Raw genomic sequence first — 61,841 nt, 5'->3', positions numbered from 1 at the left:
GGTCTGGGGGATAATGTTCACTGTTTTATATTTGGGTATGGGGGATAATGTTCACTGTTTTATATTCGGGTCTGGGGTATAATGTTCACTGTTTTATATTCAGGTCTGGGGGATAATGATCACTGTTTTATGTTCAGGTCTGGGGGGGATAATGTTCACTGTTTTATATTTGGGTCTGGGGGATAACGTTCACTGTTTTATATTCGGGTCCGGGGGATAATGTTCACTGTTTTATATTCGGGTCCATGGGATAATGTTCACTGTTTTATATTCGGGTCTGGGGGATAATGTTCACTGTTTTATATTCGGGTCTGGGGGATAATGTTCACTGTTTTATATTTGGGTCTGGGGGATAATGTTCACTGTTTTATATTCGGGTCTGGGGATAATGTTCACTATTTTATATTCGGGTCTGGGGATAATGTTCATTGTTTTATATTCGAGTCTGGGGAATAATGTTCACTGTTTTATATTCAGGTTTGGGGGATAATGTTCACTGTTTTATTTTCGGGTCTGGGGAATAATGTTCACTGTTTTATATTCAGGTCTGGGGATAATGTTCACTGTTTTATATTCAGGTCTGGGGGATAATGTTCACTGTTTTATATTCAGGTCTGGGGGATAATGTTCACTGTTTTATATTCGGGTCTGGGGGATAATGTTCACTGTTTTATATTCGGGTCTGGGGGATAATGTTCACTGTTTTATATTTGGGTATGGGGGATAATGTTCACTGTTTTATATTCGGGTCTGGGGGATAATGTTCACTGATTTATATTCGAGTCTGGGGGATAATGTTCACTGTTTTATATTCGGGTCTGGGGGATAATGTTCACTGTTTTATATTCAGGTCTGGGGGATAATGTTCACTGATTTATATTCGGGTATGGGGGATAATGTTCACTGTTTTATATTCGGGTCTGGGGGATAATGTACACTTTTTATATTTGTGTCTGGGGGCATAATGACCTACCTGGTTCATTTTTAAGCAAAATCTTTGCAGTTAACGATTCCCTGCTGCATTCTCCAAGGCAATGCCTCTAGCAATCAGAGTCCACTTTCCAACCTCAGCACTCTCTGCTGATGCAGTATAAATTTTTGTTCCCTTTGCTATTGGTTTTCTTGCAAATCTGCCCTAATGAGCAGAAGACGAAAAGCTTCAACAGCATATCTCCTTTTCCAGCAATATTCCCTGGACAGTACTTTACGTTCCTCCACCGATGGGTTTGTAGTCAGGAGTGACCATCATGTTTCTCAGATAGTCTTCCCACCGGCCTCTCGCCCAATCCGACCTGTCCACAAATTTACATTTGGACCGGCGAGGCCTAAGCTGGCCTGCCTGCCCTTACATCTATTGAGGCCCTTAAATGGCCATTTGAGAACCTTTTCCTGCACAGCCTCAATTATCAGGTTGGTGGGTGGTGTTCGGGAGTGAGGGGCAAGCCTGAAAATGAACCATTTTCGGTTCTTGGTTGGGAAGTTGCAGGGGGTCACTTCCATCAGCAGCCCCTTTCTAACGTTGGCTGCCCCCTCAAAAGGTCTGACTCCATGGGGCCTCCTTCCCCCACTGGCTTCTATACCAACACCTGCACCGTCCCCCCTCAGCTCCCCTTGGTCTGAACTTCCCCTCCCCACCTTGAGATCCCCACATTTACCTGGTCCCGGACTCCTGGGACTTCGACTCTGAGAGCTGCATGCAGTCCCAGTCTTGTCCACTGCAGCTTCATACGCTGCAGACTCAGGAGAGCTGCTAGCCACAGATTGGTCTCCATGGCGGGTCTTCCTCCTGAGGGGCGGAAGTCCCGCCTCCAGCTAATTAACACTTCTTGGAGCGTGGAATCACTGCAGGGCTGGCAGTATAGCGAGGATGTGTTCTCCAGCGACTTTTCAGATAGTGGGTAGGGAAACTGGGGAGAAGCGGAAAACGAAGTTGAACCCAGATAAATGTGAGGTAGTAGATTTTGGTCAGAAGAATGAGGAGGTCATTTATTACTTGGAAGGTGTGAGTCTGGGTGGAAAAGAGGAACAAAGAGATCTCTGAGTAAAATTGTATCATTCAGAGCAAGGCCATAAAACGAGCAAATCGATCATGAGGTTTTATTTCTTGAGGAATGGAATTGGAATGTGGGGAAGTTCTGCTAAAGCTGCCTGGAACCCTGGTCGGACCACACTGAGAGTAATGAGTACAGCTCTGGTCACCGTTTTATAAAACGAATAGAGAGACACTGGAGAGGGAGCAGAGAAGATTTATAAGGATGATACCAGAAATACATATGAGGAAAGGATTGACAGACTGGGTCTCTTCTGTCTGAAAAATAGCAGGCTGAAGGGTGACCTCATCGAGGTCTTTAAAATTGTGAAAGATTTCGATAGAGAGGAAACAGAGAGATTGTTTTCTCTCATGGGAAAGAGAATAACCAGAGGTCTTCAACAGAAGATGGTGTAAAATTATTAACACTGAACTCTGTTAAAACCCCTTTTGTGTTATAGTGAGGAAGGAAAATAGAGAAATAGGGCATAATATAAATTAATTCCAAGGGAGAAAGATTCTGGGAAATAATGACAATCTTTAAAACACTTACTGCAGCTAAAAGCTAAAGTTCTTGAAGATTGTTTGTGTGAACCAAAGGCAGGAATTTCGGGGCCTATCTGAGATAATTGGCAACAGAATGTAGCAGCCTGCAGATACGAGGAAATAGAACCATGGTGAATACACGGAACATTACATGATTAACCAAGGCTAACATTCCTGAAATGAACTGTGAATACGATAAATTTAGGTGATTAACTAAGGCTAACATTGTTGACATGAACTGTACCTGATTGGTTAAGAGAAACATTCTCAGGGCATGATCACCACAAGGATGAATATTGATTGGGAAGGAGCAGAGGTTAATTGGATAAGAGGCAACATGAAAGAGATCCTCCTGAGCAAGCCTGTGTGGAGGAGAAGGAGCAGACACCAGCAGCCAAGAGAAGGAGAAACAGAGAAAAAAACAGATTTGATACAAGTGGAATAACCCACGTTAAACTGTAAATCACTGCCAGAGTTTGTTGCTGTAGTTTACATGAAACTTGATAAACTTGTCCTGACCTTGTCTCCATAAAGTTGTTTCACAACTGAACTTTGTTACTATGTTTGTTTCTGTTGATAAAAGAGGAATTAAAACCTCCCAAAAGTACAGAGCGAGTCACTGTTTATATTAAAATAGACTGTATCAGTGTTTATGTTAAAGTAGAATGTATATCTGATTACATTACTACTGAAGACACTGTCTCAGATTCCTGCACTAAGCCAATGTCACTGTTTATATTACACCAGGCCCTGTCTTAGTTATAAATGCACGAGCCCCTGAATCTGTATATATTAAATTAGACTCTTCTGTCTGTTGTTTTTACAATTCAGCATGATTATATTTAAATTAACAAGGCAATTACCAGACTACTATTACCAGACTCGACCATGTCTCTCTTTATATTACACATTACTCTGCCTCAGTTACTAGAGTATTAGGCCCTGTCACAGTTATTACTGTAATAGATCTTGTTTCTGTTTATATTTCATTGGACCTTGTCTCAATTATTACTGTAATAGATCATGTCTCTAATGATATCTACCTATATCACACTAGGCCCTGTTCTAGATCGGCATCAAATACTGGCCTTGTAAGTACATTTATAATACATGATACTCGGTCTACTGATTATTGCATGGGACCTTACCCCTGTTTATAATACATTAGACCCGGTTTACTGATTATGGCACTGGACCCTGTGCCTGTTTAAAATACACTAGACCTGGTTTACTGATTACTGTGCTAGACCCTGTCCCTGCTTATACTATATTAGACCATGACCCTGTTTATAATACACGAGACCCAGTCTACTGCTGACTGCACTATTTTATATATAATAGTCCTTTTTTATAATACACTATACCCGGTCAACTGGTTAATGCACTGGACCATGTTCCTAATGGCAGCAATAGATCCCACAATCCCCTGCGCCCCAACAATCCAACTCGCTCCTTTCCCCAGGCGCTGAGAGTGCGCATGTTCCCCAGGACCAGCCGCGGGGCATTCTGGGCGGCTCCTTTGTTGCGAGTCGGACTCGGTGGAAACGGGAGAAGAAACCGGGAAGCGGCGGCCAGGATGGGGGAGGCGCTGCAGCATCGCTTGAATGGGCAGCCCCGACCCCCCAGCCCGGAGAGGTCACCGCACGGCCGCCGGGCCCGGCCTCTGTCATTCGGCCTCTGAGAGCCGCACTCGCTATTCCTGAGGCTGCGCTCGCCCCCCGCTCAGTTTCTCCATTGAATCCTGTTTCTCTCCTTGTTTTTCCCAACTCAGATTCACCGCCTCATTTTCTTTTCTTCCTCTGAGCCCCTGAACTCCATCTGACAGGGTCATGTTGGAGAGCGGGCATTGACTGTCCTGGGAAACAACAGCAAGAGGAGCTCAGAGGCCGGAGGGGCAAAGGGAGCAGCGAGTTCAGTCACCAATCGGAGGGGGGGGTGGGGGGGGGGGTGGAATTGAGGACTGGACCCTGAGTCAGTCAGTCAGGGGAGTCAGAGTGAACCCCTGGGGAATCATTCATCTTTGAAAAATTAAATGAGTATCTCTTTTATCAACAACACAACTTAACATTTATCAGTTTAATTTTTTTTATGCTTTGTTATCTCAATCCTAGGACATCCCTGCAGGAATTCCTCAGGTCAGTATCCTAGGCCCAACCATCTACAGCTGTTTTATCAATAACCTTTTTTCCATCGTAAGTCAGATTTGGGAATATATTGCCGTTCCTTCATTGTTGCTGGGTCGAAATCCTGGAACTCCCTTCCTAACAGCACCGACACCACATGAACTACAGCAGTTCAAGGAAGTGAACAGGAAGATTTGCTGACAGGAAACTCAAACCAAAAATCACGTCAAAATCTGACAGATTCTCTTAATACATCAGGTGCTGGATATCATTGAATCTTAAATGAGAAATGGTTTAACCAATTGCACAGCCTGAAAAACCATCTAATCATTCACAGCGAGGATAAACTGTGTACGAGGTTTGGTCTGACCATCCAACATGGACAGCCACGAGGACACCGGCACCATGGAGAAACCATGGAAATGTGGGGACTGTGGGAAGGGATTTGGTTCCCCGTCAAAGCTGGAAATTCATCAACGCAGTCACACTGGGGAGAGGCCGTTCACCTGCTCTGTGTGTGGGAAGGGATTCACTAATTCATCCAACCTTCTGAGACACCAGCACATTCACACTGAGCAGAGTTCAGTCATCTGCTCCGTGTGTGGGAAGGCAATCGGTCATTCATCAAACTTTCAGAGGCACCAGCAAACTCACAGTGGAGAGAGGCCATTCACCTGTTCCGTGTGTGGGAAGGGATTCACTCAGTCATCCTACCTGCTGACACACCAGCGCATTCACACGAGGGAGAGTCCGTTCATCTGTTCCTTGTGTGGAGAAGGATTTAATCGATTATCTAGGCTTCTGAATCACCAGAGAATTCACACTGGGGAAAGTCCATACACCTGCTTTATCTGTGGCAAGGGATTTAATCGGCCATCCAAACTACTGACACACCAGCGAATTCACACGGGGGAGAGGCCATTCACCTGTTCCATGTGCGGCAAAGGATACACCAATTCATCTGACCTGTTGACACATCAGCGAGTTCACACTGGCGAGAGGCCATTCACATGTTCCATGTGTGGAAAGGGATTCATTCGGTCATCCCACCTTCTGACACATCAACTTGTTCATTCTGATCAGAGACCTTTTAAATGTTCTGAGTGTGAGAAGACCTTTAAAAGTGAAAAGGATCTGCTGACACACCAGCGAGTTCACACTGGGGAGAGGCCATTCACCTGCTCCGTGTGTGGGAAGGGATTCACTCAGTCATCCACCCTGCTGACACATCAGCGAGTTCACAAGTGACACTGGGTTTGAAATCTGTGGTTACTGTTGCTGTTAATCCTGTTCTTTCATTCTGACAGCTGGAGTTTTTTTCTGCTGAAATATAGTTGTGCAAACATGGGTGGCAGCTCAGAAGACTGGATAGAATTTTAAAAAAAGAAAAGAATGACTGAAAGATTAACAAAGAGAGAAAAAGTCGAGTACAAGAGAAAGCGAGGTAGAAATATAAAGACAGATAGTAAAAGTAAATATTGATATTTAAAAATGAAAAGAGTTAACAAAGTGAGGGTTGCTCCTATAGAAAGTGAATCTGGGGAGTTAATAATGGAAAATAAGGGGATGGCAGATGAATTGAACAGATATTTTGCATCGTCTTCACTATGGAGGATACAAGTAACATGCCAGGAATGGCTATAAATCAGGAATTGGAAGGGAGGGAGGAGCTCCAGAAAATTACAATCACCAGGGAAGTGGTACTGAGCAAATTGTTGGAGCTGCGGGCTGACAAGTCCCCGGGTCCTGAAGGATTTCATTTTCGGGTCTTAAAAAAAGTGGCTAGTGAGATAGTTGATGCATTGATTTTAATTTTCCAAAATTTGCTAGATTCGGGGAAGGTTCCATCAGAGAGGAAAATAGGAAATGTAACTCCTTTATTCAAAAAGGGAGGGAAATAGAGAGCAGGAAACTATAGGCCAGTTAGCTTAACATCTGTCATAGGGAAAATGTTAGAAGCGTTATTACAGGGCACTTAGATAACTTCAAGTTTAATCAGGCAGAGTCAACAAGGTTTTGTGAAAGGGAAATCGTGCTTAACCAATTTATTGGGGCTCTTTGAAGAAGTAATAGGTGCTGTGGATAAAGGGGAACTGGTGAATGCACTGTACTTATATTTCCAGAAGGCATTTGATAAGGTGCCTCAGTAAAGGTTATTGCAGAAAATGAAATGTCATGGTGTAGGGGGTAACATATTGACATGAATAGAAGATTAGCTAGCTAACAGGAGACAGAAAGTAGACAAAAATGGGTCTTTTTCTGATTAGCAGGATATGATGAGTGGTGTGCCACAAAGATCAGTGCTGAGACCTCAACTCTTTACAATTTATAAAAATGATTTTGATGACAGAACCAATGGTGTGATTGCTAAATTTGCTGATGACACATAGGTAGGAAAATAAATTGTGAAGAGGACATAAGGAGGCTACAAAAGGATACAAATAGGTTAGGTGAGTGGGCAAAAATCTGGCAAATGGAGTATAATGTGGGAAAATGTGACATTGTCCATGTTGGCAGGACGAATAAAAAAGAGGCATATTATTTAAATGGTGAGAGATTGCAGAGCTCTGAGATTCAGAGGGATCTGGATGTCTTAGTGCATGAATCGCAAAAGGTTAGTGTGCAGGTACCACAAGTAATTAGCAAAACTGAAAGAATGTTATCGTTCATTGCAAGGGAAATTGAAGACAAAAGTAGGGAGGTTATGCTTCAGTTATATAGGGCACTTGGTGAGCCCACATCTGGAGTACTATGTGTAATATTGGTCTCATTATTTAAGGAAAGATGTAAATGCATTGGAAGCAGTTCAGTGAAGGTTTAGTTGATCATTACCAGGAATGGGCGAGTTGTCTTATGAGGAAAGGTTGGACAGACTAGGCTTGTATCTGCTGGAGTTTAGAAGGGTAAGAGGCAACTTGATTGAAACACATAAGATCATGAGGGGTCTTGTCAAGGTGGACGTGGAAAGGATGTTTTCTCTTAGAGAATCTTGAACTAGGGGCCACTGTTTAAGGGGTCGCCCATTTAAATCAGAGATGAGGAATTATTTTTTCTCTTGTAGGGTTATGAGACTTTGGAATTCTCTTCCTCAAAAGGCAGTTGAGACAGAATCTTTGAATATATTTAAGGCAGAGGTAGATAGTTTCTTGATAAGCAAGGGCTGAAAGGTTATCAGGGTCGGCAGGAATGTGTAGTTGAGATTACAATCAGATCACCATGATCTTATTGAATGGCAGAACAAGCCTGAGGGGCCGAGTGGCCTACTCCTGCTCCTAATTCGTATGTTTGTATATAAGTTAATAAATCATATCAATGGGCTGCTGTTTAATATTCTGGATAAATGTCACATAGCATGTTAAACTTTGTTTTTCACACATTGTTGTACAATTTTGTCTTTTGTACCTGAGTGTTTAACATCACCTGGCTGGTGCTCAGAAAGGACAATCTGGGGGAGGATCATATGGCAGGAACAGAACTTCAGCCTGGACACAGTCCTTCAGGGTCACACTGAGAGGGACAAACGACACTTTGGTCTTTCTCATATTTCTTCACTGACAGCAAAACCCACATGTGGATTAATCCTGAGGTGTGTGAGAAATGTGTCACAGCCACTTCTGTGCAGTACGTACAGCCGAAAGATGACCAAGGTCAGGCTGTGGAGTCCAAGGCCACATAGAAAAATGGATGGAAAAATACAAACTCCCTGTAAATCTAACCCTCTGGTTTCTGTTTGGAATCATTGGGTTTCAAATCTCCCAGGCACCGAGTAGAAGGCTCCTTTACAACTGTGGTTGTACAACCTGAGTCAGGCAGTCTGGAAATGTGCTGTTGAATCGGAGATTGGTGTAAAACTGTTCTCTGTTCCTGTCTGAAACTGAAATGGCAGGAATAAGTCTCCAGTTTAAAAATGACAGTGCTGATTATTCTGTGAAGTTTTTAAGGTTTATTAGTGACAGTCCTGAGTCCACCACTTTAAGCCAATGTCAACAACAACTTGTATTGATATAGTTCCTTTAACATAGAAAAACGTAGCTCAAAGTAAATAGTGTGAAGTCTGTATTAAAATAACACAAGGAGGAATTCACAGGATCCTTTTAACTCCTGGGACAATTATACAACAGACATCTGATCTCCAGATAAAGAAGGACCTGCACCATGTTTCCAAGAATTCCCTGCTATATTGATGTGTGTGTGTTAGATCCCAGGATTTTGTTGCAGTCTTCCTCAGTATTAACTGTACTTCCCAATTTGGGAATCAATTAATTCATAAATAAATCAGTTCATCACTTCCTCATGTCATTGTACACTCTGCTACTGAATTAAAGATTTAATGAACTGTACAACAAAGTTTTATTAACTGGGAATTCTTATCTGTGATTTACTGTAATTCTGCTCCCAAATTTTAAAATTGGATTTCTGATTTCTGAGTCCAAATTGTTTATATAAATTTGAATAACAGTGGTTCCAGCATCAATTCCCACCTTTTACCAGCCTGAGTCGCTACTCTTAAGCTCTTCTCTCTGTTTTCTGTTTTGTAACCCACTTGTTATCCATAACAGTGTGTATAAGGTGACCAAGATCAGGCTGTGTGGAGTGAAGGGCCAGGTAGCAGATGATGGAAAGATGGCTACAAAACCGAAATCAGAGGGTTAGATTGACAGGGAGTTTGGAGCCATCTTTTCATCCATTCTGCTCTGTGGCCTGACCTTCACAGAGACCATCAATATAAGGGGAATTATCCATAATACCAATAGGAAAGTAGGGGCTGCAATTATGCAAAGATGTCCTATATTGTCTAAAATCTCCCACCAGGGCTGATCACCAGAGTGGCCATAGACCACCTAATATCTATTGGTGGCTTAGCTTTTTGTCATTGTGTCTGTTCAAGATGTTGTCCATTATAGATTAAGGTTCAGAGAAAGTGCTGGAATTAGATAGTCAAAACTGCTTTGAGTCCCTGGATGGGTGATGTTTCCTTGAATTTCTATAACTTTTTGGTCCTTACAGACACTGATACTTTATCGCCAGTCTTAGTCAGCAGTCGGGTTGGCGATGTGAGGCAATACCTGGTCCACCTGATCGATAGGAAGTGTATCTATGTGGGTTTGTGTATGTGTGCTGTTTCAAACCAAGTGGAAGGTCCCATATCCTTTGTAACAACATGGAGAGTCTGGTTTTTTTTTCAAGATCCCTTCCTTTCCCCTCACTATTATCCTCAGTTCAGAAAACCCTTGTGTACATCATCCTCCAGCATGCTACTATCTCCACTAAAAACTTCCATCGGTCTTACTAACAGATAGGAATGGGATCACTGATATCACAGAAATAATTTCTGAAATGCTGTCATTCTGATTTTAAAGCTTCCTGGAGTAAGACATTGATCCAGATCTTCCCACCTAACACCAATCCTTATCCCCATCTGAGTTCCAGATTTTAATGTGATTGTCTCATATGTTTAGCATCTGTCCATCTGTGAGAGATGATGAGAATGCAGCCTCAGAACTTTGGTGAGATCAGATGAGATGATCTGCTGCACTTCATCTGATGGCTGAAGAAGCCGATTCTGTAAAGGCAAAAGGTATGAAGGTTTTCCTGACTCGTGTTGCGGGATGATCTCTGCTGATACCTTGTTTGTCTGTGTTGGAGTTTCTGAAACGACATGTCGCTGTGGTGGTGAACTCCTGCCCACAGCTGGTGTTTGCAATTGCATCAATCATCAGTTAGCTTCCCACTTGTCATGATTAATGTTGAGGGCTTTCATGTCTCATCTTTGAAGCTTTGTGATTGTACAATATGGAAAACATGTTTAACGTCTTTAAACCTGGTTCAGCACATCCCCTCCACATACGTTACAACAAATTGTCTTCGAGATCAGTTTTTCCTTTACATTCTGTGTTGTTCTGAATATTAACTTTATCCCTGACCTGTCCTAACCCTCCTGCCAGTTCATTTATTGAAACCAAGGACTCCCCTTGTTCTAATGGTGAATTCCCTGTCTGCCCAGTTATTCCTTTAAGTTTGTGCCTTGTTTTACCATGTTTCCACATTTCAGTAACAAATGTTGAAGTATTTGTTCCACACCCACAGGGTTTCATCTGTTTAAAGCCAAAACAGAAAGGTCCAGTTTTCTTGTGGACTTTGAGGCAAATCAGCTTCCAAAATGATGCAGAGTTTCAGCCAATGAGGGAGATACTGGTTCAGCCCCGCCCCTCATTCACTTCAATTGGCTGGAGGGCCAGGCGCTCCCCTTTGGTCCTGCAGTCCTGCCACCTCTTCCCATTGATCCAGAGCTGCCGTCAAATACCCAGGCATTGTGATGGGAGCATGCGCAGTGTGGCTGCTGGAGCTGGACATCAGTGTGCAGGTGCAATCCCGCCTCGAGTTTGGAACATGCGCAGTGTGAGTGAGGGCGATGGAAAGTTGATTGTTTGTCAGGTCCGCAGCCGGTAAGATAAAGGTCGGAATTGAGGGAGAGATGCAACCGGCGGGTGGACGGGCAGGCTTTGTAAACACCTTGAGCCGTCCTGAAACCAGAATAACAAGCTACCGGTTCCTCGCTGGTATCTGTGGGCGGCAGTTGCCCCGATCCGCGTTCCTCGGTGAGAAGCCCGGATTAACGACAGCCATAAAAACAAAAAAACTGCGGATGCTGGAAATCCAAAACAAAAACAGAATTACCTGGAAAAACTCAGCAGGTCTGGCAGCATCGGCGGAGAAGAAAAGAGTTGACGTTTCGAGTCCTCATGACCCTTCGACAGAACACTGTTCTGTCGAAGGGTCATGAGGACTCGAAACGTCAACTCTTTTCTTCTCCGCCGATGCTGCCAGACCTGCTGAGTTTTTCCAGGTAATTCTGTTTTTGTTTAACGACAGCCATCTTGTGCAGCAGGGCGCATGCGCGGTCATCCCTGTCTCTGTCAGCAGGAGGAAAAAATATTGTGAATTCCTATCCTGGACTGACAGGGATGGGTTTTGGAAATTATCTGTACAGTGGGTTAGAAGGGGAGGATTTACACACAGAAAACTCAAATCAAGAGACATGTTTGTCTTTTCTCAGTTTCCATCCTGGATTTATAGTGATGGTTATTGTAAACTTACAGGACACTGGAAGTGGAGGATTGACGGATGGGAAACTCAAACCAAACATCTGACAGTCATTCAATTCATCAGAACCTGAATATCACTAAAGTTTGAATGTAGAAGTGAAACAGCTTGTCTGTAGGCAAAGATTTCAGATAAGCATGAGAATAATGAACTCCAGTGGGGTAAGAATGGATCTGACCCAGTTAAGTTGGAATCAAAGGTTGGCAGGTGAAACTGGAACTGAAAAATTGGCTGCTTTGAAAAAGGAGATAGTTTGGACACACGAGGCAAAAGATAGGGGAAAGAAATCCAGAGCTCTCACAGTGACAAAAACATCAGAGATTAAGATGAAGAAGAAAAAGTGTACTTTATTGCAGATGTCAGGTGTAAAGGAGAACCAAGCTGAATAAAAAAGGTTCAGAGCAGAATTGGAAAAGCAATCAAGAGAAGCAAAGAGAGAGTATGAAAAGAGATTGATGGCTAACATGTAAAGAAATTAAAATGTTTTCTAAGACATACAAAGGATGATGAAGTGATTGATGGGGCTGATTTAGAACCACAAAGGGGATTTACACATGGAGGCAGGGGGCATGGCTGATGTATTAAATTAATACTTTGCACCTGTATTTACTAAAGAAAAAGCCATTGCACAGGTCATGGTGAAAGAGCAGGTAGTTGAGGCCCCTGAAGGATTTAAAATTGATGACATATTGCATAGGCCGTACTTAAAATGGGCAATGTACCAGGATGGTTTGCATCCACGGATATTGAGGGAAGTGAGAGTGGGAATTGCAGAGGCACTGGCCAGAACTTTTCAATCTTCCTTATACTTGGGTGATGTCAGAGGACTGGAGAATTCCAAAGGTTCCACCCTTGATCAGAAAGGGTCTAAAGATAAGCTCAGCAACTACAGGTCTATCAGTTTAACTTCTGTGGTGTGGAAGCTTCTAGAAACGATAATTCAGGACAAAATTAATAATGGCAAATCATGTTTATCTAATATTAAAACATAAAGTTCTGTAAAAACTCTGCAAGTCAGGCAACATCTGTGGAGAGAGAAACAGAGTTAATGTTTTGAGTCCAATATGACTCTTTCTCAGAATCGGCTTATCTAACTTGCTTGAGTTTTCTGATGAGACATCAGAGAGGGGTGATAAGGGTAATTCTGTTTATGTGGTGTAGACTTCCAAAAGGCATTTGATAAAGTGCTGCACAACACACTTGTGAAAAAAGGTATAGCTCATTTGATCAAAGCAACAGTAACAACATGATACAGAATTGGCTGAGCGCCTGGAAACAAAGAGTAGTGGTGCAATGGTTAATGGTTGTTTTTCGGACTGGACAAAGATTTATAGTGGAGTTCCCAAGGGATCAGCATTAGGAGCTCTGCTATTCCTGAAAAAATATTAATGATCCACACTTTGGTATACAGGGCTCAGTTTCAAAATTCACAACCATTACAAAACTTGGAAGCATTGTGAACTGTGAGGACGATAGTGTGAAAAGGACGTAGACAGGTTGGTAGACAGGGTGGACAAGTGGCAGATGAAATGTAATGCAGAGAAGTGTGATGTGATTCATTTTGGTCAGAAGAATGTTGGGAGACAATAGAAAAGAAAGAATACAAGTCTAAAGTGGGTACAGGAGCAGAGAGACCTGGATGTATATGTCGAAGGTGGCAGGGCAGGTTGAGAAAGCAGTTCATAAAGCTCACAGTATCCTGGGGTTTTTTATGGGGACATTGAGTACAAGAGCAAAATTGTTATGTTAAACTTGGATACAAGACTGGTTCGACCTCAACCGGGGTATTGAGTCGATTTCTGGGCACCACACTTTGAGAAGGATGTGAAGGCATTAGAGAGAGTGCAGAAAAGATTCATGAGAATGAAGTCCCTCATCCCTGGGACCAGTTACAAAGATATATTAGAGAAGTCCGGACTGTTCTCCTTGGAGAAGAGAAGGTTGAGTGGAGATTTGATAGAGGTGTTCAAAGTCATGAGGGGCCTGGACAGAGTGAACACGGAAAAGCTGGTGGGAGGATGGAGATTCAGAGGACATAAATTGAAGGGAATTGGGGAAAGAAGCAATGGTCATATGAGAAAAACTTTATCACACAGCCAGTGTTTAGACTCTGGAATGCACTGCCTGAGAGTGTGTTGGAAGCAGATTCCATCGAGGCATTCAAGAGGAAATGATTGTATTGTTTGAAAAGGAAGCATGTGCAGGGTTACAGGGAGAAGGCAGGGGAGTGGCACCAGATGAATATCTCCTTAAGGGAGCCAGAACAGACACAAAGGGCTGAATGGCCTCCTTCTGTGCTGTAACTATTCTACGATCCTGAAGCAGTGTGACTGGAAAAGCACTGAGACACACAAACCCTGGAGCACACCTGGAGAACCGTGTTCGGTTCTGGGAAGCAAACCTTAGGAAGGATAGAATAGCCTTGGAGGGAGTGTACACAGATTTACCTGAATAATATCTGAACCCGAAGGGTTAAATTACAAGGCAAGATTGCACACAAGAGTCACCGAGACATTATGACATAGAGGAGGCCATTCGGCCCATTGAGTCCATGCCAGCTCTCCAGAGCAATCCAGTCAGTCCCATTTCCCTGCTCTATCCCTGTATTCTTGCAGATTTATTTCCCTCAAGTGTTTATCCAATATCCTCTTGAGATCATTCACCATGTCCATTGCCACCCCCCTCATAGGCAGCAAGTTCCAGCTCATTATCACTTGTTCTCAGAGGGCCAATAGGCTGTGGAATTCTCTTCCCCTGATACTAGTGGGGCTGAGTTATATCGATTCTCGATTGACAAAGGAGTCGCAGGTGATAGGGGATAAATAGGAAAATAGAGTTGAGGCCACAATCAGATCAGCCACAATCTTATCAAATGGTGGAGCAGGTTTGAAGGACTGAATGGCCTCCTGTTGCTCCTAATTCCAATGTTCGTATGTATGGAAACTCAGTACAGTCATGCCAGGGAGCGGGTGTTCAGCAATTGAAATCAGTGAGGACTCTGATCTCTGGGAAGGAAGGAATCCCTGGGAGGTGGGCATGGAGGATTCAGAAACACTCATTGGAGACCCCAAACCCCCAATAAGAGCCTGCAGGTCCTGTGTTTGCAGCTTTGGGGCTTCTTCCCAGGAGCAGGCCCAGGTTAACGGCCGTCAACTTGGTTCATCTGGGAGCAGACGCATGTATGGCCACCTTGATGATGCAACAGAGAGTGGATGGGGCTTGAGGGTGTCTGTGACCAGGAGGGAAAATGATTAATTCATTGATTTTATTGTCAGTCTGCAGACAGGAGCTGGAGAACTGAACCCAGGCAGAGGAGAGGGAGGGAGAAAACTGGGAGTGGAGGAAAGAAATGGCAGAGATAGTGAAATGGGTTTGGATTTCAGCCCAGGGAGGAGGGAGAGTGTGTGGGACAGGGATTTACAGCTTTGGGGGAGAGAAAACAATATTCCATTAAAACTAGAATTGTCTGTTCTGAATTTCCATCCCAGACTGACAGTGATGACTTTTATAAACTCATTTTCCCGGGTATTAGAAGGGAAGGATTTGCAGGTGTGAAACTCAAACCAAACATCTTCTGACAGAGTCACTCAATTCACCAGGACCTGAATATTCTCAGACTTTGAATGTGGAAGGAGAAATGTTTGTCTGTTCTGTCAGTGGGGAAAGATATTGAACTTCAGTGTCACTGGATAAACACCAAGACACACACAACCCGAGTGAGAGTGTCTCAGTGAACTGACTGTGGAAAGAGCTTTAACCAGTTAAACAGCCTGAAAAAGCATCACATCGTTCACAGTGAGGAGAAACCATACACATGTTCTGTGTCTGGATGAGGCTTCAACTGATCATCCAACCTGGAGAGACACAAGGACACCCACACTATGGAGAAACCGTGGAAATGTGAGGACTGTGGGAAGGGATTCAGTTACCCATCCCTGCTGGAAAACCATCGACACAGTCACACCGGGGAAAGGCCATTCACCTGCTCTGTGTGTGGGGAGGGATTTGCTCAGTCATCTGGCCTTTGGTCACACCAACGAATTCACACTGAGGAGAAGCTATTCAGCTGCACTTCCTGTGGAAAGAGGTTCAGGCACTCTTCAGCACTCACTGTACACCAACACACTCACACTGGGGAGAGGCCATTCACCTACTCCAAGTGTGGGAAGGGATTCACTCATTCGTTCCAATTTCTGACACACCAGCGAGTTCACACTGAAGAGAGGCTGTTCACTTGCTCTGTGTGTGGGAAAGGATTCACTGGGTCATCCCACCTGCTGTCACACCAGTGAATTCAAATTGAAGAGAAGCCATTCAGCTGCACTTCCTGTGGAAAGTTTTAGACAGGCATCCTCCCTCATTTTACACCAGCGAGTTCACACTGGAGAGAGACCGTTCACCTGCTTCATGTGTGGGAAGGGATTCACAGTTTTACCCAACCTGCTGAGACACCAGCGAATTCACACTGGGGAGAAGCCATTTAGCTGCACTTCCTGTAGGAAGTGTTTCAGGCAGTCATCCAACCTCACTGCTCACCAGCACACTCACACTGCAGAGAGACTGTTCACATGCTCCGTATGTGGGAAAGGATTCAGTCGGTCATCCAACCTCACCGCACACCAGTGAGTTCACACTGGGGAGAGGCCGTTCACTTGCTCGCTGTGTGGGAAGGGATTTGTAAAGTCTTTCAACCTGTTGATCCACCAACGTACTCACACTAAGAAGAGGTTATTCAACTCTCGGTGTGTGGGAAGGGTTTCACTCAGTCACAATGCCTCCTGAGACATCAGCAAGTTCATAAGTGACTCTAGGGGTTGGATCCTGTTGTTCTTGTTGCTTGTAAACTTGTTTAGTATTGATTGTCTGGCAATATTTTGTTTCCGCTGATGTTAACAACCCTTAAACTGGCTGGAGTTTAATATTCTGGAGATATCACTGATTTTCAAAGCTGCAGTGTCCCTTTTTAAAAGCACCATCTGTGATCCTTCCCCTTAATTTCAACAACTTTCAGCAGGAACCCCTTGACAATAAAATTATGAACTTTTACTACAATCGTAAATTGATATTTGGTGAAAAATCTACAATTCAGTGTCTGAAAGATTCAACTGCAGGGATCTAAATATTTTTTTCAATGCCAATGGGAAGAGGATAACCAGGGAAAGAGTAGGGCCCATTAGGGACCAATGGGCCTTGACATCTTGACCAACATTCAAGGCTATGGGCCAAGTGCTGGTAAATGGGATTAGGTAGGTAGGTCAGGTGTTTCTCATGTGTTGATGCAGACTCGATGGGCCGCATGGCCTCTTCTGCACTCTGTGATTCTGTGATTTTGAGACGATTTCAGGTGTGACTGGAAAAATGCAGAGATAGACAAACCCTGGTTAGAGCACACCTGAAGAACAGTGTTCAGTTCTGGGCAAAAAACATCAGGAAGGATAGAATGGCCTAGGAGGGAGTGTAGCACATATTTACCTGAGTGATCTGAGCTCCAAGGATTAAGTTACAGAATGAGATTACACAAAAGAGTCACAGAGTCATTGTGGCACAGAGGAGCCATTAGGCTCATTGAGTCCATGCCAGCTATGTAGAGCTGTCCCATTCCCCTGCTCTATCCCCGTATCCTTGCAAGTTTATTTCCCTCATGCTTCTGTCCAATTTCCTTTTGAAATCACTGCCATGTCCATTTCCACCCCCTTCATAGGCAGTAACCTCCAGGTCATTACCACTCACTGTGGAAAGATATTCTTCCTCACATCTCCCGCAGCTTTTACCCAAAATCTTAAACCTCTATCCTTGAGTCCTTGTACGATCAGCTGATGGGAATAGCTTTTCTTTGTCCACCATATCTAAACCTGTAATAATCTCGTACACCTTTACCAATCTCCCCTCAACCTCCTTTGCAGGAACCATTCTGGTAAATCTCCTCTGCACCTTCTCAATGACCTTCACATCCTCCCTCAAGTGAGGTGACCAGAACTGGATGCAGTTCTCAAATTGTGGCCTAACCAGAGCTTTATAAAGAAGTCAGCATAACTTCCCTGTTTTTGTTCTCAATATCACTATTTATGAAGCTCAAGATCCAATCGGCTTTGCTAACCACTCTCTTAATACATTCTGTCACCTTCAGAGATCAAAGCCATGAAGCCCCAGGTCCCTCTGTCCCTGCACACTCTTTAGAGCTGGGCCATGAATAATATTTTCCCTCTCCCTATTCCTCCTGATAAAAGTCTTCACCTCACTGTGAGGGTTGTAATCCCTGGAATTTATAACATTAAGAGCTGATTTGATCAAAGTTTTTGGGATATTAATTGGAACTGACAGGATGGATAGAGGGGAACTATTTCCACTGATTGGGGAATCTAGGATCAGTGGGCAGAGGCTAAACATAGAATCAGGTTCTAGCACCTTTTCAGGGAAAGAGTTCCAGATCAGAACAATTCTCTGTTGGTGTACTTCCCTGTTTTTGTACTCAGTACCTCTATTTATGAAGCCCAAGACCCCATATGCTTCACTGATACCCCCTCAATCTGTCCTGCCACACGAAATTGGTTCCATAAATGGTTTAATCATCACTCGTACTCACAGAGCCTACATAATGATACAAGATTTAAAATAGTTCCTGTACTATGTGCCCTGAACACCATACACCCGTCCCCAAGGTTATGTCGTCCCATCTACAAGGACCTTGATGTTCGGATGATAAGGGAATTATCCGAGGATTTCATAAGTCAGAATGCAGGGAGGGAGATAGGTTATCTGTGACCACCAGTAGCCAAGACCCCGATGTTAAGGCAGTTTTCGGAAAACACTGTGATCGTCCCTGTGATAGTGACACCAGTAAAAAGGGTGGAGAGAAGAGAGAGATCAGTGACTGGGCTGGAATAGGGGCCACGGCTGGCACGGCCACTGGGAAGCACTTAGACATGGAAAATATGTGGGAACAGGACGAGGCTGTGAGGCACCAATGGACAGGAATCTTCAGTAAAAGAAATAAAAGGCAGAGAGATGAAATCCTGGAACAACAAGAAGGAGTGAAATCCAGAAAAGAGATGGTGGACGGACTGATCGAGAGAAAGGGAATGGTCAGTGAGATCATTCAGCAGAATAAGATTGAGGTGAAAAGTTAGAACATGTCTAAAGCTGTTTCCTGTGTGATGTAAGGAGGGTTTTTACTGGATCAGATACAACAAGGCCAGGAGGGCATTGACAAACAATGCAGAGTCCAACAATAGAGAGCCCAAAGGGTCTGGAGGGGGGAGGGTTAAATATCCCAGGGAGTCACAGGCCAGGAGGACATTGAGAAACAATACAGAGTCCAACAATAGAGAGCCCAAAGGGTCTGGAGGGGGGAGAGTTAATAAACCCAGGGAGTCACAGGCTGCACGAACCTCAAGTGTGAGCCCAGACCCATTGTAAAACAGTGAAAAAATAAACCTCTGATTTTACTGAGACTCTTTTCCATGTCCCAGCTCCTGTAAATATTGACGGGAAAGGGACTGGAATCTCAGGAGGTTCCACACCGCTGGCTGCTCGTGAGGAAGTGATCTCCGATCAGATTAATGTGCTTCTGCTGTGAGTATTTAACAAAGTGTCCGAACCTCTCATTGTACTTCCTGTCCAATATCCGCCCCCATCCATGGACTTTCTATTTTACTGGGGGAAACAAAATGCCCGTTCACTGATTGGTCTCGATGGTGGCTGGTTTACCCAGAATCCCCATGAGTCAGAAGGTCCCCTATCAATGAGAACAGGAACCCAGAGCGCCAGTGTGGGGATCGGGCTGTGCTCTGAGGCAGGGGCACAGCTGGGCGATGTTACTGAGGTGGAAATAGGTGGTTTTAGTGATTTGTAGTCAGAAGCTCAGCTTGGGCTGAAATATGACAACAAGATTATGAACAGTCTGGTTCAGCCTCAGAGAGCTGCAAGAGGGATGGAGTCAGTGGTTCGGGAGTGGAGACAATGGCTTTCATCTTCCCAACATTTAAATGGAGGAAATTTCTGCTCATCCAGAACTGCATGTCAGACAAGTTAGGACAGTGTGTGAATTGGAGGTGATGGTGTTCACTGACACCTGTTACCTTCGTCCTTCTAGGTCGTGGGACGTTGAGTGTTTGGGATATTCTGCCAAAGTTCTAGTTAAGCTGAAGATGTATTAAACACATCTTCACCCCCTGCACCTCCCACCTCTCTCTTTCATCCCATGGAGGCCAGAGTCCTGTGTAACCCAGACCAGGTGGCAGGTTCCATTCCCTGAAGGACATTAGTGAACCAGTTGGGTTTTTATGACAATCCAGCAGTTTTCACGGTCACTTTTTCCTGGTGCCAGCCCCACAAATTACCAGATTCATTCAGTTCAATTTCACAACCTGCCTTTGTGTTTTTGTGGATTCTCTCTCACACCATTTTTTCTGTTTTAAATCAGTTTCACAGGGGATTACAAGGGGAGGATTTGCAGTCGGGAAACAGAAACAAAACATCACAGCAGAATCTGACATTCGCCCGATTTATCATAACCTGAATATCATTTGATTTTGAACATGGAAGGAGAAAGTACCATTCACAGTGGAGAGAAATCGTACATGTGTCCTGTGTGTGGACGAGGCTTCAACCGATCATCTGGCTTGTCAAGACACCAGCGCAGCCACATCGGGGAGAAACCATGGAAATGTGGGGACTGTGGGAAGGGATTCAGATTCCCATCAGAGCTGGAAGAGCATCGGCGCAGTCACACTGGGGAGAGGCCGTTCACTTGCTCAACGTGTGGGAAGGGATTTACTCTTTCAAGCAACCTGCTGAGCCACCAGCGAGTTCACAGTAAAGAGAGACCTTTCAAATGCCCAGACTGTGGGAAGTGCTTTAAAAGTTCCTGCGAGCTGATGTCCCATCAACGTGTTCACACTGACGAGAGACCGTTCAGGTGCTCTCAGTGCGGGACTGGGTTCAGGCGATCATCTCAACTCACTGTACACCAGCGAATTCACACTGGGGAGAGGCCGTTCACCTGCACTGAGTGTGGGAAGGGATTCACTCAGTCATCTCACCTGCTGACACACCAGCGAGTTCACACTGGGGAGAAGCCATTCACCTGCCCCCAATGTGAGAAGGGATTCACTCAGTTATCTAGCTTGCTGACACACCAGCAAATTCACACTGGGGAGAGGCCATTCATCTGCCCTCAGTGTGGGAAGAGATTCACTCAGTCATCCAACCTGCTGGCACACCAACGAATTCACACTGGGGAGAGGCCGTTCACCTGCCCCCAGTGTGGGAAGGCATTTATTCATTCATCCCACCTGCTGACACACCAACGAATTCACACTGGGGAGAGACCATTCACCTGCCCCCATTGTGGGAAGGGATTCACTACCTCATCCAAGCTGCTGGCACACCAACGAATTCACACTGGGGAGAGACCATTCACCTGCCCCCAGTGTGGGAAGGGATTCACTACCTCATCCAACCTGCTGACACACCAGCGAGTTCACAAATAACTAAAGTGGTGGGATTTTGCTCTTAATCACATCCAGGACTGAACCATGTTCATTGGGATCTGTTTCTGCTGATGTTAATAAACTACAGACCGCTTAGGGGGGCTAATATTCTGGATAAATCTCAAATAAATTAGTTTTATGTTAAAAGACACAATGTGTTGAATCTTTTTAATATCTCTAACACAATTTTGTTCCTTTTGAAAAGCACTTCCTCCATCCTAACCCCCACAACCGGTGTGAGGATCTCATGCAGCTTCTTTGTCACTAAGATTGAGACAATCCGATCAGCTGCCTCTGTTGCTTCCATCCTTTCCACTCGCCCTCCCCGAAGTTCCCCATTACCCGAGCCCTGAACTCACATCTTTCTGTAGTTTCCCTTCCATCTCCCCTCATGCCCTCTCAGAGCTCATCTTGTCCATAAAATTCACCTCTTGCTCTATTGACCCTACACGCACTAAACTACTGATCACTTAACTTCCCCATTTTCACTGAATATGTCAACAGTTTTCCCTCTCAAGTACGTCCATCTCTCCTTCAAATCTGCCATCACTAAATCCATAGAACCATAGAAAAGTTACAGCACAGGAGGCCATTCAGCCCATCTTGTCCATGCCAGTCCGAGGACACCCAGGTGCTCTTTCTAATCCCACCTTCCTGCACCTGGCCCATAGCTCTGTAGCTTACAGCACTTAAGGTGCAGATCCAGGTACTTTTTAAAAGAGTTTAGAGTTCCTGCCTCTGCCACCAACTTGGGCAGCGAATTCCAGACACCCACTGCCCTCTGCGTAAAAAAGTTCTTCCTCATGTCCCCCATACACCTTCTGCCACTTATCTGGAATCTATGTCCCCTGGTTCTAGAATTGTCCACCAAGGGAAACAATTTTACCCTGTCCACTCTATCTATTCCCCTCATTTTGTACACCTCAATCAAGTCACCTCTCAGCCTTCTTTGTTTAAGGAAAATAACCCCAACCTATCCAATCTCTCCTCGTAGCTACGCTTTTCTAACCCTGGCAACATTCTTGTAAACTCCTCTGCACTCTCTCCAGAGTTATTATGTCCTTCCTGTAATGTGGTGACCAGAACTGCACACAATACTCCAATTGCAGCCTCACCAGTGTTTTACACAATTCCAACATTATATCCTTACTTTTATATTCTATACCTCCACCAATGAAGGAGAGCATTCCATATGCCTTCTTTACAACCTTGTCTACTTGAACTACTGCCTTCAGGGACCTGTGTACTTGTACGCCAAGATCTCTCACTTCATCTACCCCTCTTAGTATATTCCCATTTATTGTGTAATCCCTGTAACTGTTTGACCTCCCTAAATGTATGGCCTCACACTTCTCTATGTTAAAATCCATCTGCCACTTTACTGCATGCTGCACCAACCCATCTATATCCTTTTGGAGATTATGGCTATCCTCTACACTATCCACTGCTTGGCCAATCTTTATGTCATCTGCAAATTTCCCAATCATGCCCCCCACGTTCACGTCCAAATCGTTAATATATAACACAAACAGCAAGGGTCCCAACACTGAGCCCTGTGGAACACCACTTGAGACAACTTTCCATTCGCAAGGGCATCCATCGACCATTACCCTTTGTTTCCTGTTACAAGGCCAACCTTTTATCCAGTTTGCAACATTACCCTGAATCCTATGGGCTTTTACTTTCCTGACCAATCTGCCATGTGGGATCTTGTCAAATGCCTTGCTAAAATCCATGTACACAACATCCACTGCACTACCTTCATCAACCCTTCTTGTCACTTCCTCAAAGAATTCAATCAAATTTGTGAGGCAAGACCTTCCTTTAATAAATCCATGCTGACCATCCCTGACTAGTCCATACCTTTCCACCTGACAGTTAATCCTATCTCTCAGGATTGATTCTACTAATTTGCTCACCACCGATGTAAGACTAACTGCCCAAAATTGTTTGGCATTTCCTTTGATCCCTTTTTAAACAATGGAACTACATTTGCATTCCTCCAGTCCTCCAGTACCTCCCCTTCATCTAGTGAAGATTGGAAAATCATCCTCAGAGCATCTGCTATCTCCTCCCTGACTTCCTTCAGCAGCCTCGGAAACAATCCATCTGGCCCTCGTGACTTATCAGCTTTCAAGGATTTCAACCCTTCGAGTACTTCCTCTCTATGACTATCCCATCCAATATCTCGCAGTGTTCCTCCTGGACTACTATATCTACATCCTCCCTTTCCTTTGTAAACACAGAGACAAAATATTCATTCAAAACCCTTCCCACAGCCTCTGCATCTACACACAAGTTTCCATCTTCATCTCTGATAGGTCCCACTTTTTCCTTAACTAAACTTTTAGCATTAATGTATTGGTAAAACATCTTTGGGTTATGGTTTAACTTTACTTGCTAATCTTTTTTCATGCCTTCTCTTTGATTTCCTTATTTCCTTTTTTACTTTGTCCCTGCACTTCCTTTATTTGTCTAGGCTATCTGCAGTGCTCAGTTCTTTGTGCCTATCGTACACTTTATTTTTCTGTTTCATCTTCCCCTGTATTCCTCTAGACAACTAGGGTCGTCTAGATTTGGCAGTACCACTCTTATTTTTGTAGGGGACATGTCTACTTTGTACAAGTTAGGATCTCACTTTTTAGTGCTTACCACTGGTTTTCCACTGTTTTATCCTCCAGCAGTGCTGTCCAGTCCACCTCAGCCAAGTCCCTTCGCATTCCTGCAAAATTTGCCTTCCCCCAGTTCAAGACTTTTACTCCTGCCTTATCTCTGTATCTCTGTTCTTTTCCATGGTAATGCTAAATCTAACTGAATTGTGATCACTGTCCCTGATAAGGTCACCAACTGTCACTTCACCCACTTGCCCTTCTTCATTCCCCAAGACTAGGTCTAGAATTGCATCGCCTCTAGTTAGGTTTGTCACTAATTGGTTGAAAATATTTTCCTGGACACACTGCATGAATTTTTCTCCCTCAGTGCCCATTATATTGTTTGAATCCCAGTTGATATTAGGATAATTGAAGTCTCCTACTATTATTGCCCTCTTGTTCTTACAAGCAGAAATTTGCCTACATATTTGTTCTTCTATCTCCCTTTCATTATTTGGGGGTCTGTAGTATACTCCCAGTAGTGTGACTGCCCCTTTTTTATTTCTAAGCTCAATCTATAGGGCCTTGTTTGTTGATCCATTTAGTATATCATCCCTTCTCACAATTGGAATTGATTCTTTAACTATTAGTGCTACCCCCACCCCACCCCCATCCTTTTTTTATCTCCTACTCTATCGTGTCTGAAGACTCTATAACCAGGGATAATAAGCTGCCAGCTTTGTCCCTCCTTTAGCCAGGTCTCCATTATAGCAATGACATCCTGCTACCATGTGTCTACCTGTGCCCTTAACTCACCTACCTTGTTTGTAATACTCCTTGCATTGAAGTATAAACAGTTTAACCCCATCAATTTCCCTTGCTGGACACTTCGTAAACTTTGCTTCTCCTGTAACTCCATGTCTATCACAACGTCCCTAGCCAATGTTCTACCTCCACTTTTCTGATTTGAATCTGACCTATCTGATCCTACTCCTGTGATCCCATCCCCCTGCCAGTTTAAATACTCCCCAACAGAACTAGCAAAAGCTCCCGCAAGAGCACTAGTCCCAATTCTGCCTGGGTGCAGCCTGTCCGGTTTGTACATGTCCCACCTTCCCCAGAACTGGTCCCAGTGCCTCAAGAATCTGAATCCCTCCCAGCTACACCCTCTCTCCAGCCACATATTCATTTGGCCCATCCTGTTATTCCTTCTCTTGCTAGCAGGTGGAACAGGGAGTAATCCTGAGATTACTACATTTGAGGTCCTATTTTTTAATTTATTTCCGAGCTTCCTAGATTTTGCTTTCAGGACCTCATCCCTCTTATTACCTATGTTGTTGGTACCAATGTGTACCACGACCACTGGCTGTTTACATTCCCTCCCCAGAATGTCCCGCAGCTGCTCTGTGACATCCTGGACCCTGGTACCAAGGAGGCAGCATAGCATCCTTGATTCACGTTTGCAGCCACAGAAGTGTCTGTCTGTGCCCCTAACTATTGAATCCCCTATCACAATAGCCCTGCCACTTGTTTTCCTCCTGCCCCTCTAAGCAGCAGAGCCACCCACGGTGCCATGAACTTGGCTGCTGCTGCTTTCCCCTGAGAGGCCTTTCCCCCCCGCCCCCCAAACTGCATCCAAAGCGATATATCTGTTAGAGAGGGGGATGACCACAGGGGACTCCTGCACTACCTTCCTGAGTCTTTTACTATTCCTGATGGTCACCCATTCCCATTCTGCCTGTGTAATCTTCACCTGCGGTGTGACCACCTCGCTAAACGTGCCATCCACGATTTGCTCAGCATCGCGGATGTTCCACAATGAGTCCACCCGCAGCTTCAGCTCTGAAATCCGGTTCGCTAGAAGCTGCATTTGGACACACCTTCCTCACACATGGTCACCATGGATGCTGGAAGCGTCCCTCATTTCCCACATCCTGCAGGAGTCTCAAAAAGCAAATCCTTGACCCCACTGTCCTTCCAACCTACTGCCCCATCTCCAGCCTCTCTGTCCTCTCCAAAGTCCTTGAACATGTTGTCACGTCCCAAATTCCTGCCCATCTTTCCCAGAACTCCATGTTTGAATCCCTCCAATCATGTTTCTGCCCCTGCCACAGTACTGAAACAGCTCTTATCAAAGTCACAAATGACATCCTATGTGACTGTGACAAAGATAAACTCACCCTTCTCGTCCTCGACCTGTCTGCAGCCTTTGACAATGTTGACCACATCATTCTGCACCTTCATCTCTCCCCTGTCCCCTGGGTGGGGCTGCTCTCTCCTGGTTCCATTTTTCTCTATCTAATCATAGCCAGAGTATCACTCACAATGTCTTTCCTTTCAACTCACACAATTACCTCTAGTGTCCCCAAAGGCCTCCTCTTATTTCTCTTTAACTTGTTCCAAACAATGACATCATCTGAAAACACTGCCACTTATCACATTTACACTGACATCTCCCAGCTCTGCCTCACCACCACATCTCTTGACTTCTACACTCTTGGTAAATTATCAGACTGTTTGGTGGATGTGTAGAAATTTCCTGCAATTAAATACTGGCAAGTCATTGTTTGAATGGCTGATAGAAGCAGATTTAGTCATAACTTTCAAAAGTGATTTGGATTTTAATTTAATAAGGAAAGATTTAGAGGGTGATTGGAAAAGAGCAGCAGAGTGGGACAGATTGGTGACATTTTCAGGGACGGTACAGGCACAATGAGCTGAATGGCCACCATCCCTGCTCTACGATTCTATCATCATGTTTATTATGAATCATTATATTATTATAGATGACAGGATCTCCTAATAGTACAGCAGAGAAGGAGGCTGGTTGGCCTATTGAATCTGTGCTGACAAATTCGACGAGCTATCCAGTTAGTCCCACTCCCCCATTCTTTACTCATTCCTGCATCATTTCTCCTTCAAATATTTATCCAATTCCTTTTTGAAGGTTACTCTTGAACCTGTATCCATCAGATAGTGAATTCCAAATTCTTACCATTTGTTACTGAAAAGATTTCCTCATGATGCCAGTGTAAAAGCAAAATATTGCTGGTGCTGGATATCTGAAATAAAAACAGAAAATGCTGGAAAAACTCAGCAGGTCTGACACCACCTGTGGAGAGAGAGACAGAGTTAATATTTTGATTCCGTATGACTCTCTTTCATTGCACAATACCAAATCTAGGATAGCCTGTTCCCTAGTCAGTTCCTCGACATCCTGGTCTAAAAGCCATCTTGTATATTCTAGGAATTCATCCACCAAAGTATTATTGCTAATTTGGTTTGCCCAGTAGAAATGCAGCTTAAAGTCACCCATGATGACCGTAGCACCCTTTTTACATATTTCTTTAATTTCCTGTTTAACACTGCCCCCTACCTTATCACTACCGTTTGGAGGCTTATAGACAACGCCCACTAATGTTTTCTGCCCTTTGTTGTTTCTTAGCTCCACCCAGACTGATTCTAGATCTAGATTTTCTGAGCCAATATCCTCTCTCACTACTGCACCGATTTCATCCTTAACTAATAATGTCACACCACCTCCTTTTCCTTTTTGCTTATCTGTCCTAAATATCGAGTACTATTGGATATTCAGTTCCCAGCCTTGGTCACCCTGCAGCCATGTCTCTGTAATCACAGTCATATCATACCCGTCTATATCTATTTGCACTGTTAATCCATCCACCTTATTGCAAGTGCTCCATGCATTCATATACAGAGCCTTTAGACTTGTCTTCTTAACATCTTTTATACATCTCTTTTTGTATTATGGTCTTATTTGCTGCTAGCCCTTGTTTCCTCTGCCTTCCACTTTTGTTTTCTACTTTTCTATCTTTCATTCCTATCTTTGTTTCCCTCTCTTATGTCTCCTCGCCCAGTTTCCCATTCCCCTGCCAGTCTAATTTAAACCTTCCCCCACATTACTAGCAAATACCACTGCGAGGATACTGGTCCTGGTCCTGCAACCCATCCAGCTTGTACATGTCCCATCATCCCCAGAATCAGTCCCCATGCCTCAGGAATCTAAATCCCTCCCTCCTACACCATCTCTCCAGCCAATGCATTCATCCAGTCTATTCTCCTATCCCTGATCTCAATCGCACATGGTGAAATTACAACCTTTGAGGTCCTGTTTTTTAATTTATTTCTGAGCTCCCTATATTCTGCTTTCAGGCCCACATCCCTCTTATTACCTATGTTGTTGGTACCGATATGGACCATGACCTCTGCCTAATATATGATATAGTAATATATCATATATCAATAAATATATAGAACATTTTTTAAAGTTCATCACGGGATGTGGGCTTCACTGGCTGGCCAGCATTTATTCCCCATACCTAGTTGCCCTTGAGAAGGTGGTGGTGAGCTGCCTTCTTGAACCACTGCAGTCCATGTGGTGTAGGTACACCCAAAGTGCTGTGAGGAAGGGAGCTCCAGGATTTTGATCCAGCAACTGAAGGAATGGCGATATATTTCCAAGTCAGGATGGTGAGTGGTTTGGAGGCGAACTTCCAGGGGGTCGTGTTCCCATCTATCTGCTGCCCTTGTCCATCGAGATGACGTGAGTTTGGAAGGTGCTGTCGAAGGAGCCTTGGTGAGTTCCTGCAGTGCATCTTGTAGATGGTACACACAGCTGCCACTGTTTGTCAGTAGTGGAGGGAGTGAGTGTTTGTGGATGGGGTGCCAATCAAGTGGGCTAATTTGTCCTGGATGGTGTCAACCTTCCTGAGTGTTGTTGGAGCTGCACCCATCCAGGCAAGTGGAGAATATTCCATCACACTCTTGACTTGTGCCTTGTAGATGGTGGACAGGCTTTGGAGAGTCATGAGGTGAGTTATTTGCAGCAGAATCCCCAGCCTCTGACCTGCTCTTGGAGCCACAGAATTTATATGGCTGGTCCAGTTCTGTTTCTGCTCAATGGTAACCCCCAGGATGTTGATAGTGGGGGATTTAGTGAAGGTAATGCCACTGAATGTCAAGGGGTGATGTGTAGCTTCTCCCTTGTTGGAGATAGTCATTGACTGGCACTTGTGTGTTGCAAATGTTACTTGGCACCTGTCAGTACAAGCCTGGATATTGTCCAGGTCTTGCTGCATTTAGACATGCACTGCTTCAATAGCTGAGGAGTCGTGAATGGTGCTGAACATTGTGCAAGCACCAGTGAACATCCCCACTTCTGACCTTATGATGGGAGGAAGGTCATTGATGAAACAGCTGAAGATGTTGGGCCTAGGACAATACCCTGAGGAACTCCTGCAGTACTGTCATGGAAATGAGATGATTGACCTCCAACAACCACAACCATCTTCCTTTGTGCTAGGTATGAATCCAACCATTATTGAGTTTCCCCCCTGATTCCCATTGACTCCAGTGTTGCCAAAGCTCTTTGATGCCACACTTGGTCAAATGCTGCCTAGCAGTCACTCTCACCTCACCTCAGGAGTTCAGCTCTTTTGTCCATGTTTGAACCACGGCTGTAATGAGGTCAGGAGCTGAGTGACCCTGGCATTAGTGAGAAGGTGTTATTTCTAAGCTAATGCCACTTGATACAATCTAGATGTGGTGATGAAAATTTTTGTTCACAAATTAAGCCTTGAGTGGCACTGTTACAATCCATAATTTTCCATGAACCAGAATGTGCCCCATCAGTGATCACAGGAGCCCAATGCGATTACTCAGCACTCGGTTGCACTCTGAGCATGCACAGTACAAGTGGTGGATGTGGTGCATGCTGATCAAGAGCCCAGTAGGAGATGTCACTGAATTACAGAAAATATCAAATCCAGAAACAGAGCATTCTGTTCAACCAGTAGGTGATGACACTGAATTATGGAGAATATTGAGTCCAGAAACAGAGCTTTCTGTTCAACTGACCTGTGCTGGAGTTTATGTTTTGCATAGACACATTCCATTTCATCTACCTCAAGTCAGTTTTTCAGCATATCTTTCTTGACACATGTACCAGCACTGAATTAAAAGCAAAATACTGTGGATACTGGAAATCTGAAATAAAAACGGAAAGTGATGGAATAACTCAGCAGGTTGTTTCCACCAGTTTGTACCAGCATTGATCTTTGTGAATTTCAACTTCGACCTTTTTCCAATCTGCAATTGCAGGTGGAGATGGGGGTGAATTGCATAGATTACATCATGGAGGAAGGTCCAGACATTCGGGTTTCTACATACTTTAAGTACCTATTGTGTGTATTGTGCTGTCATGAAAATATAATACTTTTCATAATATCATTGTGATATATTGTAAAGGTAGGTTAATAGTGGAGTTTCGATTAGTTTCTCTGTGCAGATGTGTATGTTTGGTGGTGGGTGCTGAGGGGGCATTTAGTGGAATTGGAGACAGTTGGTCTGGAGCTTTTGAATGATCAAAAGAGAAGCTAGGTTTGAAATGCTAAATACACAAACCTGGCTGAAGTTTTAGAATGTGAGGTGCGAGGAACATTTGCATTTTTATATAAATTAGGTTAGTTTGAAATTCAAACAGATGGTAAAATGTTACACCGAGCCCTAAGAAGCCATGTCAAACAGTGTTTATTTTTCCCAAAGGTTACTGATAATATGAGTACTAAGAAAGATTTATAATAAAGTTAAAAGTAAAGTTGCAAAGAAATATTGGGAATTGGAATTTACATTGAGAGAAACACGTATAAAGGAGATGAGGTTATATGTAAGAGGGAAGGCATTCTAAGATCTAACACAAGTGTGAAAAGCCTCCAGCCTCAATGCATTAAGTTGCTGTCTACAGGAACTGAAGCTAAGAAAACTCACTTTGAATATCACTGTCCAAGGTATTGTGTGCTTTACCAATGTCTGTTAAACTTATGTTTTGTTTCACTGTTGCCTTAACAGAGGTGTAACTGGGAGCTAGATTAATTAGGGGAGTTAGGAGTTATTATAATAGTAATTTGTAGACCTATGAATGTGCTCAAAATCTTTTATTCTGTTAATGAATGTTTAACTTAGTTTAAAAAAACTCTAATTGTGGGTGGACTTATTACTACTGAATTCAAGACACGAATCTCGAGATAAAATACAAATTTCAAAAATAGTGGCAGCTGTTTCAGGATTCGCTCTGTGATTTGAGCAGCTCGGCATTTACCATCCGCTGTGCCATAACAGCGCCCCGGGTCCCGATCTCGATTGGGAAGCCGATGCTTTGGATTTTATGTTCCCAAATCAAGCTATCAATGGCGGATTGTTTACCCAGAACAAACCGCGTTGCAGAAAGTCCCCTATCAATGACGATAGGAGTCCAGTGCGCAGGTGCAGTGTGGGTGTGCGCTCTGAGCATGCTCAGTGTCAGTCATGGTGACAGAGTGAGGAGGAGCTGACGGTTCGGGAGGCGGGAGGAGATTGTGAGCACAGGGTAGGAATGGAAACCGCGGCTGGACTGGGAACTGGATCAACTTCTGGGGTAGGCCCCAGGCCCCGTGTCTACTCCGCGGTGACAGGCCCGGGGGGAGGGAGCGATGGAGCCGGCGGCTGGACGGGGAAGATTTGGAAACACTTTGTGGATCCGCAAACCCTGAGGAATAATTATCAGCTCCTGGTTTGCAGCTGCGGGGCTTCTCCCTCCCGGGAACAGGCCCAGGTTAACGGCCGCCATCCTGGGTCAGCGAGTGGAGGATGGTTCACATCAGAGGATGGGGGAGGGGGGGACAATAAATAAGAGGTTACACTTTGGGCTCAAACCAATGAGGAATCTGATCTGTGTTTGGGAAACTGTTAACAAATGGCCCCTTGTAAAACATGATCTAAATTGTAGAATTTATTAAAAGGATACAGAGAATTATCCAACACTTTATTTGAATTTCAGCCCAGGGAGGAGGGAGAGTGTGTGGGACGGGAATTTACAGTTTTGGGGGAACAAGAGAGAAAAAATGTTCCATCAGAACTAAAATTAACTTCTTAATTTCTATGCCGTGCTTACAATGAGGACTTTTGAAATTTCTGCTTACAGGGCATCAGAAGGGAGAATTTATAGACTGGTAACTCAAACAAAACATATCAGATCAAGATCTAACAGAGTCACTTGATTCATCAGGAGCTGAATATCACCGGCCTTTGAATGTGGAAGGAGAAATAGTTCCCTGTAGAAAAGAAAAATCACTCATCTATATGACTGGAAAAGCACCGAGACACACTCACACCGGTGACAGTGTTCCAGTGCACTGACTGTGCAAAGAGCTTTAGCTAGTTACGCAACCTGAAAAAATTACAGCATTTACAGTGGGACGTTGTGAGTCCCACGTACACGTGTTTTCTGTGTGTGTGTGTGTGTGTGTGGACAAGCATTCAACTGATCATCCAATCTGGAGAGACACAAGGGCACCCGCACCACGGAGAAACCGTGGAAATGTGGGGACTGTGGAGCTGGATTCATTTCCCCATCCCAGCTGGAAATTCATCGGCGTATTCACACTGGGGAGAGGCCGTTCACCTGCACTGACTGTGGGAAGGGTTTCATGCAGTTATCAAATCTTCTGACACACCAGCGTGTTCACAGTGGCATGAAGCCATTCAGCTGTTCCATGTGCGGGAAGGGATTCATGAGCTCATCTAACCTGGGGACTCACCAGCGAGTTCACACTGGGGAGAGGCAGTTCACCTGCTCTGTGTGTGGGAAAGGCTTCACTCAGTCATCTGCTCTGCTGACACATCAACTTGTTCACAGTGATCAGAGATTGTTTAAATGCTCTGACTGTGAGAAGAGTTTCAAAGGACCAATAAACTTGCTCAAACACCAGCGAGTTCACACTGGGGAGAGGCTGTTCACCTGCTGTGTGTGTGGGAAGAGATTCACTCGGTTGCATAACCTGCACAGACACCAGCGAGTTCACATTGGGGAGAGGCCTTTCAGCTGCCCCATCTGTGGGAAGGGATTCATTTTTTCATCTAACTTGAAGAGACACCAGAAGTTTCACATATGACAACAGGGGTTGGATTCTGTTGTTATTGCTGCTGTGAATCACATCCAGGTTTGAACTATGTTCATTCTGATAACTGGGGTTGGATTTTCACTTCCTGACGAGGGTGGGAACTGGGACTTGTGCGATTTGAAAATTACTTTCCCGGTCAGAGGCACTGGATCCGCTGCCTCTGAGACAGTTTGTGATTTTCAAAGTGCCAGTGGAGGGGAGGAAACAGGAAACCCACTCACCACCAATAAACGGCCCCTTAATCTCATTAAAGAACTTGTGAAGGAGCCTGTCTGGAACAGAATGGGATTTTCAATCATTTTTCTGGATTTAAGTTGATTTATGGGGTATAGGTTGTTTGTAATAAATCCCCAATTGTGAATGAAATCATCAAGTTCTACAGGATTTAACCATCTGGCAGGAGTGAACACTTTAAATGGTCATTTAAAAAAGATTTATTAACCATTAAAAGGTGGAAAGGTAACAAGTTAGAAAAATAAAATCAAAGTTTCAATTAACAGTAAGAGGAGAATGTTTAACTTTAAAAATTAAACAGACTTCTCACAACATTCCTCAGTAGATCAGGCCGAAGATGTGAAGTGAGGATAACCCTCTGTCATTCGATACACAGATAACATGCTAACAAAATGGCTTCTCGCAACCTTCATTTTTACACTTAAAAGATGCTGTTGGAAATGGCTAATTAGTCTATGATTTGTCAATAATGTGACAAGAGCTAACTCCATTGGTTTTAGCTAATTTACCACATTGTCTTAAACATGGCACAGTGCCTTCCTTTAAGCTATGTCTCTCATCTTGATGTCTTTACAGGAGCCCATACAGGAGCCCATTCATTAAGATAGACTCAACAATCAAGGACAATGTGTGTTCCTGATAGGGAGCGAGTCCAGGGTTTATCCCATTTCTTTCCCAGCTGTTACAGCACTTTAATTCTCTCATAAGAAATGCTAATAGAGAAATACAGAAATAACATAAAGCGACTTCTAATTAACAACCAATCATCTGTTGCTCATCAGTGGCTGCTTTGTAACATTGCTTTGGGTTAGTTTGTTGTGAAAGGTTAACATCAAAATGGCTTCTCATCTCAGTGTTAGCAGAAAATTGTGTTTTGAGCTTGTTAGCTTATTATGATGAATATGACATGAAATGAACCTGAACGTGGTTAGGCTGCACTAAAATCTATTACCCAGGCTTACTTACAGGATGATGCCAGACAGTCTGGTGCATGTTAATGCACAGCTGTTAGAGTTACCGTGAGTCAAAAGGAAGTTAATTTTCATTTTCTGTTTGTAAAATTTATGGGGTAGACTTATTCTGGTTCGAGCGCTGTACCTCAACTTGATGTCAGTGCGCACTTGTGTTGTCTTTATTGTCCTGGTCATTTCATGAGCTGCCAGCTCCCCTCAGCAAAGCAGCAGCAAACCTCAAAATGGCTGCCATCTGCCTTTACTGCTGGCATCAGACAGGAAGCTCCCTCTCCCCGGAGGCACTTGGTGTCTCAGGTTGGATACTGAGCTCAACCCCTGTCAAAACAGCTCATTTACACTTAAAAATAGTGTCACAAGAACAATGCAGTTCAGATGCAGTGTCTGGACCTGGAATTCATCCAGTGTCAGGTTCTCAACCCTCTTTGAAAATCCAGATCTTGGAGTTTATTCCTCCTGATGTTAATAATCCCTGTAACAGGGCTGGAGTTTAATATTCTGGTTAAATATCAAATAAATCAGCTTGGCGTCAAACACATAATGTTTGTTTTCTCCAGGATAAGAGGAGACAAATTGAAATCCTGTTCTCAACTGTTCCATTTCTGGGCCTTTTCTCCTCTGTTAAAGAAAGATTTGTATTTCTGCAGAGCCTTTCATGACATCAGGATGTCTCAAATCATTTTACAGCCAATGAAATTCCTTTGAAGTGTTGTCAATGTTGTAATGCAAGCAATACAGCAGCTAATTTATGCACAGCAAGATCCCATAGACAACAAATTAATAATACCCAGATAATCTGTTTCAGTGATGTTGGTTGAGGGATAAATATTGATCAAGACTCCTGGGAGAAACCCCGGCTCTTTGAAATAGTGTCAATGGATCTCTTACGTCCGTCCATTCTGTCTCAGTGCCATCTCTGACAGTGCAGTGCTCCCTCAGTACTGCAGTGGAATGTCAGCCTGAATTTTATGCTCATCTTTCTGGATGTGGATTTGAACCCATATGATTTAGACATGAAAATGCAACCACTGAGCCACGACTAACACATCATCACTTTGGATTATTTCAGGACCTAGACCTTTGGTTACTCTCATGGACAAGTCCCAGCTCCCCATACCTTCCAGAGTGTCTCTCCAAGCCTTCATCATCTCACTTTGCTGAAAAGGAGGTAGAGGGAAAACGGGGAACTAGAGATCAGTCAGTCTAACATCAGTAATTGGCAAAATGTAGGAATCTATCATGAGGGATGTGTTAACGGGGCATTTAGAAAATTATTAACTGATTGAGCAGAGCCAATACGGATTTATGAAAGGGAGATCATGTTTGACAAATCTGTTCAGAGCTTTTTGAAAATGTAATAAGTAAGGAGGATAATGAGGGTATCAGTAGATGTTGTGTATTTGGATTTTCAAAAAGCATTTGATAAGGGGCCACACAAGAGGTAATTACACACAATTTGGTCTGGTGTTTGGGGGTATCTCAGCATGGACTGAGGATTGGTTAATGGACAGAAAACAGAGAGTAGGAATAAATGGGACATTTTCAGGTTGGCAGGCTGTGACTAGCAGGTACAAGGATCAGCAGTTGTGCTTCAGCTATTTACAATCAATATCAGTGACTTAAATGAGGGTACTGAGTGTAACATATCCAGGTTTTCTGATGATACAATGTGGGGTGGGAAAGTAAGTGCTGAGGAGGACACAAAGAGGCTGCAGAGGGATATAGACAGGTTGGGTAAGAACATGGCAGGTGGAATACAACATGGTGAAGTGTGAAGTTATCCACTTTGGTAGGAATAATAAAAGAAAGAATATTTTTCGTATGGTGAGAGACTGGGAAATATTTGCATTCAGAGGGACCTGGCTGTTCCTGTACATGAATCACAAAGTTAACATGCAGGTACAGCAAGCAAATGGTAAATGGTCTGTTAGATTTTATTGCAAAGGGTTTGGAGTATAAGAGTAAAGATGTCTTACTACAATTATACAGAGTGTTGGTGAGGCATCACCTGGAGTATTGTGTGCAGTTTAAGTCTCCTTACCTAAGGAAGGACACACTTGCCCTACAGGGAGTGAAACCAACATTCACCAGACTGGTTCCTGGGATGAGGAGATTGTCCCATCAGGAGAGATCGAGCAGACTAGGCCTATGTTGAATGGAGTTGGAGAGATTGAGAGGTGACCTAAATGGCCTGACAGGGTAGATGCTGAGAAAATGTTTCCCGTCTGGAGAATCTAGAACACGGGGAATCATTTAGGACTGAGATGAGGAGGAATTTCTTCACTTAGTTGTGAATCATTGGAACTTTCTACCCCAGGGATCTGTGGCTCTTAGTTATATTTAAAACAGAGGTCGACAGAGTTTTGGGTACAAGGGGAATTAAGGTTTGTGGGGAGCGTGGATCTGAGGTAGAACATCAACCATGATCGTATCGAATAGCAGAGCAGGCTATATGGGCCGAATGGCCTCTTCCTGCTCCTATTTCTTATGTCCATTAAGCCTCGGTCTGGTTCCCCTCAAGCTGCTGAGTGGGTGAATTAAATCTTTCTTCACAAATCACCCGGATACCAGACTACAAGTCAGGCCATGAACATTGTTTATTGTTTTCAAATCACAGTGAAATGTGGGCACACAGACCCTTTCTAGATGTGTCTAAATGTGATCAGAGTTATCCAGCAATTCAGCACTAATGGGGAGAGCTATTTCACAAAACAAGGAACAAAGACTGCACAGGATATTCAGTGATTCACTATAAATCAGCACGATTGGATGCTGAGTATCAATTACAGCAGGGAGCAGAGTCTAAGGCTATCAATTGGTGAGTTTACTTTTAGAATAATTTCTTCAATATCTCACAAGTTAACAGCTTTGAACAGCCCGTCTCTCAAATAGCTCGAGCCTACTTGTAATTACAAACACTCAGAGCTTACTGAGCCTCATCCTCGAGTTACAGAACAGACTTTCTCCCATCAACATAGAGCTGCATGACTGCACAGTGATCTGTTCATTGCTCATCTTTAGTTCAAGACAGTTTCTGAGTGATTTACATTGAAAACAAGGTTTGTAGACATGATAGTCTATTCACACATGATTCACACGCCAAGTCGAAACTGGGCAACTGACATTAGGATCAACCTCAACTGTCTGAATGAACATGATTCAGTCCAGGATGTGATGAACAGAAGCAACAACAGCAGAATCCAACCCCTGTCATCACTTGTGAACTCGCTGGTGTGTCTGCAGGTGGAATAAGCGAGCGAATTCCTTCCCACACTCGGAGCAGGAGAATGGTCTCTCCCCAGTGTGAATTCGCTGGTATGTCAGCAGGTTGGATGACTGAGTGAATCTCTTACCACACTCAGAGCAGGTGTACGGCCTCTCCCCAGTGTGAGTGCGCTGGTGTGCAGTGAGATGAGATGGTTGCTTGAACCCAGTCCCGCAGTGAGAGCACCTGAACGGTCTCTCATCAGTGTGAATACGTTGATGGTATTGCAGATCCATAGAACTTTTGAAGCACTTCCCACAGTCTGAACATTTAAAAGGTCTCTCATCAGTGTGAACTCACTGGTGTGTGAGCAGGTGGGGTGATGTACTGAACCTCTTCCCACACTGTGAGCAGCTGAATAGTGCGTACCTAGTGTGAATGCGCTGGTGCTGCCTCAGTGTGTATGGGTTTTTAAAGCTCTTTTCACAGTTGGGGCATTGAAACTCTCTCTTGTTGGTGTGAACTTGCTGGTGTTTCAGCAGGTAGGATGAGCAAGTGAATACGTTTCCATACACAGAGCAGGTGAACGGCCTCTCCCCTGTGTGAAGTCGCTGGTGTGTCTGAAGGCAGGTTAACTGAGGGAATCCCTTCCCACACACGGAGCAGATGAATGGCCTCTCCCCGGTGTGACTGTGTCAATGAGTTTCCAGATCAGACAGGGACCTGAATCTCTTCCCACAGTCCCCACATTTCCAGGGTCTCTCCCTGGTGTGAACGGTACTTTTTGCTTCCATTTTCTAAGGATGGTGATATTCAGGTCCTGATGAATCAAGCAACTCTGGCAAAGTTTGACATGATTTTGATTCCCGACTGCAAATCCTTCTAATACCCTGTAAACTGAGCTCAAAATAGAAACAAAGAACTGTGAAAAAGAACCGACAAAAACACAAAGGCAGGTTGTGAAATTGAGCTGAATGAATCTGGTCATTTGTGGGGCCGGCACGAGGAAAAAGTAACCATGAAAACTGCTGGATTGTCATAAAAACCCAACTGGTTCACTAATGTAATTCACAGAAAGGAAGCTGCCACCCGGTCTGGGCCCACACAAGACTCTGGCCTCTATGGGAGAGGAGAGAGTGAGAGGTGGAGGAGGGGAAAAAGAGATGGGTTTCATAGATCTGCAATTCAACCAGAATTTTGATAGAATCCCCCAAACTCCTGACCCCCACCACCTGGAAAGACAAGATCAGCTGGTGCATGGGGGAAACCATCAGCTCCAAGCCACACAGCAGGGTTCACAATGGGGAGAGGCTGGACACCTGTTCCACATGTGAGAAGGGATTTAATCCATCATCCAACCGGCAGACACACCAGTGAGTTCAGCAGTGACCTCAGGGGTTGGATTCTGCTGTTAATCACATCCAGGACTGAGCTATGTTCATTCGGATAGTTTGGGTTTGTTTCTGCTGATGTTAATAACCTTTGTAACTGGTCTGGAGGTTTAATATTCGGGAAATTGGCTTATTTTACTTTGTAACCCTTACCCTTCAATGAAGTATCTTTCTTCGGCCTATATCAAACAATGATTTGCTTGTAATTTTTTTCAGTTTAGTTACTGTATTCAGTGCTGACCATGTGGCCTGCTCTACATTGGGAAGATCAAACACAGATTGGGTAATCACTTTGTGGAACAACCTCTGTTCAATCTGTGAGCTTGACCCTATGCTTCTGGTGACTTGTCATTTTAATTCTCTGCCCCACTCCCACTCTGACCTCTCTGTCCTTGGCCTCCTGAACTGTTCCAATGAAGCTCAATGGGAGCTCAAGGAACAGCAGCTCATCTTTCGATTCAACACTTTACAACCATCCAGACTCAACATCAAGTTCAGCAGTTTCTCAGTTTCTGCATCAGCAGAGAGTTGTCAGGATCGGTAACTCTCTACCTCAAAAGATGGTGGAATCTGATTCTATAAGGAACTTTTAACAGGGAGTTGACAGGTATTTGATAATGAAGAACTTAATGATTACAAACAGAAAGTGGGTGTGAGGGACGAAACATGACTGCTCTTTCAAATAGACAGCACAAGGACAAAGGGTTGAATGGCCTCTTTCTGTGCTGTAAGTTTCTTTGATTCTAGAATTTGCTCATTTATCCCCTCGAGTCTGTTCCACCATGCAATGAAATCATGGCTGATCTGTGATCTGACTCTATACACCCGCCTTTGCCCCATATCCATCAATAGCTTTAGTTAACAAAGATCGTTCAATGTTAGATTTAACATTAACCTCGCATCAACTGCTGTTTGTGGAACAGAGTTCCTCACTTCCACCTCCCTTTGTGTGTAGAAGTGTTTGTAACTTCACTCTTGAAAGGTCTGGCTCTCATGTTTACACTATGCCCCCAGTCCCAGATTCCCCAACCAGTGGAAATCATGTGTCTTTATCTACCTAATCAGTTCCAATTAATATCTTGAAAACTTTGATCAAATCACCACTTATTCTTAATTCCAGGAAATACAACACACGCTTGTGTCATCTCTCCTAACAACTTAACTCTTGGAGTCCAGGTATCATTCAGGTAAATCTGTGCTGCACTCTCTCCAAGGGCAATATATCCTTCCCAGAACTGTACACAGTTCTCCAGGTGTGGTCTGACCAGGGCTTGTGTATCCAGATGCTTTTCCAGTCATCGTGATACCTGAAATTAAATTATCAGGAGAGATGACTGAAACTCAGATTGTTTCCTGGAATTTAGTAAATTAAAGGGTGATTTAATCCAAGATTGAAAGAAATTATTTCTGCTGACTGGGGAGTCTGCGTCAAGGGAAATAATCTAAAATTTGTAGCCCGGTCCTCCAGAGTGAAATGAGGTAACAATTGTTGACACAAAGGCTGGGAAAAGTTTGGAATTCTCTCCCACAAATGACAATTCCCTCACCAATATCGCTTTAGGATGTGGGTGTTGCCCATCCCTCATTGCCCTTGAATTGTGTGACTTCTCAGGAGGAAAAAAACAGTAAAACCTGGGAAATAAGAATACTGGTCGGAAATCGCCTTGTATAACTTAGAATGGAACAGCAGTTAAAAACTGGGAATTAAGAGTATTAGTCCGAACTGCTTTTTTGTCCTTCTGGGTTTGACTGTTTCAGAATGAACCACATCGCTGTGGGTCTGGAGTCCTATGTAGGCCAGACTTGGTAAGCACGGCAGGTTTCCTTCCCTAAAGGGACATTAGTAAATCAGATGGGGTTCACCACAATCGATGATAGTTTTGTGGTCACTATGACTGATTTAGTCACTGAATTTAAAGTTCACCAGCTGCCATTCGAACCCATATCCTCAGACCAGGATCACTGGATTTCTAGCCCAGTGACATTACCACTAGGCCACTGTCTCCCCTCTGAGCTCGCGCGCGGTTTCCAGGCTCCCCCCGGTGCACAATCTCCAGCCGCCGACTTCATCTCTCACCCTTTGTGATCTGAGCTCGACCGCTCCTTCATCCAGCTCCGGTTTCAGTACTGCGCATGCATCATTCACAGCCTAGCCCTGCCTCCTCGGTCACTCCGATTGGTTGGAGGAGAAACCGCTTCGCTCGCCCCTCTCTTCCTATTGGCCCGAAGCTGCCGTCAATTAGCCGGGCATTGTGAGTTTTCCAGTGAGAGGTCACTGTCGGGAGCGGGTTTACAAATCCCGAGTGCGGCCCCAGAGCCGAATATTAAACAATGAATATTATCCATTCTCACTATCCGCCGCTTCCGGCTTCTCTCCGGGAACAACCTCAAAGAGACCAGGACCCTCCGAGCATGCGCAATCCAGCCGGCCAACCCGCGGCAGATAGAGCGGTGTCTGATGCGCATGGGAATGTGGGTAATTCGGACGGCATTAGAGGCTCAGTCCCAGTTAATCATTAAAATAAAATCAGTCACTGCGGATGTTGGAAATCTGAAATAAAAACAGAGAATGCTGGAAAAGCTCAGCAGGCCTGGCAGCATCTGTAGAGAGAGAAACAGTTAACGTTTCGAGTCCATATGACCCTTTCTCGGATCTTTATCTGAATCTGGGGAAGTGAAGGTGAGATTCTACTGGCATCAGGATTGCAAAATAAGAAAGACCAAGATCCATCTCCTATCATTCACATCCTTCAATAATGGAGCTGTTGGCCAGTCTTGGCAAAGAATCTGTTTCAATAAGTCTATAACAGAGCAATACACAGATGTTCAGCTATGCTTTGTATCAATTAGCGGTGAGCTTGCGTTGTGGACTGTCATGTCTTCACTTTTCCCTGTTGATCGAATCCAGAAGAGCTGCTGTAGTTAAAAGGACTTGACCGGCAAGATACAGTCACAGTGAGAGTGATAATGGAACTTTTTTTATGTCAAAGTTCAGTGACACCTAATCACTTATCCAGAGAGTCAGTATGTAAAAATGTAAATAAAATAATCATAGTTACTGTAGGTGATTCTCTGGCTATAATTAGATGTAACCAGAATGTAATTTGTGACTTCAGTAAGAGCTGTTTTGATATTGTGACAGGTGCAGAAATCTCATTGAAAGGATTTAAACATGGAGTTCTGGAGAAAATGTGCATGGATTTGAAAGGTGACAAGGACTTTGGAAAGGAAAGGGTGGTTAGAGGTGGGGCAGTATTTTGCAAGGGCATTGGGGTCCAGGATTTGTACCATGGAGGAGTGGGTGATGATGACAGATTGAAAGGAATGAAGGGCAGTACCTGAAGAGAGATAACTGTTAACAATATCAGCGAACATGGGGAAGTTGGGTGATCTGTAGTTTGATGGGAATAGTGAGAGAGGACAGGTTTTATGGAAAAGATAAGCTCTGAGAAGGCATGAGAGAAGATTGGAGAGAATCTAAAGAAAGAAGTAGGTTCAGGGCTGCAGCAGGAAGGAGCTTTAGACAGTTTGGCCCGGTGGGATAATGGAAGGGAAGGAAGCAGAGAGGCAGCTGATCAAAGTGTCAAAGAAGCTCCATGAACTCATTGCACTTGTTGTCGGAGGTGAGGATGGTGGAGACAGGGGAGAGGGAAAGCACTTCAAAAGGAACTAACCAGTGTTAGAGGTATTAAAAAGATACGGCATACTGTACGTTTAGCACAAAGGTGATTTATTTGACTTTTATCCTGAATATGATATCCTTTAATGGTGTGGAGTTTATTAACATCAGCAGAAACAGACCCCAATGAGCATAGTTCAGTCCTGGATGTGATTAACAGAAAATCCAATCACTGTACTTACTTGCGAACTCACTGGTGATTCAGCAGTATTGATGACCGACTGAATCTCTTCCCAAACCTTGTGCAGGTGAATGACTTTCCATTGTGTGACCTTGCTGGTGGCTGAGCAGGTGGGATGACCGAGTGAATCTCTTCCCACACTTGGAGCAATTAAACGGCCTCTCCCCAGTATGAACTCGCTGGTGATTCAGCAGTGTGGATGGCTGAATGAATCCCTTCCCACACTCAGAGAAGGTGAATGGCCTGTCCCCAGTGTGAATTCACTGATGTACAGAAAGTTGAGATGATCCCCTGAATGCAGCCCCACAGTAAAAACACCTGAACGGTCTCTTGTCAGTGTGAACACGTTGATGGGACATCAGTTCCCCGGAGCTTTTATAGCACTTCCCGCAGTCCATGCATTTAAAAGGTCTCTCATCAGTGTGAACTCTTTCATGCCTCAGCACATGGGATAACTGAGTGAATCCCTTCCCATACATGTAGCAGGTGAAAGGTCTCTCATCAGTGTGAATTCACTGGTGTACAGGGAGTTGAAATGATCCCCTGAACCCAGTCCCGCGGTGAGAGCACCTGAAAGGCCTCTCATCAGTGTGAACACATTGATGAGTAATCAGGTTCCCAGAACTTTTATAGCACTTCCCACAGTCTGGACATTGAAAAGGTCTCTCCCCAGTGTGAATGTGGTGGTGTGTTAGCAGGTTGGATGACTGAGTGAATCCCTTCCCACACTCGGAGCAGGTGAATGGCCTCTCCCCAGAGTGAACTCGCTAGTGTGTAATCAGCTGGGATGAACGAGTGAATCCCTTTCCACATGTAGAGCAGTTGAATGGCCTCTCCCCAGTGTGAGTACATCGATGAGTTTCCAGCTCAGATGGGTAACTGAATCTCTCCTCACAATCTCCACAGTTCCATGGTTTCTCTCCACAGTGAACAATGCTTTTTCCATCCATGTTCAAAGTTCTACGGTATTCAGGTTACAATAAATTGGGCAACTCCATCAGATGCTGGCGTGATATTTGGTTTGAGCTTCCCAACTGCAAATCCTCCGCTTCTAATACCCTGTGAAATTGATTTAAAACAAAAAAAAGGGAGTGAGAGAGTACCCACACAAACACAAAGGCAGGCTGTGAAATTGAGCTGAATGAATCTGGTAATTTGTGGGGCCGGCACAAGGAAAAAGTGACCATGAAAACTGCCGGATTGTCCTAAAAACCCAACTGGTTCAATAATGTCCTTCAGGGAAGGGAACCTGCCTCTCGGACTGGTCCGACACAAAACAATAGCCTCAGTGGAAGAAGACAGGGAGACATTAGAGAGTCAATGGGTGAAGGAGAGGGATTTTATATATTTACAACTCGACCAGAACTTTGACAGAATCTCCCAAACCCTCAATCTCCATCACCTAGAAGGACCAGGGTAGCAGGTAGTTGTGAACACCTTCACTTCCAAGTTCCCCCCCAAGTCACATACCATCCTGACTTGTCTGACATCTAGCACTGGATGAGCAGAAATTTCCTCCATTTAAGTATGGGGAAGACCAAAGCCTTGTCTTCAGTTCCAGCGGCAAACTCCACTCCTGAGCCACCGACCCCATCCCTCTCCCTAGCAACTGTCTGAGGCTGAACCAGGCTGTTCACAACCATGGTGAAATATTTAATCTCAAGATAAGCTTCCAAACACATACACACATCATCACCAAGACCACAGTGCCCAACTCCACCCTCGTCTTAGTTCAGCTGCTGCTGAAACCATCATCCATTCCTTTGTTACCTCTAGACTTAACTATCCTAATGCACTCCTGGTCGGCCACCCACATTCAACCTCCCTGTAATCTTGAGATCAATCCCTATCAGTAATCTCCTCTACCCACGCATCTCTCCAAAATATGTGTTCATTGAATTCTATCTCTTGAATATTCTCGACATTAATCACCCCACCATTGGTGGCCGTTCTTTCAGTTGCCTGGGACCCAAGCTCTGGAAATACCTCTTGAAAACCTACCTCTTTAGCCAAGCTTTCAGTCACCTGCCCTAATATCTGCTCATGTGGCTCGGCGTCAGAAATTGCTTTGTGAAATGTCTTGGAACGTTGTATTGCATTAAAAGTGTGATATAAAAACAACTGATTGTCATTGATTTGGACATATATCGCCATTCCTTCATTATCTCTAGGCGAATAATCTGTAACTCCTTACCGAACAGCATTGTGGAGGCACCTTCACCACATGGGCTGCAGCAGTTCAAGGAGGTCAGATATCATCTTCTCCACAAGCAGCTTGGAATTAGCAGTATATACTGGGGAATTAGCAATATATGCTGGTATCTGTGGAGAGAGAAAGAGTGAACAATTCAGGGTGTGCACCATGAATTACGAGGAATAAAAATGGTGCAGAATTTGATGGTTCCAGGTATGAGGGATTTTAATTGCAATGTTTGTTTGTGAAGCTGTGGGTGCTCTCCTTAGAGTGAAGGAGATTAAGGGGAGATTTGATAGACGTGTTCAAGTTTCTAATAGATTTAGATAAGGTAGATAAAGAAAAGCTGTTTCCATTCAATTTGTAAAAGGATAAGGGACACAAGATTTAAGGTTTTAGGCAAGAGGTAGAGGGGTTTTTTTTTTTTACTCATTCATGGGGCGTGAGCATTGCTGGCTAGGCCAGCATTTAATTCCCATCCTTAACTGCCTTTGAGAAGGTGGTGGTGAGCTGCCTTCTTGAACCGCTACAGTCCATGTGATGTAGGTACACCCACAGTGCTGTTAGGAAGTGAGTTCCAGGATTTTGACCCATTGACAGTGAAAGAACGGCCAATATATTTCCAAGTCAGGATGGTGAGTGGCCTGGAGGGGAACTTCCAGGTGGTGGTGTTCCCATGTGTCTGCTGCCCTTGTCCTTCTAGATGTGAGGAAAAACATTTTTACACAGTGAGTAGTAATAACATGGAGCTCAGTGCTTACACTCAGAGGCTGATAGTATCCCGGTCCTGCTGGATCGAGTGATGCTGTTGTTTCTTGACGTGATGCTTGGTTTTGAGTTTCCTGTTGGCAAATTCTCCCCTTCTAATATCTTGTAAAAGGAGTTTCCAAAAACCATCATTGTCAATCTAGGATAAAAATTGAGAAGAGACAAACATTTGTCTTGGTTTGAGCTAACTATGTACATATTAACATGCAAACTAGGAGCAGAAGTCAGCCATTCAGCCCCTCCAGCCTGCTCACCCATTCAATAGGATCTTGGCTGATCTGTTTGTGTTTTAAATTCCACATTCCCATCTAACCCTGATAACCTTTGATTCCCTTGCCAAACAAGAGTCTACCTACCTCTGCCTTAAAAATATTCGATGACCCCGCCTCCACGGCCTTCGGAGGCAAAGTCACACAGCCCTCAAAGAAAAATTTCTCCTCTGTCCAAAAGGGAAACCCCTAATTTTAAAACAGTACCCCCTTGAGCTGGACTCACCCACAAGCAGAAACATCCTTTGCATGTCCACCTTGTCAAGACCATTCAGGATATTATATACTTCAATCAAGTCGCCCTCACTCTTCTAAACTCCAGTGGAAACAAGCCCAGCCTGCCTAACCTTTCCTCATAAGACAACCCACTGATTCCAGGTATCAATCTAGTAAACCTCCTCTGAACCACTTCCAATGCATTTACATCCTTCCTTAAATAAGGAGACCAAAACTGCACACAAGGTTCGGGATGTTGTCTCATCAATGCCCTGTATAACAGAAGCATAACATCCTTAACAAAAACAGAAAATTCTGGTAAAAACTCAGCAGATCTGTGGAGAGAGAAACAGGGTTAACATTTCGAGTCTGTATGACCCTTCTTCAGAGCTGGAGACTTCTCTTTAGCTCTGAAGAGTCAGGCAGACTCGAAACGTTAACCCTGTTTCTCTCTCCACAGATGTTGTCAGACCTGCTGAGTTTTTCAAGCATTTTCTGTTTTTATTTCAGATTTACAGCATCTGCAGTATTTTGCTTTTATCATAACATCCTTACTTTTATGTTTAATTGCTCTCATTATAAAGGTTAGCATTCCATTAGCTTTCTTAATTACTTGTTGTATCTGCAAACTAACTTTTTGTGACGAATACATTAGAACAGCTAGATCCCTCTGCCCCTTGGAATCCTGCAGCTATTCTCCATTTAAGTAATAATCTGCTTTTTTATTCTTCCTACCAACGTGAACAAGTTCACACTTTCCAACATTTTACTCCATTTGCCAGATTTTTTGCCCACTCATTCAACTCATCTATATCTGTCTACAACCTGCTTATGTCCTCTTCACAACATACTTTCCGACCTATCTTTGTGTCATCTGCAAATTTAGCTGGCTGCCTTCACTCCCCTCTTCTCAGTCATTGATATAAATTAGAAAAAATTGAGGCCCCTGCGGGACTCCACTTGTCACATCCTATTAATCAGAAAAAGAGCCCATTTATGATGTTTCACTCTTTTCTGCTAGCCGACCATGACAATATTCCAGCAAAAGTACTGACAACTTGTGCTCCAGAGCTTGCTGTGCCCCTAGCCAAGTTGTTCCAGTACAGTTACAACACTGACATCTACCTGGCTATGTGGAAAATTGCCCAGGTATGTCCTGTACACAAAAAGCAGGACAATTCCAACCCAGCCCCATCAGTCTACCCTCTATCATCAGCAAAGTAATGAAAGGGGTCATTAACAGTGCTATCAAGCGGCACTTGATCAGCAATAATCAGCTCACTGACGGCAAGTTTGGGTTCTGCCAGAACCACTTGGCTCCTGACCTCGTTGCAGTTTTAGTTCAAACATGGACAAAAGAGCTGAACTCTCAAGGTGAGGTGAGAGTGACTGTCCTTCAAATCAAGGCCACATTTGACCAAGTGTGGCATCAAGGAGCCCCAGCAAAACTGGAGTCAATGGGAACCAGGGGGGAAACGCTCTGCTGGGTGGAGTCATACCTAGCACAAAGGAAGATGGTTCTGGTTATTGGAGGTCAGTCATCTCAGCTCCAGGACCTCACTGCAGGAGTTCCTCAGGATAGTGTCCTCGGCCCAACCATCTTCAGCTGCTTCATCAATGACCTTCCTTCCATCATAAGGGCAGAAGTGGGGATGTTCGCTGATGATTGCACAATGTTCAGCACCATTTATGACTCCTCAGGTACTGAAGCAGCCCATCTCCAAATGCAGCAAGACCTGGACAATATCTAGGCTTGGGCTGACAAGTGGCAAGTAACATTTGCGCCACACAAGTGTCAGGTAATGACCATTTCCAACAAGAGAGAATCCAACCATCGCCCCATGATGGCATTACCATCACTAAATACCCATTATCAACATCCTGGGGGTTACCACTGACCAGAAACTGAACTGGAACAGTTATATAAATACTGTGGCCACAAGCACAGGTCAAAGGCTAGGAAACAGGCGACGAGTAACTCACAACCTGACTCGCCAAAGCCTGTCCACCATCTATAAGGCAAAAGTCAGGAGTGTGATGAAATATTCTTCACTTGCCTGGACGAGTGCAGCTCCCACAACACTCAAGAAGCTTGAAACCATCCAGGGAAAAGCAACCCGCTTGATTGGCATCATATTCATATCCTCAAACATTCACTCCCTCCACCGACACACAGTCGCAGCAGTGTGTATCATCTACAAGATACAATGCAGGAATTCACCAGGGCTCCTTCGACAATACCTTCCAAACCCACGACCACTCTCATCTGGAAGGACAAGGGCAGCAGATAGATGGGAACACCATCTGGAAGTTCCCCTCCAAATCACTCACTTGGAAATATAATGCCGTTCCTTCACTGTCGCTGGGTCAAAATCCTGGAGCTCTCTTCCTAACAGCACTGTGGATGTATCTACACCACATGGACTGCAGCAGTTCAAGAAGGCAGCCCACGATCACCTTCTCAAGGGCAATTAGGGATGGACAATAAATGCTGGTCCAGTCAGCGAAGCCCACATCCCAGAAGTGGATTAAAAAAATCTTCTATCCATTATAATGTTTCCCCTACACCATGAGCTTTTATTTTGCGCAATAAACTTTGATGTAGCAGCTTATCATGTCGACATAATCTCCTAGCCCCCTGTAAAAGGAGTTTCCAAAACCCATCCCTGTCAGTCCAGGATAGAAATTCACAACGTTCTCTCCTCCTGCTGACAGGGATAGCGATGGCCGCGCATGCGCCCTAAGGAACATTGCCGCTGATCAACATGGCGGCCGTTCACCATAATATAAAAACAAAAAAACTGCGGATGCTGGAAATCCAAAACAAAAACAGAATTTTCTGAAAAAACTCAGCAGGTCTGGCAGCATCGGCGGAGAAGAAAAGAGTTGACGTTTCGAGTCCTCATGACCCTTCGACCGATCTGACTGCGGCCGTTCACCTCGCTTTGCAGCAGCGAAAGCCCCTCAGCTTTATCCCTACTCTAGTAAACGGGGACCGGCAGCTTCGAGTTCGGCAGTCTGAAGCTTACATAACATGTTTAAAAAACCTTTCGGTCCACTGTCCCAGTCCATCGCTCCATCCATCCCTCCATTCCAGCTTTACCGATCGCGGACCCCAACAAAGAAGCTTCTATCTTATTTCAACTCTTTCTTGGACTCGAACTCAAGTTCTGTCGAAGGGCCATGAGGACTCGAAACGTCAACTCTTTTCTTCTCCGCCGATGCTGCCAGACCTGCTGAGTTTTTCCAGTTAATTCTGTTTTCGTTTTTGTTTAAGCTATGATCCATCGTCATTACTCGCTCCGCGCATGCTCAGACACAGTTCAACACTGCGCCTGCGCACTGACCTTGCTGTTGTGTGGATAGGGGACATTCTCTACCGCGGTGAATGCTGGGTCACACCCCCACCCCCCCCCCCCCCCCCCCCCACCCCCCCCAACCCCCCCCCCACACACACACACACACACACACACACACACACACACACACACCACCCCCCCATTGAAAGTACAAAGTAGGATATCCTGATTTGTTTCCTTGTTGCAGATTGGAGACTGGTGCCGGAGAGGCCAATAATAAAGTTAAAGAACAAATTATACTGAAAGCCAACTGCATGGTTTCTCTATTATCCACAGGAAAGAAGGAGAACAGCAGCAAAAACGGCAGAATCCAACCCCTGCAGTCACATAAACTCACTGGTGTCTCAGCTGGTGGGAAGAACAAGTGAATCACTGCCCACACACACAACATTTAAACAGCCTCTCTCTGGTATGAATGTGCTGCATCCATCAAATCCTTTAGAACCATAAAGACAGTTATGGTGCAGAAAGAGGCCATTCAGCCCATTGTGTCTGTGCCGTCCAAAAAAGAGAAAAGGAAACCAGTCACTCATTTTAATTCCACTTTCCAGAACCTGGTCCGTGTCCTTGCATGTTCCAACACTTCAGATGCAGATCCAGGTAACTTTTAAATGAGTTGAGCATTTCAGTGTCAACTCCCAACTTAGGTAGTGAATTCCAGATGCACACTGCCCTCTGGATGAAAAAAGTTTTTTCTCATATCCCCACTAATCCTTCTACCAAACACCTTAAATCTATGCTGCCTGATAATTAACCCCTCAGCTGGGGGGCAAAAAGATTTTGCTGTCTACTCTATCTCAGCTCCTCAAAATTTTGTACACCTCAATTGGGTCATCTGTAATTAGCCTCCTCTGTTCTAAGGAAAACAAGCCCAGTGTATCCAATATCTCCTCATAGCTGTAATTTTCAAGCCCTGGCAACATTCTTGTAAATCTCCTCTCGACTCTCTCCAGAGCAATTATGTGAACTTTCAAAGTTGTTGGGAAAACTGAGTAAACCCTCTTGCACTTATGAAATACCTGAGCAGTGTATCCATTGTGACTGTGTTGCTGTGTCACTAAATGGGGTGACCGAGTGAATCCTTTTCCACTCTCAGCCACTAAAAATCCTCTCCCTGATGCCACAGCATCCATGGTTTTTCAGCTTAGACTGGTAATGGAATCACTCCTTAAAGTAGACAACAACAGCTTGCATTTATACAGCACCTTCAATGTAATAAAAACGTCCTGAGATGCTTCACATGAGAGTTAACAATCCCCATGTTAACACAGTCTGTGCTTGTGTCTCTAATTTGGTATAATCTTGCTATAATTTCCATACAAGAAAATTGGAAATGCACATATTTTACCAACATAATTGTGCATCACTTCTCTGGATGTAAAATAGCAGATTCTCTGGCTCAGCTTGATCTATACCTTGGTAGATCTGTTAGGAATATACTTGATGTTTGCTATATCACATACATTTATTTTAGTCGAAGGTCTTGATGCTGATTATCTCCCAGGCAGAATTATTCCAACAACTTTAATAATCAGTATTTCTTATTTCTGATAGAAGCAAAAAACTGCAGATGCTGGAAATCCAAAACAAAAACAAAAATACCTGGAAAAACTCAGCAGATCTGGCAGCATCTGAGGAGAGGAACACAGTTAACGTTTCGAATCCAAATGAGCTTTCAACAGAACTAAGTAAAAATAGAAGAGAGGTGAAATATAAGCTGGTTTGTGGGGGGGTTGTGTGGGGTGGGGGGGGGGGGGGTTGCGGGACAACTCATCTTCTGACTAGGCACTTTACAGCCGTCCGGACTGAATATTGAGTTCAACAATTTTAGATCATGAACTCTCTCCTCCATCCCCACCCCCTTTCCGATCTCCATCCCCCCCCCCCCAACCTTTTTTCCAATAATTTATATAGATTTTTCTTTTCCCACCTATTTCCATTATTTTTAAATGTATTTCCATCCATTGTTTTATCTCTACCTTTTAGCCTTTTTCGATTACTTCACCTCACCCCACCCCCACTAGGGCTATCTGTACCTTGCTTGTCCTGCTTTCTATCCTTAATTAGCACATTCCTTAGATAATATCACCACCTTCAACACTTATTTGTCCTTTTGTCTGTGACATCTTTTGGTTATCTCCACCCATCACTGGCCCTCTATCCAGCTCTACTTGTCCCACCCCCACCCCCCTTAAACCAGCTTATACTTCACTTCTTTTCTATTTTTACTTAGTTCTGTTGAAGGGTCTTTTGGACTCGAAAAGTTAACTGTGTTCCTCTCCGCAGATGCGGCCAGACCTGCTGAGTTTTTCCAGGTATTTTTGTTTTTCTTATTTCTGAGCTTTGTTTCTACTGCTTCTGCATCCAGTTGACCCCCTTGTTATTTCTCACTTCTATATTAGCTCATTTTTCTTCACTATCCTTTTTCATTATCCATTTCCCATCGACATCCTACCCGCCCAGACGGATTTTCTTCCCAGAGTTAATAAGGATATTAGATATGTCATGAAGCAGTCTATTCTCCATCATGTGTAATGAAATGGAAGGGGTCATCAACATTGCTATCAAGCGGCACTTGCTTAGCTATAACCTGCTCACTGACACCAATTTTGGGTTCCGCCAGAGCCATTCGGCTCCTGCTCTCATTACAACCTTGGTTCAAACATGGACAAAACAGCTGAATTCCCGAGGTGAGGTGAGAGTGACATTAAGGCAGCATTTGACCGAGTGTGGCATCAAAGACGCCCAGAAAAACTGGAGTCAATGGGAATCATGGGGATAACTCTCTGCTGGTTGGAGTCATACCTAGCACAAAGGAAGATGGTTCTGGTTATTGGAGGTCAGTCATCTCAGCTCTGGGACATCACTGCAGGAGTTCCTCATGGTAGTGTCCAAGGCCCAACCACCTTCAGCTGCTTCATCAATGACCTTCCTTCCATCATAAGGTGAGAAATGGAGATGTTCGCTGATGATTGCACAACGTTCAGCACCAAGAGAGAATCTGACCATTGCCCCTTGATGTTGCATTACCATCACTGAATCTCCCACTATCAACGTCCTGGGGGTTACCATTAACCATGAACTGAACTGGAATAGCCATATAAATATTGTGGCCACAAGACCAGGAATCATGCGACGAGTAACTCACCTTCTGACTCTCCAAAGCCTATCCATCATCTACAAGGCACAAGTCAGGAATGTGATAGAATACTCTTCACTTGCCTGGATGTGCAGTTCCCACAACACTCAAGAAGCTTGATACCACCCAGGACAAAGCAGCTCGCTTGATTGGCACCATATCCACATATTCACTCCCTCCACCACCGACGCACAGTAGCAGCAGTATGTACCATCTACAGTCTGTGTTAGAATTTATGGAGTCCCTGAGAAGCATGTATGACCATTACAAGACATGTCCAAGGAGTGCCAAGGTAAGAGTAAGAAGCAGTGTGGGAGGGGAGAGAGAGTTTCAACGTCAAAGTTGAATTACATCAAGGATGGACACTGAACCCCTTCCTCTTCCTGATGGCCATGCATGTTCTAACTGAGCAAGTATAACAGGAAATGCCATGGTCAATTATATTTGCAGATGACGTTGAGCAGTTTGGTGAGGATGATGTGAACATGACTGAGCACGTCGGAAAGTAAGTTGTGAAGAGGATATAAGGAGGTTACAAAAGGATTTAGTTAGGTTAAGTGAGTGGGCAACCATCTGGCAAATGGCGTATAATGTGGGAAAATGTGAAATTCTCCCTTTTGGCAGGAAGAGTTAAAAAGCATATTATCTAAATGATGAGAGATTGCAGAGCTCTGAAATGCAGAGATCTGGGTGTCCCAGTGCATGAATTGCAAAAGGTTAATAAGTAGGTACAGTAAGCAATTAGGAAAGCTAATAGAATGTTGTTGTTTATTGCGTGGGGAATTGAATACAAAAGTAGGGAGGTCCAATTATACAGGGCACTGGTGATACTACATCTTGAGTACTGTGTGTAGTATCGGTCTCCTTTTTAAGGAACGATGTAATTGGAAGCAGTACAGAGGAGGTTTATGAGACTAATACCTAGAATGGGCAAGTCATCTTATAAAGAAAGATTGGACAGAATGAGCTTGTATCCGCTGGAGTTTAAAAGAGTAAGAGGTGACTTGATTGAAACATACAGAATCCTGAGGGGTGTTGACAGGATGGATGTGGAATGATGTTTTCTCTTGTGGGAGAATCAAAATTAGGGGTCGTGGTTTAAAAAATAAGTCATTTAAGTCAGAGATGAGGAGAATTTTTTTCTCTTAGGGGGTAGTGAATCTTTGGAACTCTCTTCCTCTAAATGCAGTGGAAGCAGAGTCTTTGAATATGTTTAAGGCAGAGTTACATAGATTCTTGATTAACAAGAGGTGACAGGTTATCTTGGGGGGTGGGGAGTTGTAGGTGGGAATGTGGAGGCAACGTTACATTCAGATCAGCCATAATCTTATTGAATGGAGGAGCAGGCTCGATGGGCTAAGTGGCCTACTCCTGCCCTAATTCACATGTTTGTATCAATATCTGGGGAACTGGAGAAATGCACTGGAAGACACAGTTATGAAGATTAGTTTTGTTTTTATTCTTTCATGGGATATGGGAGTCGCTGACAAGACCAGCATTTGTTGCCCATCTCTAATTGCCTTTGAACTGACTGACTTGCTCGGTCATTGCAGAGGGCAGTTAAGAGTCAACCACATTGCTGTGGGAATGGAGTCACATGTAGGCCAAACTGGGTAAGGGCAGCAGATTTCCTTTCCTAAAGGACATTAGTGAACCAAAGACCCAATCTATGGTCTGTCAGAAGAGCTCTGAAGAAGGGTCAGTCGGACTTGAAACATTAACTCTGTTTCTCTCACCACAGATGCTGCTAAACTTGCTGGGTTTTTGCAGCATTTTCAGTTTTTGTTTCAGATTTCCAGCATCTGCAGTATTATCGATGGACTGTCAGTTCGAGTTTAGGGAAGAGAATCAAAGTGAAGGTGTAAAATTAGAGGAAAAGGCTTGGAGAATGTGAGTAGCTTTCAAGTACCTGGGGTCAGTGATGGCAGGAGATGGAAGTATGGAAATTAGGAAATGGATTAGCTCTGGTTGGAGTCATTGGAAGAAGTGCAGTGCAGTGTGATTTGATAGAAAATTGTCACTGAAATTGAAAAAGAAGAATCTACAGGGCAGTTGTGAGACCGGCCTTGTTATACAGAGCAGAAACTTGGGCAATCTGAAGAAGAGAAGAACAATGCCTGGATCCTAATGAGATAGAGATACTGAGATGGATGTGTGGAGTGACAAGAAAGGATAAGATCAGGAACCAATACATCAGGGGGTCAGTGAAGATTGTGGAAACATCAAAGGAAGTAGATGAGAAGAGATTGAAATGGTCTGGTCATCCATTGTGGAGAGAGAGAGAAAGGAAATGTGGTGAGGCGAGTGATGGACATGGGACTGTGAGGAAGAAGAGGAAGGTCAACAACCAGATAGGAAGATGCAGTGGCCAGAGACAGAAATACAGTGCGATTTGATCCGAATGTTATTCATTGCGATACCCTGCTCCAATCTCTACATCACAGCGAAAAATGACTATTCGCTTATTTGATTTTCGATGGCGGGGTCTATACCCAGCATTCCGAGCGGTATTGAATGTCCTCTATCCACGCCACAGGAGAGCAGTGCGCAGGCGCAGTGTCGGGTGCATGCGCAACACCAGGGATGACGATAAGAGAGATGCATTTTTGTCTTATCTGCAGCCGGTAAGAATACAGAAACGCTGAGGCAGCGGTGGAGCCGGCGGGTGGATAGGGAAGGTTTGTAAACGCCTGGTGAAGCCCTCAAATCTGGAATATGGACCTGAAGCTCCCGCGTTTGCAGCTTTTAGTCTATTTCCCGAGAACAAACCCAGGTTAACGGCCGCCATCTTGATTCAAGGGGGGGCAGCGTGAATGCGCGGCCATCTTGGTGATGTAACAAAGTGGGCGGGGTTTCAGGATTTGTGTTCCTAACCAGGTCCTAATGCTGGTAGCGATTTATTTTGGCATGGATATATTCAGTGTGAGAGGCTGCATTTCCCGTATTGTTACTGGAATGAGTTACACAACTTTTGGTTGCACTTCAGCCCCAGGCTCCTAACCTTTGCTCAGTGTGGAGGGGTGCGGGTGGGTAAGTCAGAGGATCTTCTCATTGTTATAGATAGAATTTAGATGGTCCCTTCCAGTCCATATTCAGGATGTTTGTGTGTCATTTCCTTACCTTCTGAGTGATTTTTCTTAATTTAAAATAAATTCCAGCAGCAGGCTTTCTGGTGATTTTTATAAGTAAAGCAGGTTATTTATTGTCACACTCTTGCCCTGGATGTTTAAATGCAACATCTCAATCACTCTTCTCACTCACAGTATCTCACACACAGAAGTTAGATACAGATGAAGTTAAAGCCGTAATTATAAAAATGGAACTTATAACTTAGTCTTTATATCAATACTGGCCTGTTGTCTTCCTCGCTGAGTTGATCCTTTAGTTGGAGTGAAGGTCTTTTAGAAGCAAAAAATTCTCATCAAACTGTGCATCCTCTTGTCGATGAACAGCCAGGAGATTGGTTCTCAGGTAGACTTGGAAGCTGGAACAAGTACAGTAATTTGGCTGCATTGGTAGACTTTCAGCTATGATGGTTCAGTTGTTTCAGATGTTTCCTGGTGCTTCAGATGTCTTTCAGACACAGATTTGCTTTGTTGAGGTTGTATTGTGTTGCAGTCACTGACAGTTAATTCCAGTCACAAGACTGCAGGGTTAACACTTCTGGGGTCCAGACCACCATGAAACAAAAGAAGTTGATAATGGTCATTCACTCTTATCTCTGCCCATCCTTGAGCTCAAATATCCTCTTTTGTTCAATATGGCACTCTGAGACTGACAGTATAGAGACTTCATATTCCCCACATGCCTGTTCATCCTTACACAGTGAGATGTTTAAACTTCACAGGTGCCTGTGAAGTTCCCTTATTCAGGTCCATGTTTAACTAAATATTGGCCATGGAATCGAACGCTGTCCACAGTTTAATGTCTGTAGTCACATGTTAAGTTGCAGCTGTCTTAACAGAGTTTTGTAGCCAGTTTCACAAAGTATGACCTTACAGACAAAATGTCCAGTATCTCATGCTTGTGCTGAGCGTGATATCCTGGAACTGCTCCTGAGCCTGGTTAAAAGTCATTTGTAGATCCAGGATGGGTGAGTCCCATGGGGAGGGTGGTGGGGGGAATCACTGGCCACCAATCTCTTTTTCGTGGTCTTGTCTGTGCCCAGGTGGCCCTGGAGAGGGAACAGTTTCCACTGGTATGCTTGGTACATTCCACAACTGGTGGGCACCTCAGGGTACAGATTGTCTCAGACACTGGAGACAACATTCTGGTTTAGCAAGGAAAGTTCCCTTTGCTTTTGTTGGGACCTTGTTGCTGATTTTGCTTTCTTTTGGGTTTGATTGGGCAACATGCTTGGAGGAAACAAGGAAGAGGAAAAAATGTTCCATAGAAACTAGAATAATCTGTTCTGAATTTCTATCCTGCACTGACAGTGATGACTTTTGTAAACTCCTTTTACAGGATATTAGAATGGGAGGATTTGCAGAGAGAAATCTCAAATCAAACATCATGTCAAGATCTGACAGTCTCTCGATTCATCAGGACCTGAATATCATTGGCCATTGAATGTGGAAGGAGAAATGTTTGTCTGTTCTGTCTGTGGGAAAAGATTTCAACCATCAGTGTGACTGGAAAAGCACCGAGACACACACACATCCAAGTGAGAGTGTCCAAGTGCACGGACCGCGGAAAGAGCTTTAACCAGCTACACAGCCTGAAAAAAAAATCACACCATTCACAGCGGGGAGAAAATGTGCACGTGTTCTGTGTGTGGACGAGATTTCCATTGATCATTCAACCTGGAGAGACACGAGGACACTGGCACCACGGAGAAACCATGGAAATGTAGCGACTGTGGGAAGGGCTTCAGATCCCCGTCCAAGCTGGAAATTCATCGACGCAGTCACACCGGAGAGAGACCATTCACCTGCTCTGTATGTGGGAAGGGATTCACTCAGTCATCCAGCTTACAAAAACACCAGAGAACTCACACTGGGGAGAAACCATTCACCTGCTCTGAGTGTGGGAAGGGATTCAGTCAACTAACCGACCTCACGTCACACCATCTTATTCATTCTGACATGAGACCTTTTAGATGTGCTGACTGTGAGATGAGCTTTAAAAGCAAAAAGGTTTTGCTGATGCACCAACAAATTCACACTGAGGGGAGGCCGTTCACCTGCTCCATGTGTGGGAAGGGATTCACTCAGTCATCCAGCCTGCTGACACACCGAAGAACTCACAATGGGGAGAGACCATTCACCTGCTCTGAGTGTGGGAAAGGATTCACCATTTCAGCCCACCTGCTGAGACACCAGCGAGTTCACTCTGACATGAGACCTTTTAAATGTTCCAACTGTGGGAAGAGCTTTAAAGGCAAATTGGATCTGCAGATGCACTGCCTGTGGGAAGGGATTCACGCAGTCATCTACCCTGCTGAATCACCAGCGAGTTCACACTGGGGAGAGGCCATTCACCTGTTCCAAGTGTGCAAAGGGATTCACTCAGTTATCTCACTTGCAGACACCGACATACACACTGGGGAGAGACCGTTCGCCTGCTCCGTCTGTGGGAAGGTATTCACTTGTTCATCGTACCTGCTGAGACACCAGCAAGTTCATAAGTGACTGCAGGAGTTGGATTCTGCTGTTATTATGTGTTATGCTGTTACCATGTTCATTCTGACAGCTGGAGTTTGTTTCAGTTGATGTTAATAATCTCCGTAAGTAGGTTGGAGTTTAATATTCTGTATATAGGTTAAATAAATCAGCTTTGTGTCAAACACACAGTGTTCGAGTCCTTGATTTCTCTAAGAGGAGACTGATTGATATCCTGTTACCGACTGTTCTATTTTTGGGCCTTTTCTCCTTTGTTAATGGAGACTTGTATTTATATAGCGCCTTTCACAACTTCAGGATGTCCCAAAGTGCTTTACAGCCAATTAAGTTGTTTTGAAGCGTACTCACTGCTGTAATGGAGAAAGTGCAGTCGCCAAATTATGCACACCAAGATGCCACTAATAGAAATGTGACTTTGACCAGGTATTCTGTTCAGTGATGTTTGTTGAGGGATAAATATGAAGCAGTACACTAGGGAGAACTCCCCTGCTCTTTGGAATAACATTATAGGAACTTTTACACCAACTGAGAGGGCAGATGGGGCCATAGTTGAACATCTCATCTGGAAGATGGGACCTCTGACAGTGCAGTGCTCCCTCAGTACTGCATCAAAATATCAACCTGGATTTTATGCTCATGTTTTTGGATGTGGATCTGAACCCACAACCCCCTGACTCAGCTATAAGAATACAATCACTGAGCCACAACTAACACCTCATCATTACTCCAGATTATTTCAGTCCTCATACCTTCGGTTACTCATGGATGAGTGTAAGATTTTACTCTGGGAGTCACAGATTACCCAAAAAGTGGGTCGAAGTCCTAGGTGATCTTAAAGCATTTTATTAAGAAGCAACAGTTTAGATATGATACATCAGTTAAATAGGCAGAAAGAATGTACAACCCCTAACAGGTGAGAATGGTTTACTGGTCCCGGTGTGGACAAATGGATGGGGAGATGCAGTGGGGGAACCTGATCTCCATGGCTGGAGGTGGCAATCTCCTCAGAATGGTTTACTGGTCCCGGATCAGGGAGATGCTGATCTCCATGGCTGGAGGTGACAGTCTCCTCGGAATGGTTTACTGGTCCCGGATCGGGGGATGCTGGTCTCTGCGGCTGGAGGTGACAGTCTCCTCGAAATGGTTTACTGGTCCTGGATCAGGGGGATGCTGATCTCTGGGGCTGGAGGTCGCAGTCTCCTCGGATTTTTTTCAAACGTTACAAATCACACCTGCGCACTCACATCGGTATGCTAGTATCATGCCACATATGCTCCATCTGATACAAACCACTCTTGAACTTTCAGGTGATCTTATTGAAAGATCAAACAGGGCATCTGACTGAAGATCTTTGCTTATGGTTCTGATGCCTCAGGTAGTGGCCAGACTATCAAATGCAGTTTTCTTAAGAGTTCAGAGGCAAGGATACAAACAAAGAAAGCTATCAATTTACTCATCCCATCTAAACTTCTCTGAGTTTCACTAGAATGTTCATGGCTACCAGATTGATCTATATTGAAGTATACCCAAGGTAGGGAGAGGGGCTTGTTCCAATTCCCATTTGGTGGTATAATTTACTCTATCTGTTATTCTCAGTGGGGCATCGCATTAATTACCATTCTATCTCATTCATGAGCCATGGAGGAACTTTGCCATCCAATTTAATATTCTCATAATGTGGTGTAATTGGATCAGAGAAAGAAGTCTAGGTACTTGCAATCAGTTTGGAGATAACTCCCATTCTCAAGTGCTTTGTCTTTAAAGATACAAATGGGATAAAGCCAAATTTTTAGTTCAAAACATCACGTCATTGGAAAGGGTTAACTTTTCTGCATGTTTGCAAAAGCACAGAGCAAACATTCTCAATTGTGCACAACCGTGGAAATGTTACATAACTTCTTCAGATCAAAGATGAATGAAACTACCATTTTAAACTTGTTTTTCTAATCATTTTGGGTTTTTTTTAATCATTGCTCAAATTTTATTCTTTTGTTTGATTCTTTCTAAGTATTTTTCCAAATGAATGTGTTAAAACTGAGGAAAAATAAAATTTAAAAAGTTAGCTTTTACTGTTAAACAAAAATTCAACCTTCTTAGACCAACAAGAGTTAAAGGAGGTGGAGCTTCCCACTGGTTATGTTTAAACTCTGAAACATAACTTGAAACCTAAAGTGTTTCTTCCATGAAGCAAACCTTTCAATGCCTTTTACAATTGTACAAGTGCATTGTAATTCGTACTTAAAGATTTACTTTCACTTAGTAATTATAACATTTCACTTCTCTCAGCACCTAAGTTGGTGGCATTTTCGCTTAAATGCCAATTATTTCCAAATATTTGAGCTTCTTCCTTGAAAGAATTTTTGAATCTTTGAGATTTGCGAGCAATGCCCTGCACTAACAATGACTGGACGGTGTTTCGAATGTATGGTATACTCTCAGCAGGGTAAGGACACTGCTTCGTGCGAGGATGTATCAGTCTGCTAATATCTTCCGGTTTGGTCAAGTCTCCACAACCATGTGAATGCACCTGGCACAGATTCGAAAACTGCCTGGACCTCAGGATCATCAAAGGTGACAGGTTCGTACTCCTCTGCAAAGCCTGATAAAACTTGGGGCACATCTTTCATGGGGTTAGGGGGGAAGATCGTTGATTATTGATGGCCTTCATTATCAATAGTGCAGAATACCGGTCTCCCACTATCGTGTCAGAGAGGGGAAACAACTCTTGGGAGCCCTGCTGAAGTCACTGGGAGTCTGGAGATACGTGCCTGGGGTACCTGATACACTGTGACAGCCAGCAAAACTCTGTTACTAATTCACCTAGTCTCTATCGCTGCCTCCATTCTTTCCAGCTACTGATCAACAGGATCAGGACTCTCCTGTGCAGGGGGAGGGGGAAAGCAGGACTCACAGTTACTGTCAGTCTCCACACTGCACCTATTGTGATGGTGACGGGCATAGTGGCCCAGGAAGTTACAATTAGGACAATGCACCAGGTCATCCCTTCCTGGCATGAAGTTCCTGGATGGTCGAGATTTCTGGCCAGGCAAGGGTCTTCCTCTTCGTGGGTGCTAGTGGAGTTATCATGGGTCTGTTCGTGGACCTATAGGAATGTTGAAACAACTTGTCCCAGGTCATTGCCATAGTTTCATAAACACCCCACATGCTACAGACTCATAGCTGGAGCCCTGTCAGAAAGAAACCCTTGAAGCTGAAGGAGTGAGAACAGTTTACTGTCCCGGAGAACAAACAGATGGATGATGCAGAGTAAAGTGCTGGGCTCTGTAGCTGATGGCAGCAGTCTCTTCTGAACAGTTTGCTGGTGTGAGCCAAAGTGTGGCTGTTGTACTGAAGCCAATATGGGTCAGTTTGGAATTTTCTTCCTGGTCAAAGAGATTTTTTTTTCCTCTCAAGAGCCTGTGTTAACCTTTACACAGTCATTGGGGAGGTGGTGGAGTAGTGGTATTGTCACTAGACTGGTATTCCAGAGAGCCAGATTAATGCTTTGAGGACCTGGGTTTGAATCCCACCATGGCAGCTGGTGAAATTTGAATTCATTAAAAAAAACTGATGCCTATGAAATCATTGTCATAAAAAACCCATCTAGTTCACTAATGTTCTTTAGGGAAGGAAATCTGCTGTCCTTACCTGGTCTGGCCTACATGTGACTCCAGACCCACACTGATGTGGTTGATTCTTAAAATGCCCTCTGAACAAGGGCAATAAATGCTGGCTGAGCCAGCAACGTCTCCATCCTATGAATGAATTGAATT

General features: G+C 44.1%; 1 protein-coding gene and 2 long non-coding RNA genes across 5 annotated transcripts; 2 read left to right on the top strand and 1 right to left on the bottom strand.

Annotated features, from left to right (window-relative positions):
- The first annotated feature begins 11,228 nt into the window (after positions 1-11,228).
- On the top strand, positions 11,229-21,435 carry LOC121270418 (gastrula zinc finger protein XlCGF8.2DB-like). 3 transcript variants are annotated; one of them, XM_041175737.1, is made up of 2 exons: positions 11,229-11,297; positions 20,225-21,435. In XM_041175737.1, exon 2 carries the CDS (start codon positions 20,340-20,342, stop codon positions 21,291-21,293), a length of 954 nt encoding a protein of 317 aa, XP_041031671.1. In that variant the 5' UTR covers positions 11,229-11,297; positions 20,225-20,339; the 3' UTR covers positions 21,294-21,435. The 3 variants fall into 3 exon arrangements, with proteins under 3 accessions (XP_041031671.1, XP_041031670.1, XP_041031669.1); XM_041175736.1 differs by lacking the exon at positions 11,229-11,297 and adding an exon at positions 11,871-11,933; XM_041175735.1 differs by lacking the exon at positions 11,229-11,297 and adding an exon at positions 19,269-19,374.
- Positions 21,436-31,183: 9,748 nt separating this feature from the next.
- LOC121270462 lies at positions 31,184-33,322 on the top strand. Its single transcript, XR_005941544.1, has 2 exons — positions 31,184-31,268; positions 31,863-33,322. It is a non-coding gene; the product is annotated as an uncharacterized LOC121270462 (long non-coding RNA).
- Positions 33,323-42,393: 9,071 nt separating this feature from the next.
- LOC121270456 lies at positions 42,394-45,576 on the bottom strand. Its single transcript, XR_005941539.1, has 3 exons — positions 45,458-45,576; positions 44,697-44,824; positions 42,394-43,561 (listed from the first exon to the last, which is right to left on the bottom strand). It is a non-coding gene; the product is annotated as an uncharacterized LOC121270456 (long non-coding RNA).
- Positions 45,577-61,841: the final 16,265 nt, after the last annotated feature.

Source organism: Carcharodon carcharias, chromosome 27 (genome assembly GCF_017639515.1).
Source record: "Carcharodon carcharias isolate sCarCar2 chromosome 27, sCarCar2.pri, whole genome shotgun sequence".
NCBI lineage: Eukaryota > Metazoa > Chordata > Chondrichthyes > Lamniformes > Lamnidae > Carcharodon > Carcharodon carcharias.
The sequence above is the reverse complement of the archived record's forward strand: the minus strand, read 5'-3'. Positions and strand labels throughout refer to the sequence as shown.

Coding starts and splice junctions, on each gene's coding strand:
- LOC121270418 (XM_041175737.1), top strand. CDS start 20,340: ATGGAAGGAGAAAGTACCATTCACAGTGGAGAGAAATCGTACATGTGT.